This window comes from Camellia sinensis, chromosome 12 (assembly GCF_055761805.1).
Source record: "Camellia sinensis isolate YWXY chromosome 12, ASM5576180v1, whole genome shotgun sequence".
Lineage (NCBI taxonomy): Eukaryota > Viridiplantae > Streptophyta > Magnoliopsida > Ericales > Theaceae > Camellia > Camellia sinensis.
The window spans coordinates 29,855,975-29,928,063 of NC_138972.1; the positions used below are offsets into that span (position 1 = coordinate 29,855,975).

General features: G+C 38.1%; 1 protein-coding gene, 2 long non-coding RNA genes and 1 pseudogene across 3 annotated transcripts in view; 1 reads left to right on the top strand and 3 right to left on the bottom strand.

Annotated features, from left to right (window-relative positions):
* Positions 1-7,793: 7,793 nt before the first annotated feature.
* LOC114312489 (uncharacterized) lies at positions 7,794-12,485 on the bottom strand. Its single transcript, XM_028258729.2, has 2 exons — positions 9,983-12,485; positions 7,794-8,451 (listed from the first exon to the last, which is right to left on the bottom strand). The coding sequence occupies exons 1-2, from the start codon at positions 12,264-12,266 to the stop codon at positions 8,078-8,080; spliced, it is 2,658 nt and encodes an 885-aa protein (XP_028114530.2). The 5' UTR covers positions 12,267-12,485; the 3' UTR covers positions 7,794-8,077.
* Positions 12,486-46,350: 33,865 nt separating this feature from the next.
* LOC145804428 (uncharacterized) lies at positions 46,351-49,475 on the top strand. Its single transcript, XR_014346121.1, has 3 exons — positions 46,351-46,658; positions 47,622-47,660; positions 49,201-49,475. It is a non-coding gene; the product is annotated as an uncharacterized LOC145804428 (long non-coding RNA).
* Positions 49,476-63,624: 14,149 nt separating this feature from the next.
* LOC145803468 (26S proteasome regulatory subunit 7 pseudogene) lies at positions 63,625-64,300 on the bottom strand (annotated as a pseudogene).
* Positions 64,301-66,044: 1,744 nt separating this feature from the next.
* The window catches only part of LOC114312421 (uncharacterized), a 12,033-nt gene continuing 5,988 nt past the window's right edge, over positions 66,045-72,089 (bottom strand). The window contains exon 3 of the long non-coding RNA XR_014346123.1: positions 66,045-66,440. This is a non-coding gene — a long non-coding RNA (uncharacterized LOC114312421). The remainder of the gene's footprint in view (positions 66,441-72,089) is intronic.

The window sequence follows — 72,089 nt, forward strand, 5'->3', positions numbered from 1 at the left end:
GAGAGAAGGAGAGTAGAGAGAGTGAATAGCGTAAGTTTGCGTACCCCTTTTTGAGGTAAGTCATACGCCTTATCTAGGTTGTTTCCTTACTTTTCAAGGTTGTGCGTACACTACTTCATTTGTCTTATGCTGAACGCGTAGATGTATTTTCCTTTCTTCTCCTTACACATGTACTCGTCAATACTGCCGAACAGCATTGGCCAAATCGCCAAACAGTATTGACGCGTACTGTGAGGCCCCTTAAAATTTTACTTTCTCAAAAGACCCTTATTTTTAAATTATTTCATTGAAGTCCCTTAGTTTCTTAATTAATTACAATTTTAACCCTAAGATTAAAATACTTGTGCCAATTGAAAACTCGCAAACCCTAATCGATTTCGGTAACTTAGGAATCAATTCTAATACCCTAATACTGATTAATTGACTCCATAAATGTGGAAATTACCATTCGAAAATCCTAGATTTTTCGATTTTCATCATGTTCGTTGGTAAATAGCCTTTTTATTTGAAACAAAAATCCAAACCGAATTAGACTCTCTAGCCCTAATTTAATTTAATTTTACACTAAAATAAATGTTCCAATTCATAAATTAAACCCAAAGCCCTCACATTTTTATTAAATAACAAATTGACCCCAAACAAGTACCATTATATATATATATATACACTTGTACCCTAAAATCTATTTTATACACCACACTTTACAATTTCCAACATTTGTACAACAAAAAAATAATAAAATAAGTCCCCTAAATCACCATCTATGGCTAGCCATTACCTATATAGGTGCAAGGAATGTACTTTTTGAGACAAGTTTGCATAAATTATGGAAAATATCGTTGACTTAGTACAAACTTTTATATATATATATATATATATGTATATATATAACTAGGTTGGTTTGATTAGGAGGAAAACCCTAACTAGATCATGTTTAGGAACCTAATTAAGGCCTCTAAACTTCCATTATTCCATTGGATTCAAACTAAATCTAAAATATCTCATTCAATTCCAACCAAAGGGCATTTTGGACCTTTCACACTAATTTTTCTATAAAAGCAATCCCTCCCTTAGCGTTTTACATACAAGAATACACACACACACACACACACACTATATTCAGCAAAGAGAAAGAGAGGGATGAGGGTGAGCTTGTTGGAAGGTAGGAAAGTAAGAGGAGTTTTTTGTAATTCTAACTAGCCTTAAGTAAGCCACAACACGACTCTTTTTTATTTTTCCTTTCAAATATATGCTCTTAAAAGTTTTAAACATTCATTTAAGATGTGTTTTGATGGTATTCTCGTGTTAAAAATGAAAGGAGTTGAACCTTGATTCTACCCTTCTTGTATTTCTCTTAATCGGTATAAAACTATCTTTTTCCATATCAATCTCTCAAAATTTCCAAAGGCACACCTGCACCTTAAAATTTTGAGTTTAATAAATATTATTTAGTATGTTTTCATCACAAGAGAAATGGAAAAATTCCCCTAGTTGACCTCTTTTCTCACCTACTTCTTATTTTAAGAATTGTGCCAGAAAAATCTATTTTATAGCCAAATTTCAAAAATTCTAGACAAATGTAGAAAAATATTCTATAGCTCAACTTTATATCAAAATCTTCCTCAAGGAGTTAGCTTTCAAGGAAAATTGGTTTCATTGAAAAAGAGTGAGCGGTTTGGAAGAAAATCCGATTTTCGCAACGATCGACAAATCTGGATAGTGCTGGAGTGTTTCTTAAATAACTAAAAATGTAGAAAAGATATTCCATTTCCAAAACATGTTCTGAAAACTAGATTTAATTCTCTACAAACCATAGGAAGACCGAGTTCAGGAAAAACCTGAAATAGCCCTTTCGATTTTAATCTTTAAGTGGTACTGAATCTGAAAATTTTGTTTAGCATTGGTCTTTTATGCTCTTGTGTTCATGAATATGGTTATTAATATATGATCATGTCTTGGTATGATATTGCATGTGTTGTGGTAATATACCTTTTATTTTAGTCCCTTGATGATGCTTATACTTATGCAAATTTATTCTTTGTTGTTTGCTCGTGTTAACTAACTTAAAACATTAATCTAAACAGAAAACGTAATGGGATGGCTAATGGGGTTTCGATCACATGAATATTGTTATGAGATAAGATTATGTTCGAAATGAATTGGTTAGCGGGACGTGTTCCCTTTTAAAAGTTGACGTCTTGCGCAAGTGGTTGTATCGGAACCCTTGAATGGATCGGTTGTATTCGGACCCTAGGTGTTTATGATGGATAAGGTTGGAGGAAGTTATGGGCAAGGCCCTTATTTTACAGTCTCTTTTGCGGTCCTCGGTTGGCGCTACATGGTATATAACCATTGGTAGGCATCCGGGGTAAGGTTTGCAAAGTAGCAAAAGAGGGGGCATACCAAATAATCCGAGTCCAATTCTTGTAGTTGGGAGGATGAAATCTCTTTGGGAGATTTCTGGATTACTAACATCTAACATTGTAATCATTTATTATTGAATGATTATCATACTTCATTACTTGTTTGTTATAATTGCGATGGTATATTGGATTGGAAAAAAGGGATGAGGTGTGTGTGCGTTTACCAGGCATTCAAAGGTCATGGTATTTCATGCCATGCATTGAAGACTATTAGACCGGTCGAAGGCAAAGCTGAAGTATTTGAAGATGTATGGCTATCCTATGAAAGTTAGGAACTAGTTATGTAAAAACGTTTTGCGTTTATAAGTGATTAATCCTTGTTGTAATTAAGACTTGTTTTGTAATTAATATGTCTATCATTTGTAACCTATCCGTACACTCCGTCAACTCATGTAGGCCTTGTGTTAATACTTGTCAAGATTTGTCAAGAAGGTAGCTTTGCTATCTAAGGTGGCTGGACTTAGAATGGAGGCTATATTAACTCCTCCGACCTTCCTGGGATATTGCGTGGTTATTAACTAAAGGACTCATTAGTGACATTTCCTACTCTTGTAATCTTAAGTAAATCCTATATTTATTTGTTAATATATTATCTGATGTTCTTGATTTTTGGGGTGTCACACGTACTTTGAGCGGTCTTCCATACTTGCATTCCATTAGGCCATGTGGCACACCCAAATTGAGCTACCACTTGTGATTGAATCCCACTTTAGCTATCCTCAACTGCACTAACTCTAAGTGCTCTTATGTCGAGTCAACTCGGGTCAGTTTCACCAGACGCTTCATAGCTCGGCGAAGCCTTTCAGGACACTTTGCGCTTAGGTCAGTCCACGATTATTCGTTCATAGCTCGGTCAACTCTTTCGCTCGCCATCCCAATAACCTTCTGCATGTTAGCTTGGTCAATATCTTCAGCTCAGTCCTAGGTAGTGGCCCCATCTTGGCTTAGCCCAGCCCAATACCGATGCGCGGGCATAACCCCACACATGGCCTAACTTAGGAGACAGCTCGGTTTGAGCTTGCAACCTCATTTCAGCTTTGCCCCGGCCCATTACCGAGGCACGAGCTCAGCTCGGTCCACAACCGAAGTCTATCATCCAGCTTGATTCAACATCTTAAACGAGGGTTAGTGTGGGATGCTTTTTTTTTTTTGGGTTACCAAGTGCCCCTGACAATTTAGACTCTCGAATCTGATTTGATATCGCTAGTACAATGTGAAACAGAAAATGAGAGTTCAAATCCTACAACTTTTATAGAAAATCTATTTTATTGCAAAATTTGGCCAGAAATAGACTACATCATCATATTTCAGAGTCGCCATCTAATCTTTTGGGAAAATTAGGAAACCCATGACTGGTGTTAAAGGCCACCATCTGTTATAACCAAAGTGTCTTGGATAAAAAACATAGGTATAAGAAGGGAAGGTCATTAATTGAGCACCCCACTCACCCGATCAAAGATCAGTCTCTACTAAGTCATAATGTGATTTTTACAGTCAAAGTATATCCATATTTTGATTATTAATAATGCTACCATTACTATCTGAGGCTTGCAAATATAGATTGTGCTGTTAATTTTGGTTATGCTTTGACTTCATGCATTTTGAACAGGGTTTTCTTGGATAAAATCTGTAGCATAAGAATCATCTATATTTCAAAATAAACAACACAACCTTCATCCACTGGCTTTCAAGCAGATATCTCACTTAAGCACTTAGCCACATGATATAGCAACAAATATGATAAGGAACATACACATGCAATATGCTAAAGCTCAAAATGCTCACTTAGTACTCAAAAACGAGTCCTAAGACACATGCATATATATATATATATATATATACGCATGATCTTATATTCAAATTCGTAATGCATTGCATTCATAACATGCAACTAGGAGTTCGAAAGCTAGGATGTGACATGAACATTACCTCAAGACATGGATTCATGCATGTATTCATCTTTGAAAATAATAAAAACCTCACAAATGTTGCTGAATTGGACCCAAATGCATGAAAAATGGATGCAATATATAGGCATGATAAAGAAAACATGAGGCAATACCAAAAGTGGGAAAATAAAAGGATTAGAAAGATGTGGGATTGGAAAATTATAACAACAATTCGAATAAGAAAAGGGAAAGAGAGAAAGAGATTATTACAATAATGAACCGATTCAGTCTAACTACTGTTGAATCTAACAAATCATACTGTATAAGAAAAGAACAACCTAGGAGCTCTAGAACTACCCAGGGAAGCATTACTTAGAAGTTGTTTGTTCTGTTCTTGGAGGGGAGTGATCGGTCAGACATAAAGTGCGCCGGTTGCACGAGGAAGTGGCTGGACGAATTTCTTCTCCGACTGGGGCATAGGTCAGTGTAGAATTGCAGGACAGAAGCCAAAAGGGCACCTTTTGGGGGATGCTCAACCTCTCTGCTCTCTTCAATTGACAGGGACCACATAGAGAAGAGGCAGATAGGCCAAAACCCTTAATAATGACAGAACAAGATATACATGACAGATATTTTACAACAAATCAACAATAAGCGAATCAAAATCAAGAACAAATTCAAGCCCAAGAAAGGAATAGGAACCTACATCTTCTCTTTGTGAATAAAGGTAAATTAATACCCAAATCCATACTATTAAGTGGAGAGCGTAGAATAATGCAAATAATTTCTTGGCGGAAGATTTGCTTAACAAAACAAGAGATTCATCAAATTCATTGAAAACCCCTCATCTAGTCATAGAGCAAGGGTGATAACACTGCTTTCTATGTTCAAAAATGATTGAGAATGGAGGTTTTAACTTCCTTTGACCCAAATTATCTTATTTTACTTCCAAAAAACTCAATGAAAAGGGGGAGGCACCACTTGTCTACATAAAATCCAATGGATCACCCAAGCAATCCCATGGAATAACCTCTAGCACTCATGGTAATGGAGTAAGGAGTTGAACCACATGGATTAACACACTTGAGAGATAGGATAAGTAAGGATAAGTAGTGTAATAGTAAGAAAAGCTACCCAAACTTATTGAACTTGTGAATGGATGGCTAAAACTACTCTCAATCACATCCACAAGGGTCCAAAATACATACTGGACAGTTAGAGCTAAGAAAACCAAGAAAACAAAGAAAAGGCTATCAACTTAATGGATTGGTGGCTATGGTTACTCCCTCCACATCCATGAGGACTTACAACAATTACATGATGAAAACAAAGCTTAAAACTGAAGAAATGGAAATAGAAAAGTGGTTTAGATTATGAGAAAATCACCTCCTAAGAGGATATATCACTTTAATTCACAAATTCCCTTGTTAATTCCCTTAATTTATTTTAGATGTATTGTTTTATATCCAAGAGTCTTAGCAAGGTGCTTAGGATCTAGCTTCCATGGAGTGTGGATGTCCAAAGTTAAGAGGGTGGTAGTTAGGATGTATGGTTAAAAGGAGAAAGGGTCAAGAAGCTCTTAGGAGCCTTGGGAAAAAGTTTCAATCTCTTGAAAAGAGTTGTTGAGCTCTTATATATAAAGCCCATGTCATAAATATTAGAGATATTTGTGGTAGGTAAGCAAAGCAAGTTGAAATTCCCAAAAATGCTCTATACTTGGAACATTCAGCCGGCCGAGCTTCTTAGTGATCAGCCGAGTGCTTTTGTATTCAACCATCCTATGGTGTCCAGCCAGCTAGTGGGTACATCGTCAGATCAACAAGAGAAGGTTAGCCTGAATTGAAAGGAGACACATGCATTTCAGAGGATTTCATCCTTCCCATTCACTTCCACTATATTCCTCGCTCAATTTGTTTTGAAAGAATACTACGTTTTGATTTTCAAATTATGAGCCTCAGAACATTGCGGTAACGTCTGGAGTTGCACCACTAAAACTCATTTTGGAAGGGGTTTCCATTTTGGTCAAAACATTTTGTTTAAAACAAGCACTGGATGGTTTTAAAGCTTGATCCTTAAACTTCTAAATGCTGAACTTGTAAGGATTAACACATCTTATCTATAACATCGAAAACTCAAAAGGGAGCGTCCAAATCTTAAGGCTAGTAAAAAATGGAGTGTCTACAGTTAGTTCGGTCCATTCATTCGATATAAATTCCCCTCTCAATTATACTGACCTTGAAATAAAGGGAAGCTCACTTGGATGGAAGATGTCAATTGCGTTGGACAATGGGTCACCAACTACTCTCTCTCTCTCTCTCTCTCTCTCTAAGATTTGGGGATGAAGAAGGTCTTGGATGGTGGGTTTGATGAATTGATGTTGGGGTAGTTGGGTTAACAAATAGAGAAAGATGAAATGGGATATTTTAGTTATTTAATGTCATTTTTAACATCGTTTGAAGCAAAGTTAACATGAGGGCGAAGTTTTATAATAGTTTCAAAAGTAAAAAGGTTAGTATTATTATTAAAACTACAAAAGTGGTCTCTGCGATTATACTAAACCTTAGGGGAGGTTAGTGTAATTTACCCTAGATAATTTAATGCCATTATCTCTCTTTTCACTGAAAACAAGATAAAAATCCTCAATAACATTGGAGTCATGCAGTATACACAACCCATTTGGGATGTCTACCATATACATTTTATGACATTTGTGGTATTGTTTATCACTACTATCATAACTAAATCATATTTCAGTCATAACTTAGGGCAAGCCGCTTTCTTTTATACTAGTAACCGCCTACCAATTATGTGTAGACGCGATAAGATGCTATCTTGACCACTGATTGTGTATAACTGTATATCCATCAGACCTAAATTGGTGTCCAAGCAAGAACGTGAAGCATTTTTTTCAGACATCCAATGGATCCAAGCTCCAACCGGCCCAAGTTGGATACAACCAAAATCAAGTTTGAATAACCTAATGCAAGCACTAGTAGCATCCCAAAATTTTAGACGTTAGGCAAACCATTAGAATGAGGCCTTATCTCACTAGACCTTTGAAAAAAAGAGACCTTTGGCAATAAAAATTGTGAGATTCTCTTGATGGCCTTAAGCGATGGTCTTATTGACCTATTTGGTTGAGCCACTTCTGACAAAAAAAGAACGAAGATAGTGTTAATGGTAAGAGACTGCATGTGAAGACTGCAGTTAATTTCCAAGGCAGTCAATATCTAAAATTAGTTAAGCTCTCTGCATATTTCAAGCCAATCCTCTTCATGACTAATATACTTACAACTGTGAAGTCTGAACTCATATATTTTCAAATGTCGTAAGAGTCAAATTGTGGTCAAACCGTAGGATTAACTGGAGCAAGTATTCGTTCACTTCACTTATGTGGCAATGTCACTGATGGCACCAAATAATTTTTCGATTAACAGCAAAATTCAACCCCATTTACAGTACGCACTCAGGACTAGAACTATTTGGTAAAAACCATGAATTATTCTTTATAAAATTCCCCAAAACAAATTACAATAAGGAAACAAGAAAAACATTTCCAAACATATATTTTTTCTTTCCATTATCTTCTCTTTTCGGTGAAAGAACACCTCAAACAAAAAGATAAAATGCGCAGTCCCAGAACACAAGGATCCGGCTACGCCAAAGAGTGTCAGATGTACACAAACTTAACCCATGTTCAAAAAGGATACTTCCAAAATCAAGTTGCATTTACAAAAACTGAAGCAGGTGAACATTTGTGCAGATTTAGACTGGAATTGAGTGCTCATCAGAAGTAGAGAAGTAGTCTGCATTTGAAAGGTGTGTTATTGAGTCAAGGGACTGAAGTGCTCTCACAACTTCAGGCATTGATGGCCGTTTCTCCGGCATTACACACGTGCAACGAAGAGCAATCTCTAGAGCTCCCAACATCTCTTGTTGAGAAGAGTTTGATATCTTGGGGTCAAGAACTTGCAATGCCCCGTTAGATATGTTGATTTTTCTCCGAACCCATTTCAAGACATTAAGAGAGTCTCCTGATTCTGTTTGGTCTGCTGGCCGGCCTGTCACGAGCTCTAACAGGACAACACCAAAGCTGTATGTGTCCATTTGTTCTGTGGCTTTTTTACTGTAACCATTTTCTGCATACAAATAAATAATACTGATTGTAAGAAATTTAAGTACTCAAATTCCACAGCCATATTGAAATGATATGAGAAATAGGACTAACAACCAACTAATTATGTGTCACCTCATAAATTTAGCCAATAGTCAATGAAGATTAGTGCCACTTGTTGCCATACAAAAAATAGTTTGTATTATGCTTGAAGGCGACTAAAAGGGAAAAAGATTCGACTGCACTATGACGGCTGAGTAGTAAATTTTCTCAAACTAGAAAACAAAATTCTTGCTGATTTTCCATTTTGGTGGTTGTGGTTTTGTTGAAGAATTGATTATCAAACACAAGGAAACACTAATTTACATTCAGGGAAGTTAAAAAGAGAGTAACTGTGAAGTTCTTCTTTTCCTTCTTTTCACATGGAAATGGCTGTTTGGAAGTGTAATTTCTCTATAACAAAACTCCCATAGTGGCTATTAGAATTTTTTACCAAACCAGGCTGCTTAAAATCTTATTTTTCAAACCAGGTTGTTTAAGGAAAGTTGTGTTTTAAAATTACAACCTTATTGAACTCACGTAACCCGACTTCAAGTAATAAGTTGAAAACCGATTAGGTTTCGGAATTAAGTTTTTCAAATTACCTGGGTTTGGTACAAAAAAATAAAAGCAATCTACGAGATCACTATAAGTACTCTACTATGAAGCATGGATATTTTAACTAGGGTGACATATCCATATTAGATACTAATACTCCTTGGATACTCGCATATACATATTGGGTATTTCTTAATTAATTTTTCATTAATTTTGGAGTATCGGATACTTAATTTTGAAGTATCGGATACTCCAAGTCACGTATCCTAATTGTTTCATGCATATTTCCTATAACTACATAGAAAGTAAGGATTAACAGAAGGATATAACAATAGTAAAATTAAATATCAATCAATAAATAAGTAAACTTAAGTACAACATTTTTTACTAGTACCAAAGAGAAAAGTACCGAAACGAGTTGTGAATTGTTCTATTATTGAAATATAAACATATTAGATTTGATATTGAAATGAAATATTTGCAAAATCTATTGAAAATTTAATAGGCAAACAAGTTACTAGCTTAAATTGATATACCTAATTCTTGAACGCAAAATACATTGTGGTTTCTCAACTTCTTTACCTTATGTATAATTCACTATTAATAATTTTAAAATACATATTTGTCACAAACGTATCTTAACCGTACTCTATTCTTTTTTTAAAAAATTTTTGTCGTATCGCCATATTCATAGCGTATTGTATTGTATCTGCATCTCATATCTGTATCCATGCTTCCTAGGTACTCCATTTCCTCCCAAAGATGCGCACACTTTGAAAAGAGCTCAGGAATTTCAGATAATCGACAAAAGCATATATATATACTTGGAATATTGGGAAAACAATTCTATGATGCTAACCTAGAGGAAATTAGCTAATAGATATCAATTTCAGCTTAAATTCTAGATAAATAAATTGTGCAATGGTGTCTTCAGGAATTTTTAAGTAAAGAGCCAATACCCGGTGCCATGTAACAGGAATCTGCAGATTCTGATGCCAAGGATGACTGAAATGCAGTTTCTCCCACAATCCGATCAAGAGCAAAATCTGTGAGTTTCGGCTCAAAATCCGCATCCAGAAGAACATTCTTGGATTTAACATTTCTATGAAGTGTACGAGGAACATAATCCTTGTGAAGGTATGCCAATCCTTGAGCAACTCCAATGGCAATCCTCAGCCTACCACTCCAGGGCAAACTAAAATCCAGTCTGCGAATCAAATCCCCGAGGCTCCCTCTCTGCAAATATTCATAAATCAGAAAGATCGAATCATCCGAATGGCAAAATCCCAGAATTTTATTGATGTTCTTATGCCTGATCTTAGCTAATGTCTTGATCTCAGCTTTGAGAGCTTTTGAAGATTGGCTTCCAAAATTAAGTATCTTCTTTACAGCAATAAGTTCACCACTTGGTAAGGTTACAATGTGAACTCTACCAAAAACTCCACTACTTCCAGCAGCACTTTTATCATCCATTGCCATCACCAAATCATGCTCCGTCACTCTAAGTGGATAGAAAAAGACTGAACGCCATATACCCATCTCCGATTTTCGCTTGGAAGATCGGATCAAATAAAACCCAACAGCAACAATCAATATTGCAACTACTAGAGCTATAGAGATCAGGGCACATGCCAATTTTGATAGACCAGCCACTTTGTGATCTGGTTTACTATCAGAGCACGAATTGGGCAGTCCCAATCCACAAAGATCTGGATTTCCTTGCAGAAATGAAGCCGGAAGGCCGGAGATGAGAGAGGATGGAACTCTGCCTGACAGATGATTGAAGGACACGTTGAAGAGAGCAAGCTTCAAGTTCTGAAGCTCTGGTGGGATAGGACCAGTCAGATTATTATCAGAAAAATCAAGGTAAGTTAGCACTGGCAATTCAGCAAGTGATGATGGTATTTCACCAACAAGGCTGTTGTCTGCCAAAGATAATGAGACTAGTTTCTTGCATTTTCTCAGCTCTGGAATTCGCCCGGAAAGTGAATTGTGAGAGAGATTTATGATGCTCATAACCGGCGAATCACAAAAATTAGGAGGAATTTCACCATAAAAACGATTCAGAGATGCAGAGAATCTATACAAGCTCATAACCATTCCAAAACCCTGAGGAATCATACCAGAAAAGCTGTTGTTATCTATCTGAACTTGCTCCAATTGAGCAGCCATGGAAATGGAGTCAGGTATTTCGCCGGAGAAACCATTGTTTTCAGCTCTGATGAGCTTAATCTTGGGCAATGACCATAACCCATTTGGGAAATCCCCAGAGAACACATTGTTCTGAACCTGAAACCTCTCAAGATTCAAGCATTCATTGATAGAGTTGTTGGGTATTGATCCATTGAACAAATTTGTATGGAGAACAAGGTTTATGAGGCCCTTAGCATTGCAAATGCCATCTGGGAATAATCCAGAAAGCTTGTTCTGTGAAACATCAAAAGACACCAAGTTTGTAAGAGATGACCCGAGTGTCTGAGGTAACCCACCAGTTAGATTGTTCTGGGAAAGGTCTAAAATGGTCAAACCAAGCAAACCCACAAAGGATTCGGGGATTGAACCATAAAAACCAGAGCTTTGCAACAAAAGATGCTGAAGTGTACCAAGCTTCCCAATATCAGTGGGAATCTCACTGACCAAGAATGAATTTTGAGATAAATCAAGCACTACAAGCTCAGTGAAATTACCAAAAACAAGAGGAAGACTACTTGATAGCAAGTTGCTACCCAAGTTGAGAACTTGGAGATTCTTCAAAGACCCAATGCTTTCTGGGATCTTTCCTTCAACATGGTTTCTACTGAAATCAAGAACAGTCAGTGAGCCAAACTGAGAAATCTGATCTGGGATTGGACCCCAAATGAGGTTGTTACTGAGATTCAGATTCTCCAGAGAACTACACTGTGAAAGATGGAGAGGAATGGTTTGGTTGAAGAGGTTGTCAGCAAGGTTGAGATGGGTGAGATTGGGGAGTTGACAGAGAGATGATGAGATTTCACCGGAGAGGTTTAGGTTTTGGAGATTGAGGATAGAGACAGAGAGAGGAAGTGAGGTTGTGCAAGTGACTCCAGTCCAGTTACAGTGATGGGTATCTGAAGTGTTAGACCAGCTTGAAAGATAGTTCATGGGGTCTTCAATGGATGCCTTGAATGTGAGAAGGATGTCTGGTTCAGAAGAAGCAGAACAGAGAATGAAGATTGAGAAGGTTAGAGAAAGAAAGAGTGTAGATGTGGTAGTGGAAGCCATTGGAGTACACTCTGAGAGCTTGACTGTGTTGTTATCAATTTTTTTTGTATAGGTTTCACTTTCTTAAGTGAGAGAGAGACATAGGGAGACTTGTGACTCACAAGCCGACCCAATGGATTACTGGATCTTGATGGATATAAACTGTTCAACTCTCATGGCCATGGGGATGCATTCTTAAATTGTAAAAGCAACAAAAAGTCAATCATAATATGATGGACCAAACAAAAACACTAATCTGCCTAGTTTTGGTTTTCACAATTTATTGTTTAGAAAATTTTATTTTTTTATTTTCCATATTTTTTTTAATTTATTTTTACTGACCTTTTTTAATATTTTAAATAATTTTTTTTAATTTTTAGACACAATAAATATAAATACACTTAAAAAATATAATTTTTGTGAAAATAATCTTTAAAATATTTTCTAAATACTAAAAACACCAAAAAAAAAACCAAAATTAAATATACTTTTTTGTATTTTTATATATTTATTAATTTTTTAAAATATTTTTTCATAAATATTTTCCTTTTTAGATACATCTAAGTAAGGTACATTTAAAAAAATAAAAAAATTACTTAAAATTTTAAAAATATTCACTAAAAACAAAAAAATATAAAAAATAAAAAACTTAATTTTTAAAAAATTAAATTTAAAAAATTGCAGCTAAACACACTATCGCACTATGAGGAAATTCTCGGCATACTTCACAATTCACACAAAAATTCATGATATTGCATGATAGCTTTAGATAAAGTTCAAAACTTTACGCTACTTTGGAAATAAATTTTTTTTTTTGGCCTTTGGTGTTCTCAATACAACTTGTGAGAAAAATACGGCATCTCTCTGTCTGCTATTTAAGTTGTCGCTGTCAAAATTAGTTTGAATTTCAGAATCAATTTTATAACAGATATTCAAAAAAATTAAAAATTAATTTGATGAAAAAATTTAGAAAAAAACACACGTTATTTTTATATGATTTTATGTTTTATGGATGGAAATAATTTTAAATTTTTTTAAAAATATTTTATTGGTGTTTAATTTTATCAAATTAGTTTCTCTTCCGTTAAAAGGATTTCTAAAAATAATTTGTTGAAGTGAAAACAAACAAATAAATTTCATCAAAAATTGAGATAATGAGTTTGAGAAATAAGACAGTTACTACTTGAATAACCCACCTATTTTTTAAGGAGTATTTTTTCATAATTTTTTTTTTATCTACTTATATTCCATTTAGTCTATATTATTTTTTTATAATCTAATAAGTTCTATGAGTGATATAATTACCAAAATATCCTTAATAATATTCACATTTACAGTGTGAATATTCCGTCATGTTAATGTTCACAATGTCAATGTGCATGTTCACACTATCAATGTTGATGATACTTCTGTTATTGGATGCTGCAAATGGAACGAGTCGGAATGATCCACGCTTCCCAAGCCGTTGTCCATTGGTTGAACCCACAGAGAATACCTGCAAAAGAGTTCAACGAGGAACGGGGAGTCCCCTAGCGAACCCTCCGACAAGCAAGTTAGAGAGGTGAGGAAGAAGAAGATGTAGGAAGAGGATGGAGATAGATAACTTAACCTTTTCTTTGTCTTAGAAACTTGCTTATATCCTCTGCTCATTATTTCCTCGCCTGCCCCGACCTGCCACATTGGCCGAAAGTTTACGTTTTAGCTCGCCTTGTTCATGGTGAAGCCGTTCTGCCCCGACGTGAAGGGGTTATCGCATTAAATGCCGAAGTGAAACTCATTAATGGCTGATGTGTGGTGTAATAACTTTGTAGGATCTTTGTCAGCTTATGTGGCTGGTTCTTCTCTTGACAGGTGTTCTGATGCCATTGGTCCTGAGTGTAACGTTGGGCCCCAGCAATGTTGGGCTTTAATGTTTGAATTATGTATTGGGCCCTAAGTGGTGGGTCAACAGTCCTTGTAGGCCCACCTACGTCAGTAGTCCTCTATTCTCGAGTGCAGCTTCAGCCCAACGAAGGGAATAAGATAGAAAATGGGGTTGTGAGAGGTCGATCGGGGGGGGGTCCAACTAAAAGGAGGGCTGACCGCTAAGGATGACCGAGTGGGAAGGGGAAATGACGGCGCGCCGGGCTCGAGGTGCGGCATGGCACGTGATATCGTGAAGTGAAAAAGACAGGGGAAAGAAAAGGAGTAGGGATCGTGGTCGTACACGTGGTGTAATCCTTTAGTTAGGGAGGTGACGCGTCAGTGCAAAGTGAAGGGGCGAGGTGATATAGGATAGTGAAAAGGGAGAGACGGGAGTTTTTCGAAATATTTCAGACTGGCGAAGTTGAATCTTGACCCTTGGAATACGGGTAAGTCGTGGGCTTTTGGGATTATCCGTTTTACTTACTTTTTCACAAAAAACCAACACATCCCTGAAGTGAGCTCATTTGTCCCGTATGATACGGCTCTGCAACACTTTGCGAACTTCCTTGTGCTAGCGTCCGAAGCAATACGAAACACGTAGGAGAAATGGCCGAAAAAGAAGTGTCTGCCGCAAGGCTTGATTCGGTAGGTGATGACGACGCAGTGGACCTAGCGGAACGATATCGGGTGGAGCGGAGGGAGGGGAGGGGGGCTGGTCAAGTCATGTGGGCCCCTTCTCCGACGACGACAATGATCGCGGCCGCTAGGCCTATAAGCCAAGTAGAGCCGGACCACTGGCACACCAAACCAAACAGATCCACAATTACAGCGGAGGAGTTGGAAGAGGTACGAAGGAAGTACCAAATTCCGGTAGAGATAGAGTTGAGGGTGCCCACTTCTAAGGAAAGGGCGTTAGATGTGCGGCCGGTAGAGTTCGCACTTTACGAAGAAGCGTTGCGGACGGGGCTGAGGTAGTCTATCCCCAAGTTAGTGGCAGAGATACTTAATCGACTGGAGGCTGCGCTGGGGCAACTGATGCCGAATGCATAGAAAATTGTAATGGCCTGCGCGATCGCGTGGCCACGGGCGACTGACGGATCGGCGATGACAGTCAAAGAGTTCTTTTTATGCTACAAAGCATCCGGTTAGCAAGAGACGTGGGTGATTTTGCAGGCGGTGGCGGGTAGGGGGTTAGTAGCTGGGCTACCATCGTCTGTAAAGGGGTGGAGGCTGAGGTAGTTCTTTGTATCGGTGAATGGGGCGGAAGGGGTGCGGACGATATGGAAGGTCCCCACGAAGTCGGTGGAGCCGAAGTTAGGGATGGAGGCAGAAGAGAGGGTCAAGCAGGTGAAAGAGTGGAGGGAGAAGAAGGCTGTCAGATGGGACGACCTAGTTCACCTTTCATCCTTATATGCCTTGGGTCTAGGACCGCAACCGACTGAAAGAGACCCTGCAGTGAAGAAGGTGGAGGCGAGGCGAAAGGCGGAGGAGGCGGAGGAGCAGAAGACTTTCGCCAGAGCCGAAAAGTATAAGAATGCACAGTTAGGGCCTGCCCCTAAACTGGTGATGAGGGAGCAGGTCTGACCGCGTCCCAAACCATTGGGCGACATAGACTTAGCTGGTTTCGCCCTACTGCCACTACCAGCAGAGCCATTAAAGGAAAGGGGCAAGCAGGAAGTGGAGGTAGTGCTGAAGAAGCCAAAGAAGAGGAGGGCGGCCGTCGAGGGGGGAAAGAGCGCCCCTGCCATGAAGAAAACGAAGGTTGGGGGTGAGGACGTCCCTATGGTGGAGAAGGTGACTGAGGGAAGAGTGGGGGTAGCTCCAGAAGGGGAGAAGGGGAGATCGGCCCCGCGGCGAAGGAGGATAAGGGTCCCAGCGCCCAAGTGTTGAAAGAAAACTTGGAGACTGCCCAGGTGGCAAAAAAAGACAAGGGGCCAAGCGACCAAGTGTTGAAAGAACACATGAGCCCAAGCGCCTAAACGGTGGTGGCAGTGCTTGTACTAGAAGTAACCTCCAGCCTCATGGGAGGGAAGACCAGGGCCAACACGCTAGGGACAAGTGCCGCGCTGACGATCGCGTTGTACCACGTGCGCTCGTTGGTAGGGCGCTCTGTGAAGGAAGGGGGGAAAGCTAGGGTGGCGATCGACCGCCTAGTTGGAGTGTTGAAGGATGTCGCCGTGCGGTCGATGGCACGATTGGGGGAGGCTGACCTCTTGAGAGGGTTGTGCTCAGCCCAAATGGAGGCAGCGACCTTGGCGGCTACTTTGTTGAATAAATCAGCACGTGTGAAGATGGAGATAGAGCCGTTAAGGGTTCAACTGGAATGGGTGAATGGGCAGTTACAAAAGCTGATGGAAGAGACAGCGGGCTGGAAGGAAAGCGCTCGGAAGGCATGTGTACAGGGTGTGGAGTATGCGCGGAGAGCGAAGGTTATGGAGGTATTGGCAGTAGTGCATAGGAACACGACGGAGCGATCTAGTGTCGAGCTCGTCGCAACCAGGTCAGAGCTTGAAGCAGAGCACCACAATGTGATATCATTGGAGTTCTAGTTGGCTGGCGAGCGGAAGATGCTGGAGGAGGTCTAGAAAGCCTGCACAACCGCTAATGAAAGGTGAGATGAGGATATGACCTGTAATAAAGATCTGCGCGCCCAGTCGATCAAGGAGAAAGAATAAGCAGATCAGCAGATCGTTGAGTTGGAGAAGGCCCTAGGGGAGGAAAGGGCCCAATTGGCGTCTGAGAGAGCGGCGTACCCCGACCTGTGTAAGGCGGCGGTAGAGCAATTCAAGGAGTCCGCTGATTTCCAGATTGCCATTGATGCCGCGGTCGCCAAGGGCTTGGCAAGAGAGGGAGATGGTGGGGCTGGGCCGTCGGGAGCGACCGCTGGAAGTAGGAGTGAAGATGAAGTGATCCAGAGCTTCCAGTAGTCAGACTTCTACAAGCATGAGATGGCTCAGTTCTGGGACAGCGGCTGGAAGACCTTTAAACGTAAAGCGGAAGAGCTGTTCCCAGACTTAGACTTCAGCAATGTGAAAATAGATGAAGACGACGTTACCCAGACCCCCCTGAACGAGGGGGTTGAGGAGGAAGACCTGGCCTCTAATGAGAAAGATTGATTCCTGTAAAAATTTTGTGTTTATTATTTTTTTTATGTGTAATTTTGGTAATGAATTGTATGTAATTGTGAGTTTGTAAATCAAACAATGAGTTTTGCTTGGTCGTACCGTTGTTATTTCTTGTGAGTTGTAGATTGCAAAATAATGAAAATGGCGAAGTAGGTTAGAAATGGGTATACATTAAAATGTTAAAAGTGTTAGAAAAAGGTTGGCTTTGATGACTATGGACTTGGATGTTATCTGAATTAATATAAAATTAAAAAATGTAAAGAGTGTCAAGAGATGTCATAATATGGACCTGAATTTTAACGCAGTCTGGCTGAGCCCTTCGTGCTCAGCCTGACTGAGGCTTTAATTAACTCAATCTAGCTGATGCCTTCGTGCTTGGTCTGGCTGAGGCTTTGAATAACTCAATCTGGCTGAGCCCTTCATGCTCAGTCTGAACGAGTCATTATTGAAACACAACGCAGATAATGGAGATGCAAAGTCATTGTTATTTAAAGCGTAGCCTATTGGCCAGATATTTACATTATGTATGAAAAGGACAAAAGTAACCAAGTGCGTAAATTGTCATACAACAATTGATCAATACAAAAATAAGACATGGTACTTTACTGGAAATAACACTTCAAGTGTTCGGCGTTCCACGGGTAGGGGAGATCTCGACCTTCCATATCTTGGAGTCGGTAAGTGCCTAGGCGAGGTCTGGCTTTAATGACGTAAGGTCCTTCCCACTTGCCTGCTAGCTTGCCCTCAGTCGAATTTTTGGTGGCAAGAGTTGCTTCGCGCAAAACTAGGTTGCCAATTGCGAACTCCCTTGGTCGGACTTTACGGTTGTAGTGTGCTCTCATTTTCTGTTGATATGAGGCTCGTCTAACGGAAGCTGTCTCTCGGAGCTCTTCAATCAGGTCTAAGTCAGCCCGTCGTAGGTCTTCGGTTAATTTTGGGTCCTGGTGCAGAATCCTCGGGGTTGGCAGGCCGATTTTCACTGGGATGACTGTCTCAGTGCCGTATGTTAAGCAAAAGGGGGTCTCCTTAGTTGGGGTTCAGGCGGTAGTGCGATAGGCTAAGAGTACGTTTGGCAGTTCCTCAGTCTAGAGTCTCTTGGTGGCTTCCAACTTGGTTTTGATGATCTTCGAGAGAGAGCGGTTGGTGACCTCGACTTGCCCATTGGCTTGGGGATGGCCTGGGGAAGAGAAACACGGCTGAATGTGGAGCTCTGCACAAAATTTTCTGAACTTGACGTTGTCGAATTGCTTGCCGTTGTCTGAGACGATGGCTTGGGGGATGCCGAATCGGCACACGATCGATTGGCAGATAAATCTAGTTGTGTTCCGTTAGGTGATTGTGGTGAGGGGTTCCGCTTCCACCAATTTGGTGAAGTAATCAATGGCGACCACAGCGAACTTGCTTTGGCCCCTGCTGGTGGGCAATGGACCAACTAAGTCAATGTCCCACTTGGCGAATGGGTAAGGAATACTGAGTGTAATCAGTTCTGTCGGGGGTGCATGGGGGATGTTGGCAAAGTGCTGACATTTGTCGCACTTAAGCACGAACTCAGTGGCATCTTGATTAAGAGTAGGCCAGAAGTAGCCGGTGCGGAGTATTTTATGGGCCAATGATTTGGCACACGAGTGATTACCATAAACGCCCTCGTGGATTTCCCTCATCACATAGGTCGCTTGGGAAGGATTGAGGCACCTGAGGTATGGGCGCGAAAACCCTCGCTTGTACAAGAGGCCGTTGATGAGGATGTAGTTGGATGATCGGGCTTGTACTTTGGTGGCCTGCTGTTTGTCCTCTAGAAGCTCCCCGTTTGTCAAAAATAGAAGGATGTCCTCTGCCTATGGGATAGGTTCATTTTGGAGGAAGTGGACCTCCAGCTGGGTTGGCGAAGTAGCCGGGTGGGCCAAGTATTCAAGGCGAATTCCATGGCTGAGGTCCGACTGGTCAACTGAGGCTAATTGGGCCATTTCATCTTCTTTAGAGTTTTCTGATCGAGGGATGTGTCTGATGTGAAAAGTGTTGAAAAGGCGAACAAGGGGGAGTGCAATATCCCTATAGGGTCGCATCGTGTCGTCCTTGGCGTCGAATTCCCCCGTGATTTGTCCGACGATCAATTAAGAATCACTGAACACTCGGATATGGCTCACACCAATGTCTTTGGCTAGGCGAAGATCGGTTATCAGGGCCTCATACTCAGCCTCATTATTGCTTGCGTCAAACAGAAAGCGGAGGGCACACTTGAAATAACCACCCTCGGGGGCGGTAAGGATGAGACCAGCGCCACTTCCTTCTTTGCGGGATGATCCATCGACATTGAGGGTCCAAGAGTGGGATCTTCTGCCTCAGTGTTGAATTGCTTGGGCGGGGGGGGGGGGGGGGGGCTGTGGTTGGAGTGGTATTAGTGAATTCCAAGATAAAATCGGCGACAGTTTGCCCTTTGATCGTTGTTTGAGGTCGGTAGGAGATGTCAAATTGGCTGAGCTCGACTGACCATTGCATAAGTCTGCCGGACAACTTTGGTTGTTGCATTATCCTTTTCAAAGGTTGGTCAGTGAGGACCACTATGGAGTGGGCTTGGAAGTAAGGACAGAGTCGTCTTGAGGCGGTGACTAAGGCCAAGGCCATTTTTTTCTAGCAATGGGTAGTTCTGTTCTGTGCCCCTGAGAGCTTGGCTAATGTAATAAACCAGGCGCTATGTTGAACCATCCACCCTGATGAGGGCCGCACTGATTGCGGTGCTCGATACGGCTAGGTAAAGAAAAAGGGGCTCACCCGTGAACGCCTGAGAGAGTAAGGGGGGGTTGGCCATGCACTGCTTCAATTGTTAGAAAGCCTCTTCGAATTCAGTCGTCCACTCGAAAGCCTGCCGAAGAACTTTGAAGAATGGGAGACACTTGTCCGTTGCGTTGGAAATAAAGCGGTTGAGGGCGGCGACTCTGCCAGTAAGCCTTTGAATCTCCTTAACCGTTCTGGGTGACTGCATTTCTATTAGGGCCTTGATCTTTTCGGGGTTGGCCTCGATACCTCGCTGATTGACCATGAAGCCCAAGAACTTTCCAGATCCTACGTCGAAGGCGTATTTCTCCGGATTGAGCTTCATTTGATACTTTCGTAGGGTGCTGAAGGTCTCCTGCAGGTCGGCCAGATAATCAGAGGAGAGTTTGCTCTTGACTAACATGTCGTCGACGTATACTTCCATGTCCCGACCTTTCTGATGATGAAAGACGGCGTTGACCAAACATTGGTAAGTTGCTTCGGTATTTTTCAACCCAAATGGCATGACACGATAATGGTAGGTTCCCCGGTCGGTGATGAAGAAGGTGTGTTCCTGGTCAGACGAGTGCATCAGAATTTGATTGTATCTAGAGAAGGCGTCCATGAAACTGAGCATTTGATGACCGGCCGTGGCGTCGACAAGCAGATCTATGCGAGGAATGGGATAACTATCTTTGGGGCAAGCTCGATTGAGGTCGGAGTAGTTGACGCAAAAGTCGCCATTTACCGTTGCTTTGAGGGACCAAGACCACATTCGACAGCCATCTGGGGTAGTCCACGTTCTTGACAAACTGTGTCTCCAGTAGCTTATCTACCTCAGAAGCAATAAGAGCGTTCCGTTCCGGGTGGAAGATGCGTTGTTTCTGACGGAAGGGTCAGAAATGGGGTTTAATGCTCAAACGATGAGTGATGAAGGAAGGATCGATACCCAGCATGTCGGAATGGGTCCAGGCAAACACATCATTATGCTCAGTCAAGAGGGTTGTTAGATTGGCCTTGGCTTGAGGGGATAGTTGGCTGCAGATCTTGGCTGTCTTTGCCGGGTTGGTGGGGTTGATGGGGACTTCAACAAGTTCTTCCACTGGTTCCCTTTTGACTAACTCGTCTTCGTCCCTAACTTTGAGTTCTTCGATGATCATGGTCTCCTTCAGCTTGACCTCTTTGAGTGAAGCGACGTAGCATTCTCTGGCCACAGTCTGTTGTCCCCTTACGGTGCCGACTCCGAGGTCGGAAGGAAATTTCATGGCCCGATGGTACGTGGATGTGACGGCCTGAAAAGCGTTAAGGGCAGTGCAACCGAGGATGATGTTATAAACAGAGAGACAGTCGACGACGAGAAAAGTGAGCAACTTAGTGGTCTGCCGTGAGTATTCTCCAAAGGTGATGGGAAGATCAATGGAGCCTATGGAGGTCACCCAGTCTCCAGTGAAACCAACGAGTGGGGTTTGGATAGGGTACAAACTTTCTTCCCCAACCTTGAGCTGGCGATAGGCGTTTAGGAAGATGATGTCCGAAGAACTACCGTTGTCGACAAGCACCCGTTTGACTTTGTAATCGGAGAGGAGAGCAGAGATGACGAGGGGGTCGTCGTGGGGGTAACGGATGCCTGTGCAATCGGCCTCCGTAAAGGTGATAGGCTCCATCCACTGCTTGGGGTGTTTGAAGGGGGGGTCCAATGTTGCAACTTCTTTATCTGAGCCCTGCCTTATTTTTCTGAGTTCTGCCTGTTGAGCCGAACGTGATGGTCCTCCACAAGCAAGCCCGCCAGCAATAACTCTGATCTCTCTAACCGGGGGGGTGGGGTTGCCTTGTGCCCGGGGTGGCTGTGGCGGCCGATCATGGCCTTGGTTAGGTTGTGCGTGTTGTTGAGGAGAGGTGCGTCGGTGGTTATTTCTGGTAGGTTCAGTCCTTTGCCTTTGCTGAGGGCGGGCTGCCGTGAACCCACTGAGACGCCCCTGGCGTATCAAGCCCTCGACCTAGTCTTTGAGGTTAACACAATCCTCGGTATTATGGTCGTGGTCTTGATGAAAACGACAGTATTTGAACTGGTCTTGCCGGTTGGAAGGAGACCGCGACGGTTGGGGCCATTTCAAGGGATAATCTCGTTGGATCTTATTTAGGACTTGTTCTATGGGGGAATTGAAGGGTGTGTATCATTCGAACCGGACGGGTGGTTGGGTAGGTGTCGACCGGTCGGCTCGGGCAGGTCGGTCGGTATAAAGAGGTGTTTGGTGAGTATACTGGGTGTTTCTGGTTTCAGAGTCCTTTCTCTTCTCTCTGGGGGTCGGGTTTTTGGTCGTAGGATCTTGTCGAGCGGCTAGGGAATCTTCGGCGTTCATGTATTTTTGGGCTTTGGAGAGTAGGGTTGCCATAGAGGTTGGGGGGTTTTTGGAGAGAGAAAAAAGGAAATCAGATGATCGTAGACCGGCTATGAAAGCCGTGAGAATGACCTTGTCGTCGTTTTCCGCTACCTGCAGGGCTTCAGTGTTGAAGCGAGTGACGAAGCTGCGCAGCGACTCCCCCTTGGTCTGACGGATGTTTAGGAGTTGGGTTGCCGGATACCGCTGGCGCTGGGCACCAATGAAATGGCTGAGAAAGGAGTCACTTAGGTGCTGGAAAGTGGAGACAGAGTCTGTTGACAGTTGACTAAACCAGAGTCGAGCCCACCCTTTAAGTGTTACGGGGAAAGCCCGATACATGATCTCGTCAGGAAATGCATGGAGGACCATGAGGGTCCTGTAAGTCTCTACGTGGTCGATTGGGTCTGTTGTACCGTTGAAGGAGTCGATCAAGGGCATTTTGAACTTAGGATGTAGAGGTTTGTCCCTAATGGAGGCAACAAATGGTGAGTTGGCTGTAGTAGAGGGTTTATTCTGTATGTTCTGCATGACCCCCTGAAGCTGGAGTTTCATGGCTCGGAGTTCTGCATCCCAAAGGGGAGCGTTGTCACCACCAGAAGGTAGTGGAGACTGGACACTACTGGCCTCCCCCTTGGGGGCTGTTGCTTGGATCGGTGGATGTGGGGCTCGAGGTGGTGGGTTCATATCTTGGGGAGGGGGTCGCAAACCCTCCAAGTTGGAGGGGTGGGATTGTTGGAGGGAATGGCTCAGGGCTCGTTCTCGATTGGGCGGTATGTCTTGAGGTGGTGGTGGGGGCATAGGAAGGTTTCTCTGAGGTAAAGCATTGATCAGGGCTTGGTTTTGTTCGGCTAAACATTTAATGCTGTTGGTGAGATTTGTAAAATACTGTGGTGGGTTGTTTGGGTTAGGAGGGTCAGCTTGGGGGTCAGTAACATTGTGTTGAGTAGCCATGGATCTAGTTGTGACCATCCACCTTGGTGGGTGGCAGGTAGGGGATATCAGGAATGGGTTTCCGGCGGCAATGAGCACAATTACCACACGGGGCGAGAAAGGTTTCCCACAAACGGTGCCAACTGATGATACTTATGTTATTGGATGCTCCAAATGGAACGGGTCGGAATGATCCACGCTTCCCAAGCCGTTGTCCGTTGGTTGAACCCACAGAGAATACCTGCAAAAGAGTTCAATGGGGAACGGGGAGTCCCCCGGCGAACCCTCCGACGAGCAAGTTAGAGAGGTAAGGAAGAAGAAGATGTAGGAAGAGGATGGAGATAGATAACTTATGTAATGCCCTCAAAATAATACATATAAACCCAACATTCATGATATACATAGACAAGAGAATAAAACATTTTTCCATTCATCAGAGTATTCTTACAAAAAGTAATACATTTTGACAATCAAAAGTAAATGCCCTGTAGGCTTACAACTTTCCAAGTCAACACTTGGTTACAACAAAAGAAGAGTTCTAACTTTCTACACAAATAAGCCCTTGGCTTGAATTTACATGTATCATCAAAAATAACAAAATAAACAAAAGAGTCTTCAACTCCCCGGACCTTCTAAGCTACGTCCTTGGAGGTGGCATAACACCTGAACCTGAAAATGATGTCCCATATAGGGTGAGCCAACGCTCTGTAGAGATATGCTAAACATAAAATGAGTAATAACTAAAACATCGACATTTGATAAATGTTTAACTCTATAAACAAACATACATCTCTTTCCATTTTATTATCCAAACCAATTCATAAATATGGTTCCTTATTCAGCCAGACAGTTCATAATGAGCCTACAACTCATATCAACAATACTTCAACGATTCAGTTTCAAATGAGACTACAACTCCTATTAACAATACTTCAATGATTCAATTTCAAATGAGATTACAACTCATATTAACAATACTTCAATGATTCAATTTCAAATGAGACTACGACTCATATTAACAATACTTCAATGTTTCAATTTCAAATGAGACTACGACTCATTAATAATACTTCAATTCATCTACGTTATGCAAACGCAATTAGGATTTTGGAACTTTCACCCTGGACACTCTGGCCAACTTAGTTATCATTGGAGTCCATCCCCTATCTCCTCCCAAATGCGATTTAGGAGTCTATCCCCTATCTTCTCCCAAACCGTATACATATGCAATGTATTTAAACACTTATCATATACAATGATCAAGCCAAACACATATTCAATGTGTTATCCCATCCGTCATATTCAATGACCTATTCAATTGATTAGTTTTAATTCACCTAATCATCATGCAGTGTCTACAATAATCAAGACTATCCTCCACCGATAGCCCAAAACAGTTATTTCTAAACAGATAATAAATTATCAAACAGATAAATTATCTACAATTTCAAAGGTGAGTAATCAATCAATCAATCCAACTCCACCATTAAACCTCATAATTATCCAATTTCATTATTTCCAACACAATTTCATATTTCCATAACTTTCCCAAACTAATTATACAAATTAATTCATCACAATAAATTAGGGTTTTTCTTCCCCTTTTCTCAACATTGACTCAAAGGTCCAAATATCATCAATAAACATCAATAACCTTATTTTAAGACCCAAAATATCCATGTACGGATCAAAAGAACAAAACCCCTCTTTATACAGTTTGAAACCCTAACACCCAAAATTTCCCAACTTCAACATTAAATCAAAATGACCAAAAGTTTATGTCAAAGACCATAAATATGAGTAGTTATCCCTACCCCAAATTTCGGAGCTCAAAGGAGAAGATGAAGAAATTCGAAGTTGCTCCAAACCCAAAGATTTTCGGATCAAAATGGGGGTCTTGCAAAGCTCTACCACTTTAATGAAGGCACAAGGGTTGGGTCTCACTAAACCAAGATCAAAATGTAGAGAGAGAGAGAGAGTTCTAGAGAGAGGAGCTCTTAAATTAGGGTTTTGAAAAGCTAGAGAGAGAGAATGGCCCGAAAAAGTGATTTAAAATGCTAAAATTCGAATTGATATACAACACAGTCCGCTCGAGCGTGGAACGCCCTGCTCGAGCGTCAGACACAGACTCACGCTCGAGCGTGAAAAGCGTCGCTCGAGCGTCGATCGCATACTTCCAGAAGTTCTGCAGACGAAGGTCCTCGCTCGAGCGTGAAAGTGGACGCTTAAGCGTCCGATGACCTGCAGAAAAAAAAAATATTGGAGACTGAATAATTCCACTCGAGCGCCAAACTGCCCGCTCGAGCGGAGGAACAAAAGCAAAGGGCCCGCTCGAGCGTCAAAAGCCCCGCTCGAGCGTGAAGGCCAAAATCTGGGCATCAACTCTTGGTTTCCAAACACAACCAACCTGTTTCAAACCTACCCAACACAACCTAAGACTCAAATACAAAGAGTAAATGATGGAAATGAGAATAAGACAACAACCAACATCCATGGACCCGAGCCCGAAATACAATTAAATAATGAAGAGAAAACCGGGATCGCTATAACTTAACCTTTTCTTTGTCTTAGAAACCTGCTTATATCCTTTGCTCATCATTTCCTCGCATGTCCCGACCTGTCACGTTGGCCGAAAGTCTACGTTTTAACTCGCCTTGTTCATGGTGAAACCGTTCTGCCCCGACGTGAAGGGGTTATCGCATTAAATGCCGAAGTGGAACTCATTAATGGCTGATGTGTGGTGTAATAACTTTGCAGGATCTTTGTCTGCTTATGTGGCTGGTTCTTCTCTTGACAGGTGTTCTAATGCCATTGGTCTTGGGTGTAACGTTGGGCCCCAGCAATGTTGGGTTTTAGTGTTTGAATTATGTATTGGGCCCAAAGTGGTGGGTCAACAGTCCTTGTAGGCCCACCTACGTCAAATGTGAATAGTAACATGTCAATGTGAATGTTCACACTGTCAATGTGAATATTCATATTGTAAAATATAAATGTTCACATCACCAAATTGCTAACCGTTGAAAAAATATTTGTATGGGTAGAAATGTCCATAAAATACTTTAATATGAGAATTAGGATTTGGTAGATCAAATGTTCAAATAATAAGACTAATTGAAATATAAGAATATCTTATGCACTAATTGAGATACAAACACTTGAAAATAGATTTTTTTAATAAATCTCCTATTTTTTTAATTTTATTTTATCATTATTTTTATATTATTATTTTTTATCAATTAAAAGCTAGTTGTCTCCCCTTAACAATAAAATAAAATATGTTCACTCACTCTTTTCCTAATCGGACCCAAAATTGACACTTGAATTTGAAATTGTATTAAAAAAATAATAATAATATTCATATTTTAATAAAATTATCAAATTATAATATGCAAAAATGGTGGAGATGCTTTGATGTCAATGCATGAGATAGGAATCCTAAGATTAATTGAATTGTGTACAGGGATGACTTCAACCTCCACGTCCACCTACCAATCTATCAGATAGACACCACACCACACCACACCACACCACGTTCAAACAGTGTAGTAGCTACAGTGTGTAATAGTGTGTAATTTAAATAATTAAAAAAATTAACATTATATTTTATGCATCACTCAAGTTTTAAGTGTGTGTTTTTTTTTTTATCAATCTGTGTTCGGTTTAAGTCTTATCTTCTTTTCTATTTTTTTTTTTATATATATAGTATAGATGTCACAATTTCACAATTATAAAATTTTCACTATTCATCCAAGTAGCAAAAATACTAAAGATAAAAATAAAACAAAAAACTATTAAAAATTTTATACAATATTTACATAGAATTGAGTTTCATAAATAAAAAGTTTCACACGCATGCGCATATTACATTAAATTTTAAATAATTTTTGTAAAATCCTAACATTACTAAAAATTGTAGCTGCCCATCAAAACCACGATGACACTAAGAAATCCACACAAGTAATTATTGACTAATTTGCCGAATTAACTGACATTTTATAACGTTATACAGTCGAAGTACACGTAAATTGGTTTCAACATTTGCTATAAAAAAAAATGCTCACACAGTCTTTCGTCCCATGGTAGTATCACTTACATAAAGTTTTACCTAAAGAGCGCAATTTGAGATAAAAGTTGAAATTGTATTTTGATAAGACGAGCTTACAGAATAATATGAATTTAAAAAATAATTTCTAAATAATTTGAAGTTAAAATCACATGAATTTAGTATTAAAAAAAATAAAAAACAAAAAACCTTTACTTAAAGCTTGTTTTGGGTGCCAGCCACCCAAAAAAAAAAAAAAAACAACAACAACAACAAAACAATGATACATTTGGAGTCATCCATTAAAAACAATTTGGGTCATTTTTTAGTAAATCTTGTAACATTCTGCAAAATTTTCTTCATTGCTTGAGCAAAGAAGTGTTCGCTTGAGTGGTCTTTGAGGTCTTTCAGTATTTTGGTTTACAGCCTAAACTTCTGAGAGTTCGTGTTCTACGCTTGAGCGAAGGTTTCATCGCCCGAGCGGTCTTATGTCTCTGACGCTCGAGTGAAGGTTCTATCGCTCGAGCAATCTGTTTGGGATCAACACTTTAAAAAGTCATGTTTAGGTCACTTTTCTTTATTCTTTCCAGATTTTCTCTCTCTCTCCTCTTCCTCTTTTCTGCCATTGTTGAGTTCCAAACCTCCTAAAAGCTTAGTTTTCATCTACTTAGACTGAGAATCTCATCCTAGTCCCTTTTACAAAATGGTGAGCACGATGAGGGCTTTCTATTAATTTGAGCAGATCGTGTTTTCGTTGAAGTTGGTATTTTGGGTTTTTTCATCTTCTTGCTAAAGGTAGGGATTCTTTGCTTATCTTCAATATTTTCATATAGATAGATGGGTGGTATGCTTTTATTGCATAAAACCTTATGTTAAAAGGGATTTTCTTGAAAAGCATGTAAAGGGAGTTAGGGTTTCCAAGTGAAAAGAGTTAAGGTATAGCGATCCCGGGTTTACCCTTGTTATACCGTGATCCGGACATGTGTCCGTGGATGTTGGTAGTTGTTTATTATCTTGTTTGCATCCTTTTTACTTTGTATTTGAGTTATAGGATGTGTTGAGCGGGTTTGTTACAGGTTGGTTGAGTTTAGAAACCAAAACTAGTTGCCCAGATTTTTGGCCTGTACGCTCGAGCGGAGGTTTTGGCGCTCGAGCGTAGATTACATCCATCCAGTATCTTGTTGTGCAGTGTTGTGAGCTCGAGCGTAGGGTTGGGAGCTCGAGCGGAGGCCTGGTTCTGCAAAAGTGCTGGGCGAGTGCATTCTGCGCTCGAGCGGGAGGTTGGCCGCTCGAGCGTAAGTCTGTGAGTGGCCGCTCGAGCGGGGTGTTTTACGCTCGAGCGGAGACCTGGGTTAAAGTTCCGAAATTGTGACTTTTCAAATCACTTTTTCACTTTCTCTTCTCTCTCTTACTTTTCCAAAATCACCATTGTTGAGCCTCTCACTCTAGACTCTACCTTCTCTCTAGGTTTTGATCTAGTAGGAGTGATTTACTCACCTTTGGCCTTTACAAAAAGGTTGTTGATCGTCGAGGGCTTCATTTTAATCTGAAAAAGGTTGGATTTGGAGCAAGTTGATCTTGGAGTCTTCATCTCCTTTTGGGCTAAAACTTCGAGGTAGGGATAACCTACTCCTCTCTATGGGTTTTGTCTTTAAATTTTGGTATTTTGAGATGTTGGGCTTGGTTTGGTAATTTGTGAAAGTTTGGGGCTTTTGTGCAATTATACAAAAGTTGGGGTTTTATTTATAATAAACCTAGATGCATGTTTAGCATAAAAAAAAAATGGAATGATTGCTGAATCATTGAAGAAAATGGGACCTAAGGGTTGAAATGGTAATTATGGAAAATGGCCTAATTACATTGTTTAATTAATTGGGATAATTAATTGGTGAGAAATGAGGAAATGAAATGTTGATTGAATATCCATTTGCGCATTTATTTTCTGTTTTAGAAATAACTGCTTGGGGCTATCGGTGGAGGATAGTCGTGATTGTTGTAGACAATGTATGTTGATTAGGCAAACTGAAACTAATCAATGGAATGTGTTATGGAACTTGACAGTTGCTAGAATACATTAATTGTTTGTATTGTGTGATTGTATATAGAACCAATGTGTTTATATACGTTATGTGTAGAGGAGGAGATAGGGGATGTACTCCGCGGTTTAGGGGAAGATAGGGGATGGACCTCTAAACCGGATAGGTATTTGGAGGAGATAGGGGATGTACTCCGTAGACAGAGCTCATATGCTTGTCTAGAGAAGTGAAGATAGAGCTCATATGCTTATCTTTGTGAAGTGAAGTGTGGATACAGCTTGTATGCTTATCTGTGGATATTGTTGACATACATATCTGTTGTAGAGTGTGGATACAGCTTGTATGCTTATCTGTGGATATTGTTGATATACATATCTGTTGAGAATGTGGATATAGCTTTTATGCTTATCTGAATGTGAGATATAGTTTTTATACATATCTGTGGAAATGATGATAGAGCTAGCATGCTTATCTGTTGAAAAAGGGAAAATGAAAAGTAATTGGGACTTGTAAGTCGTTGACATAAATATGTAATTTATGTGATTGAATCAGTGTTGACCAACTATCAATTGCTAATGTTTTAGTCATTGTTCATGGTTGGTTTAGTGTATTTCTACTGGGCTGTGGCTCACCCTATATGGGAATATCATTTTCAGGTACAGGAAGCATGCCACCTCCAAGGACATAGCTGGGAGGCTAGTGGCGGGCATAGTTTTGTCGTTTTACTTTTGATGTATTACATGTAATTTCAAGCCAAGGGCTTAATGTGTAAACGAGTTAGAACTCTTTGTTGTAACCAAGTGTTAACTTGGAAAGCTGTAAGCCCGTAGGGCATTTTGTTATGAGATTAACATGTAATACTTAAGTAATGGAACTCTAATGAATGAAAGAATGTGGTTAGTTTATATGTAAATGCATGTCTTATCTGATGGGTTTATTGTTATTATTTTGAGGGCGTTACAACTTGGTATCAGAGCGTACCGGGTTCGAATACTTTGGGTACGTGGGAAGTGATTAGTATCACAATGGGTTTGTCTCGCTTGATAGAGACTTAGATGTAGTATCATATGCTATGTGCTTAAATGCTAACATGCTTATGTGACTATGTGGGTATGGGATTTAATTTCTGGGATATTGATTGGATCCTTGAGTTTCTGGGAGTCTTGTTGGAAAAGCACTTGATCAATGCTATTTCTAACCGGAACTCTAGTAACGCCTCGGGACTATTATTATCCGGAAATGAAGTTCGTAAGTGCTTATGTGTTTATGTGCTTATGTGGAATGAATTACAGTTGTCCAGGCATTAGGACGTGAGTGTTTAGTTTCGGCACATTTATGAATGTGCTAACGTTCTGTGTTGCCTTTATTAGGATGTCAGGACGAGGAAGAGGTGCTAGGCGTGGTAGACCTGCGAGGCAGGAAGTACCGTTACAGGGTGAGATCCCGGCAGTGCAGGAGGGAGTTGGGCAGGCCAATGTGGCCGAGCCAGTAGGTCAGCAGGCTATGGGTGCCTTGGCCAGAGAGATAGCAGGAGCTTTAGGTATTCTTAGAGCTGGGAATCAGGCAGCTGAGGCAGGGCCTTCCTTCTTGAAGAGGGAGTTCTTTCGGTGTAATCCGGACGAGTTTATCGGGGATCCTAAAGAGCCGCTTAAGGCAGATGAATGGCTCGAACAGACAACGAAGACGTTTGAGATGCTTGGCATCGAGGACGGAGCACTGAAAGTGACCTTGGCATCCTTCCAACTGAAGGGAGATGCGGGTCAATGGTGGAAGTACGAGAAAGCTCGTGTTGGTGGTACTTGGGAGGCGTTTGTGAATGCTTTTCAGGAGAGGTTTTTGTCTGCAGTAGCAAGGGAGAAGCTGAGGGATCAGTTTAGCCGGCTTAATCAGCAGGGCTTGTCGGTGGCCGAGTTTGAGGCTACTTTTACCAGTTTGTCTAGGTTTGCACCTGAACTGGTGGCGTCTGAGGAACGCCGTTGCTATGAGTTTGAGCGGAAGTTGAGGCGGGGCCTCAAGTTGAGAATTGGTGGGTCTTATATTCGAGAGTATAGACACCTAGTGGACGCTGCAGCTCATATGGAGCTTATGATGCAGGAGGAGGATGAGGGTCAGAGAGGCTCCAAGAGGAGCCAGGATAGTCAGAGTGATGGCAGGAGACAGAAGGGTTATAACCCTCAGCAGTCGCAGGGTGGTGTTGCTAGATCGACCTTCCCAGTGCCAAGTGCAGGCTCCGGGAGAGGTGGTCAGGGGGATTTCACCTGTTACAAGTGTGGCCAGATGGGTCACAAGGTTTCAGTTTGCCCGCAGAAGGGTGGGGGTCAGAAAGCTGCTTCTTCTTCAGCTAGACCGCAGAGTCAGAGTTTGGGCAGGGGGCAGCTCTTGATTTGTTATCAGTGTGGACAACCTGGGCACATGAAGAGGTTTTGCCCACAGTTGAGTGCCACTTCGGGAGCGTCTGGTTCTAGACAGACGCAGGGTTTCCAGCCAGCTCAGTCTGTGCAGGCCTCGAGGGCCAATCCGGGAGTTTCGTCATCCCAGTCTGTGCAGCAGTCTTTTGCTCCGAGAGGTGAGCAGGTAGACCAGGGGCCTATGGGGCGCGTGTATGCTGTTACCGCGCAGGATTTAGTACCGGCTCCATCAGTAGTGAGAGGTACTTTTCTGTTTTGCAACTCAGTTGCTAATGTGTTGATAGACACGGGTGCATCTCATTCTTTTGTATCTGCTGCATTTGCATCTGTTTTGGAATTGGAGTTAGCACAGTTAGCATCTCCTATTTGTGTGGTATCGCCTTTGGGCGGTGAGTTGATTCTGAAACAGGGTGTTAGAGGATGTGATATAGAGGTCGCCGATTATAGGCTTCCTTTTCCGTTTGTTGTCATGCCCATGAAGGGTTTTGATGTTATTTTGGGTATGGACTGGTTATCGTCATACCGGGCTGTTATTGATTGCTACCGCCAGAGGGTTACATTGTGTACCTTGAGCGGGGAGTGGTTCCATTTCTTGGGAGACCGGGTTGGTAGTGTTTTGCCACCGGGGTATGATTCGCGAGGGCGAAGTGAGCTTAGTAGTCTACTTGCCAGTTCTGAGAGTGGTGAGTGTGGTGAGACCCAGGTTGTGTTACCGAGGGTGGTTTGTGAGTATTCGGATGTCTTTCCCGAAGATCTTGTTAGTTTGCCACCTCACCGAGAGATAGAGTTTTCTATTGATTTAGTGCCTGGTACGGCGCCGATTTCTATGGCACCTTACCGTTTTGCTCCAGCAGAGTTGGTTGAGTTGAAAGTTCAGCTCCAGGAATTGCTAGATAAGGGTTTTGTTCGCCCTAGTGTTTCACCATGGGGAGCGCCGGCCCTCTTTGTTAAAAAGAAAGATGGCGCCTTGAGATTGTGTATAGACTACCGGAAGTTGAATCGGGCTACGGTTAAGAATAAGTATCCTATGCCCCGTATAGATGATTTGTTTGACCAGTTGAAGGGTTCCCGTTGTTTCTCTAAGATAGACTTGAGATCGGGTTACCATCAGTTGAGGGTCAGGGAGGAAGATATTCCTAAGACGGCATTCCGTACGCGGTATGGCCATTACGAGTTTCTGGTGATGCCATTCGGGCTTACCAATGCACCGGCAGTCTTTATGGACTTGATGAACCGGATTTTCCGGGAGTTCTTAGACCGATTTGTGGTCGTCTTCGTGGACGACATTCTTATCTATTCGCCTTCTGAGGAGGAGCACGAGGCACACTTGAGAGTGGTGCTTGAATTACTTAGAGCCCATAGGCTGTATGCCAAGTTTGGGAAGTGTGAGTTCTGGCTGAGGGAAGTCAAATTCTTAGGCCACATGGTATCCGGGGAAGGGGTGTCTGTTGATACATCCAAGGTTGAGGCAGTGCAAGATTGGGCACAGCCTAAGAGTGTGTTTGAGATCCGCAGTTTTCTGGGATTAGCTGGGTATTACCGTCGGTTTGTGAAAGATTTCTCCAGGTTAGCGTCACCGTTGACTAGACTGACTCGGAAGGGAGTCAAGTTTGTGTGGAGTGAGACTTGTGAAAAGTCGTTCCAAGAGTTGAAAGTTAGATTGACTACCGCTCCGGTGTTGATTATTCCGGAGAGAGGGTTGGGTTATGCGGTTTATTGTGATGCCTCACGAGAGGGTTTAGGTTGTGTGTTGATGCAAGAGGGGAAAGTGGTAGCTTATGGCTCACGTCAGTTGAAAATACACGAGAAGAATTACCCCACACACGACCTAGAATTAGCAGCTGTGATCTTTGCCTTGAAAATCTGGAGGCACTACCTTTATGGTGAGAGGTTCGAGGTATTCTCGGATCATAAGAGTTTGAAGTATCTGTTTACACAGAGAGACTTGAATCTGAGGCAGAGGAGATGGATGGAGTTCATCGAGGATTATGATTTTGAGTTACATTATCATCCGGGAAAGGCCAATGTTGTGGCCGATGCCCTTAGTAGGAAGACCATTAGTGATGTTGCTTGTATAGCCATCCGGGAATGGGAGATGTTGGGAGCACTTGGCGAGTTTGGTTTGCTATTGGGCGAATCTGTTGAGGCTGCGGCCTTGTTTTCCGTTGTTGCGCAACCTACACTTGTGACTAGAGTGTTAGAGGCACAGAGAGGTGACCTTGAGGTAGAATCCCTCCGAGAGAAGATCCCCAGTGGGAAAGTTGAGAAGGGTTTGACGGTGTATCCCGACCTGAGTGTGAGATACCGAGACCGTTTGTTTGTACCGGAGGCTTGCCGTGAGGAAGTACTCCGAGAGTTTCACCATTCGCGCCTTGCGGTGCATCCGGGAGGTACTAAGATGTATCGGGATTTGGGTCGCCAGTTTTGGTGGCGGGGTATGAAGAGAGATGTGGCTGTTTTCGTATCGAAGTGCCTTACTTGCCAGCAAGTGAAGGCCGAGCATCAGAGGCCAGCGGGTTTGTTGCAACCCTTGCCTATTGCCGAGTGGAAGTGGGAGCATGTCACTATGGACTTCGTTGTAGGTCTTCCGAAGACTCAGCGGGGTAGTGATGCTATTTGGGTGGTTGTAGACCGGTTGACTAAGTCGGCGCACTTTATTCCTATGCGCGTGAGAGATTCGGTAGATCATCTTGCCGATTTGTATATTCGGGACGTAGTGAGATTGCACGGGGTCCCAGTGACGATCGTCTCAGATAGAGATCCTCGTTTTACTGCTAGGTTGTGGCAGAGTTTGCAGAGTGCCTTGGGCACTAAGTTGACCTTTAGTACGGCTTATCATCCTCAGACTGACGGACAGTCCGAACGTACTATTCAGATCCTCGAGGATATGCTTCGGGGTTGTGTCCTGGACTTCAGTGGGACGTGGGAAAGACACTTGCCATTGGTAGAGTTTGCCTACAACAACAGTTTTCAGTCTAGCATCGGTATGGCACCGTTTGAGGCCTTATATGGCCGACCGTGTAGGTCTCCAGTTTGTTGGGCCGAGGTGGGTGATGCACCTTTGTTGGGTCCGGAGTTGGTTAGGGAGACGACGGAGAAAGTTGAGCTTATCCGTAGGAGGCTTGTTACAGCCCAGAGTCGACAAAAGAGTTATGCCGACCGTAGGAGGAGGCCTTTGGCGTTTGAGATAGGTGATCATGTCTTTCTGAAGATATCACCTAGGCGAGGCCTGATGAGGTTTGGGAAGAGTGGGAAGTTATCCCCTCGGTTTATTGGTCCTTTTGAGATTCTTGAAAGGATAGGTGAGGTTGCTTATCGGTTAGCCTTACCGCCGCAGTTGTCCGGAGTGCATGACGTGTTTCATGTGAGTATGCTTCGGAAGTATGAGCCAGATCCATCACATGTGTTGGATTGGACTGATTTAGAGGTAGATGAGGATGCCTCGTATGAGGAGAGACCAGTACGGGTCTTGGATAGGCGGGATCAGGTCCTGCGTGGTAAGACCATTCCTTTGGTGAAAGTCTTGTGGAAACATCACGGAGTGGAGGAAGCCACTTGGGAACGTGAGTTGGAAGTCCGAGAGAAATATCCGGACTTGTTTATTGATATGTAATCTTGTATTTAAATTTTACAGTTTGTTGAACTTAAGAGCTTTTATATATGCCTTAAGTTGTGAAACATTGAAAATGTTTTGGTTATTGGAAGTATGTTTTGGAACTTGCCTCTTATGGAAGTTGAAAGTGACATTATATCTGTTGAATATATTGTTGAAATTGAAAAGATAGTGCATAATGATGATGCATGTTGGAAGTACTTATGTTGTTTACATATTGTGGAATGTCTCTTGTTAAAAGGGATGGGATGACCGGTAATGGGTCGAATTGTTGAATGTTAAAATGTAACATTGTTTAAAATGGAGGAAAACTTGTTTTTGAAAACTTGTGTTTAATTTCGGGGACGAAATTCTTTAAGGGGGGGAGGTTATAGCGATCCCGGGTTTACCCTTGTTATACCGTGATCCGGACATGTGTCCGTGGATGTTGGTAGTTGTTTATTATCTTGTTTGCATCCTTTTTACTTTGTATTTGAGTTATAGGATGTGTTGAGCGGGTTTGTTACAGGTTGGTTGAGTTTAGAAACCAAAACTAGTTGCCCAGATTTTTGGCCTGTACGCTCGAGCGGAGGTTTTGGCGCTCGAGCGTAGATTACATCCATCCAGTATCTTGTTGTGCAGTGTTGTGAGCTCGAGCGTAGGGTTGGGAGCTCGAGCGGAGGCCTGGTTCTGCAAAAGTGCTGGGCGAGTGCATTCTGCGCTCGAGCGGGAGGTTGGCCGCTCGAGCGTAAGTCTGTGAGTGGCCGCTCGAGCGGGGTGTTTTACGCTCGAGCGGAGACCTGGGTTAAAGTTCCGAAATTGTGACTTTTCAAATCACTTTTTCACTTTCTCTTCTCTCTCTTACTTTTCCAAAATCACCATTGTTGAGCCTCTCACTCTAGACTCTACCTTCTCTCTAGGTTTTGATCTAGTAGGAGTGATTTACTCACCTTTGGCCTTTACAAAAAGGTTGTTGATCGTCGAGGGCTTCATTTTAATCTGAAAAAGGTTGGATTTGGAGCAAGTTGATCTTGGAGTCTTCATCTCCTTTTGGGCTAAAACTTCGAGGTAGGGATAACCTACTCCTCTCTATGGGTTTTGTCTTTAAATTTTGGTATTTTGAGATGTTGGGCTTGGTTTGGTAATTTGTGAAAGTTTGGGGCTTTTGTGCAATTATACAAAAGTTGGGGTTTTATTTATAATAAACCTAGATGCATGTTTAGCATAAAAAAAAATGGAATGATTGCTGAATCATTGAAGAAAATGGGACCTAAGGGTTGAAATGGTAATTATGGAAAATGGCCTAATTACATTGTTTAATTAATTGGGATAATTAATTGGTGAGAAATGAGGAAATGAAATGTTGATTGAATATCCATTTGCGCATTTATTTTCTGTTTTAGAAATAACTGCTTGGGGCTATCGGTGGAGGATAGTCGTGATTGTTGTAGACAATGTATGTTGATTAGGCAAACTGAAACTAATCAATGGAATGTGTTATGGAACTTGACAGTTGCTAGAATACATTAATTGTTTGTATTGTGTGATTGTATATAGAACCAATGTGTTTATATACGTTATGTGTAGAGGAGGAGATAGGGGATGTACTCCGCGGTTTAGGGGAAGATAGGGGATGGACCTCTAAACCGGATAGGTATTTGGAGGAGATAGGGGATGTACTCCGTAGACAGAGCTCATATGCTTGTCTAGAGAAGTGAAGATAGAGCTCATATGCTTATCTTTGTGAAGTGAAGTGTGGATACAGCTTGTATGCTTATCTGTGGATATTGTTGACATACATATCTGTTGTAGAGTGTGGATACAGCTTGTATGCTTATCTGTGGATATTGTTGATATACATATCTGTTGAGAATGTGGATATAGCTTTTATGCTTATCTGAATGTGAGATATAGTTTTTATACATATCTGTGGAAATGATGATAGAGCTAGCATGCTTATCTGTTGAAAAAGGGAAAATGAAAAGTAATTGGGACTTGTAAGTCGTTGACATAAATATGTAATTTATGTGATTGAATCAGTGTTGACCAACTATCAATTGCTAATGTTTTAGTCATTGTTCATGGTTGGTTTAGTGTATTTCTACTGGGCTGTGGCTCACCCTATATGGGAATATCATTTTCAGGTACAGGAAGCATGCCACCTCCAAGGACATAGCTGGGAGGCTAGTGGCGGGCATAGTTTTGTCGTTTTACTTTTGATGTATTACATGTAATTTCAAGCCAAGGGCTTAATGTGTAAACGAGTTAGAACTCTTTGTTGTAACCAAGTGTTAACTTGGAAAGCTGTAAGCCCGTAGGGCATTTTGTTATGAGATTAACATGTAATACTTAAGTAATGGAACTCTAATGAATGAAAGAATGTGGTTAGTTTATATGTAAATGCATGTCTTATCTGATGGGTTTATTGTTATTATTTTGAGGGCGTTACATAAGGGAACATGATTATGTGCTTTAAGGTAGAAAGCTCCAAATTTTATCCAAACCCTAGCTTTGAATTTTATTTTAACATGGAGTTTTTCTTCAATTGGTCTTTGATTCTTGAAATTGAGTTGATGCTTGGTTGAATTGGGTATGAATGTTGATTATTAGATGTTATGAGAACAATCCTTGTGGGATAGGTTTATGTTATAGTAATTGGTAATGGAATTTGGTGTTATGAACTATCGGAAGTGTATGATATTAAATGGGTTGTGTAATTTAAATAAAAGAAGTTGTGATTGAAGTGTGTGAAAAACAAATCATATTTATTTATAAAGAAATTTTTTTAACCTTTATTATTAAATGTGACGTTGGTGTAATTTTTCTAAATCGAAACAAGGAATTGATGGGTTAAAGTTTTGGAAAGAGGGTCCGTTTCCTGCCGGCTTGTGACCAGTAAAGCATGGCGCTTGATAGAGGTTTTGACTTCCTTCTGGAGTAGTGCCCGATAAAGCGTGTAGATTGTTAGGCTATATGGAGGTTCTGTTTTCCTTCTGGTTAGCCATCGGCAAAGCGTGGTGCTTGAGATAGATTCCAGCTTTCCTTCCGGAGTAACGCCTAGTAAACTGTGTTGGAATGGCTTGGTTGACGAAGTCGGGTGTTGACATGTAGATATTTTTCATTAATTATGTGATAATTTTGTATGTGTGAAGGTGATGAATGGTATTGGAGAATTGAAATGTGTAAGTGGGATAAAATTGAAACAAATTGAATTGTATAACTTCATTGTATGAAATGTGTTGCTATGTGTATGTGTTTAGTGTTTTGTGAGTGTTGGTAAGGTGACGAGTTTTGGAATAATTAATGAGTATGAAATATGAACTAGAAGAAGTAAATGATTAGTTGGCCTAAAACCTTTATCTAAGGCAAAAGAGATTTAAAGAAATCATTCAACTGAGTTCTGAAAAGTTAAAAAGGTAATAAAAGAGTCCTATAAGATATGTTAAGTGAGATTTTTGCAAAAGAGTATCTATATATGTAATATATTTTGCATTTACAAGAATACATTATTACTTATGTATCACCTCATAACTTTCATGATCACATATATCTATTGATTTTATTGTTGAGAATCACTGTAGATCTCTACTGGACCTTGTGTTTATCCCATGTTATTTAACCATTTTTCAGAGACGGAGTCGGTTACAACAAATTGAAGATCAAGAAGTTATTTATTGTCTTATGAGTCCATTCACTGTGAATTGTAAATGAATGATTAAAGGGTTGTAGTGTTGAGGTGGTTTATTCTGTGTAATTATTTTTTTTGAAGTCTTTCATGTAAGCCCTTTGAGGGATGTGTTGCAAATATTTGTATTGAACATTTCTATTATTATAATTCTATGGGAGAGAACCTCATTTATTTTATTTAGTTTGTTTTGCTTCTATAACTATAATTTGGAAATGGACTTTTATAAGGAATTTGGTAATATATTCGAGTAATAAAATCTGGGGTGTGGCAAATCTCATTTGTAAGACTAATGTTCCATCTAGTCTATTCCTTTTCCTAATATTCCAATATTCCAATAGGTCCCATAGCTGGTAATATGACTGAAACACCCCTTCCAAAATTTTCGTTTGTCCCTTGGGTTTGAAAACAACAGAAGCCGAAATATAGAAACTGCTCCAAAGAAATTGGAAAAGATCATGCATTATCCTAAATTGTGTGATTCTCCATCTACTACCAGTCTTCATTGTGTCGTCAGCCACCATAACCACTCCTGCCATCGTGAAGAACGCCTACTGTGAACATTCACATCGGTTCATCATGATAGCCCAAACGACTCAGAATGGGAACCAAGCATAAGTTATTTTCACTCGTTGTGTATCATCATCAAACCCTAACTATTTTATGTGAACTTTTTTTACCTTTTCTGATGCCAAAAATCACATTGTTTATGTTCATATTGTAATTGTTTTTTATACAAAACCCATGATTTACGTATGGAACGATATATCCATTACCAATGGATGTGAACTTCACATTCTTTGCGAATTTGTAAATGTACATATTGATTGAACATAAGAACTAGGATTAGTTCTTTTGGTTGTGCCCTAATCAGGTATAGTGTACTGTCAAATTTTTTGGTATTAGAAAGTCAATGTGAATATTCACATTGTTGTCAGTTGCTTTATAATTTTGTACACATAACCTTGTGAAATTTGGTTATATCTACTTATTTGTTGTTTTATTCCTGATAACATTCATATCAGCATTTTGGTTGTGCATAAACGTATGCTTTATATGTATGAATGTGAATGTTGTCATATATATTTTGCATTGTGAACATTCACTTTATCCTCAACACTATGGATTATGGTTGTATGGGCATATCAATTAGTTTGATGATAACTTTAACATAAACATTCACTACAAGAAAATGCACAATTGGCGACCACTTTTGCCGACTAAAAATATTTTGGTTGCCAAAAGTTGTGGAATTGGCGACCAAAAATTATGTTAGTCGGTAAAAGTACAATATTTAGCTACTAAACTTTTTTAGTCGGGGTATATTAATTTTTGGTGACTAAAAAAAAAATTAGTCGCTAAAAATCTCACAATTGGCGACTAAAAAAAAATTAGTCGCTAAATTTGCCACAATTGGCGACTAAAAAATTATTTTGGTCGCGGTATATATAGTTTTGGCAACTAAAATACTTTAGTCGCTGAAAGAAAAATAAAAATTTATTTTTTATCTTTCGCGACCAAAAGTTTGGTCGGCAAAACTTTAATTTCAGCGACTAAATAATATTTTGGTCGCCGTATATATAGTTTTGGCAACTAAAATATTTTCGTCGCTGAAAGAAAAATAAAAAATTATTTTTTATCTTTCGCGACAAAAAGTTTGGTCGGCAAAACTTTAATTTCAGCGACTAAATAATATTTTGGTCGCTGTATATATAGTTTTGGCAACTAAAATATTTTCGTCGCTGAAAGAAAAATAAAAAATTGTTTTTTATCTTTCGCGACCAAAAGTTTGGTCGGCAAAACTTTAATTTCAGCAACTAAATAATATTTTGGTCGCCGTATATATAGTTTTGGCAACTAAAATATTTTCGTCGCTGAAAGAAAAATAAAAAATTGTTTTTTATCTTTCGCGACCAAAAGTTTGGTCGGCAAAACTTTAATTTCAGCGACTAAATAATATTTTGGTCGCCGTATATATGGTTTTGGCAACTAAAATATTTTCGTCGCTGAAAGAAAAATAAAAAATTGTTTTTTATCTTTCGCGACCAAAAGTTTGGTCGGCAAAACTTTAATTTCAGCGACTAAATAATATTTTGGTCGCCGTATATATGGTTTTGGCAACTAAAATATTTTCGTCGCTGAAAGAAAAATAAAAAATTGTTTTTTATCTTTCGCGACCAAAAGTTTGGTCGGCAAAACTTTAATTTCAGCGACTAAAAATTATTTTGGTCGTGGTATATATAGTTTTGGCAACTAAAATATTTTCGTCGTTGAAAGAAAAATAAAAAATTATTTTTTATCTTTCGCGACCAAAAGTTGGGTCGGCAAAACCTTAATTTCAGCGACTAAAAATTATTTTGGTCGCGGTATATATAGTTTTGGCAACTAAAATATTTTAGTCGCTGAAAGAAAAATAAAAATTTATTTTTTATCTTTCGCGACCAAAAGTTTGGTCGGCAAAACTTTAATTTCAGCAACTAAATAATATTTTGGTCGCCGTATATATAGTTTTGGCAACTAAAATATTTTCGTCGCTGAAAGAAAAATAAAAAATTGTTTTTTATCTTTCGCGACCAAAAGTTTGGTCGGCAAAACTTTAATTTCAGCGACTAAATAATATTTTGGTCGCTGTATATATAGTTTTGGCAACTAAAATATTTTCGTCGCTGAAAGAAAAATAAAAAATTGTTTTTTATCTTTCGCGACCAAAAGTTTGGTCGGCAAAACTTTAATTTCAGCGACTAAAAATTATTTTGGTCGTGGTATATATAGTTTTGGCAACTAAAATATTTTCGTCGCTGAAAGAAAAATAAAAAATTATTTTTTATCTTTCGCGACCAAAAGTTGGGTCGGCAAAACCTTAATTTCAGCGACTAAAAATTATTTTGGTCGCGGTATATATAGTTTTGGCAACTAAAATATTTTAGTCGCTGAAAGAAAAATAAAATCTTTTTTTTAATCTTTCGCGACCAAAAGTGGGGTCGGCAAAACCTTAATTTCAGCGACTAAAAATTATTTTGGTCGCGGTATATATAGTTTTGGCAACTAAAATATTTTCGTCGCTGAAAGAAAAATAAAAATTTATTTTTTACCTTTCGCGACCAAAAGTTTGGTCAACAAAACCTTAATTTTAACGACTAAAAATTATTTTGGTCGCGGTATATATAGTTTTGGCAACTAAAACATTTTCGTCACTAAAAGAAAAATAAAAATTTACTTTCACTCATCACTCTTTCTCTCTCTTTCTATCTATCTGTCTCTCTCTTTCTTTCTGTGTCTCTATCTCTCTTCTCTTCCTCTCTCTCTCACTCATCACTCTTCTCTGTTTGTCTATCTTTCTCTGTGTCTCTATTTTTGTTTCTGTCTCTCTTCTCTTTCTCTCTCTCACTCATCATTCTTCTCTGTCTTTTTGTCTCTCTCTCTGTGTCTCTCGCTTATCTCTCTTTTCTCTATCTCTGTCTCTTTTCTCTTTATCTCTCTCGCTCATCTCTCATTGTATCTCTCTCATGTATCTCTTTTCGCTCTTTTTCTCTCTGTCTTTTTTCCTATCTCTTTTCACCAATTTTTTCATCTTCCTCTCTCTATTCTCTTTCTCTCTCTTACTCATCACTCTTCTCTGTTTGTCTCTCTCTCTATGTCTCTCACTCATCTATCTCTTCTCTCATCTCTTTTCTCTCGCTGTCTCTTTCGTTCATCTCTCTTGTCTCTATCTCTCTTGCTCATCTCTTTTCTCTCGCTCTCTCTCATCTTTCTTTTCTCTCTGTCTCTATTGCTCATCTCTCTTATTTCTATCTCCCTTTCTGTCTCTCTCGTTCATCTCTCTTCTCTCTATCTCTCTCTCTGTCTATCTTGTTCATCTCTCCTCTCTCTGTCTCTTTTTCTGACTCTCACTCTCTATCTCTTTCTCTCTTTGTCTCTCTCTTCTTTCTCTCTCTCTCTCACTCATCACTCCTCTATCTGTCTGTCTTTGTCATTGAAAATGTCTTTGTCTCTTTTTCTCTTTGTCTCTCGCTTATCTCTCTTCTCTCTATCTCTCTCATCTTTTTTCTTTCTCTATCTCTCTCATTCATCTCGCTTCTCTCTGTCTCTCTCTTTGTCTGTCCTACTCATCTTTCTTCTCTCTCTCTATCTCTCTCTTTTTCTATGTCTTTCTCTCGATCATCGCTTTTCGTTCTCTTTCTCTCTCTCTGTCTATCTCTCACTCATCTCTTGTTTCTCTCTATGTCTTTATCTTTTTTCTTCTGTGTCTCTCTCTCTATCTATCTCTCTTTCACTCATCACTATTCTCTCTCTCTTTCTCTTTCTATGTCTCTTTCTCTATCTTTTGTTTATTTCTTTTTGTTGTCTCTCTCTCTCTCTCTCTCGCTTTTTTTTCTTTCTCTCTATCTCTCTCTGTCTCTCACTCATCTCTCTTTTCTGTCAGTCATTCATTTCTCTCAATCACAATCATCTCTTTCTCTAAGCCCATTGTTGTTGAAAGAGGAAAAAGTCAAAAAATGAAATGGGTCTCTCTTTCTCTTTGCCTCTGTCTCTCGCTCATCCTCTTCTCTCTCTCTTTCACTCATCTTTCTTCTCTATCTCTCTCATCTCTTTTCAAATATTTTTTTTCAATTATTTTTTTTTCCAATAATTTATTTTTTTAATTATAATGTGTATGATCCCATCGTCATAAATAATAAAAAAATAAATATAAATATTTTAGGCCTAGACAAACATGCATTAGTTTAACAATTTCTCGCTCATCTTTCTTCTCTCTCTATCTCTTTTTTTTTGTCTTTCTCTTGATCATCTCTTTTCGCTCTCTTTCTCTCTCTCTTTGTCTATCTCTTACTCATCTCTTGTTTCTCTCTGCTTCTGTCTCTATCTCTTTATCTTTCTGTCTCTCTCTCTCTATCTCTCTCTCTCACTCATCAATCTTCTCTCTCTCTTTTTCTCTCTGTGTCTGTCTCTCTCCCCCATTGTGTTCACATTGCTCACTTTCTCCCTTCCCTTTTCTCTATTTACCGAGCTCTTCACTACAAGAAAATGCACTTTTAGCGACCACTTTGTCACTCTCTTGCTCATCACTCTGTCTCTGTCTCTGTCTTTGTCTCTATCTCTGTCTCTATCTCTATTCTCTATCTGTCTCTCACTCATCTCTCTTTCACCACCCATCTCCTCTACCACATTCACTACTACTGCAAATGTCATTCCACTACCAGCATTATTACCATTGTTGCCACTCCACCTCTACGACTACCATTATTACCACCATCGTTACCACTATACTATTACTACTACTACTACTACTACTACTACTACTACTACTACTACTACTACTACTACTACTACCTTTCCTCCACCACCGCCACTCCATCTGCTCTACCATTACCACAACTTCACTACTACTACTACGTTTCCTCCACCACTGCCACTCCATCTCCTCTACCATTACCATAACTTCACCACTAATCTCCTTCGCCATCACCACCACCACCACCACCACCACCACCACCACCACCACCTCACCTCTTATCCACCACATTCACCACTACTGTCGCTTCCTCTCCTCTACCACAAAAATTAGCTCTTAATTTTTAGTAATAAAAAAAAGGGGCCACAAAATAAAATTTCATCGACCATAAAAAATTAACTTTATTTTAACGAAAAATATTTTTCATTAAAATATTACCCTTACTTCTATCAAAATAAAAAAAAATTCATTAAAATAAAAATAAAACTAATTTCCCTCCCTTTTTCACTTACTCACCGGATCGCCCGCCCGCCCGCCCGCCAAACTTAATTTCCCCCCCTTTTTCTCTCTTCCTTTTCCCCCCTTTTTTTTTTCATTTCCTTTCAGGTTTGTAGAGCCCTTAATTTCACAACACTGTTTCAAAACAGTGTGCAAACCTTAATCTGAGACAGAGAAGATAGGGGTTTGAAGAGAGACTGGGGTTGAAGAGGAAGGGTTTCAGTCAGCGGCGAGACTGGTTCGGCGGCGAGACGGTACGCTTCTTTTGACTATTCTTTCGACTCTCTCACTCCAATCGGTTCCTCTATCGACTGGGTTGAAATGGTTCCTCTATATCTCTATGTGACTGTGTATCCTTGGAACAATAATGATGTAGTTTTATAATCCGAACAGATCTTAAACCCTATGGCCATTCGGTTCGTCTCCATTATGGCCAGAGACAAACACATCTTCCCTGCCCTCTCATTCTCTTATTTTTTTATTTTTATTTTTTTGAACAGCCTTGCACTCTCATTCATGGCTCTCTAACTCAATGCAAATGATCTCAGATCCAAAACACTTAAATCCTCTTCTAATCAGTCAAATTGAAGAGCCGATTGGCCATAGGGTTTCAATTTATTAATAATCAAGCTTTGTGGGCTATATTTGGAAGATACTTTCAATTGATTTTCGCTTAGTACTGGAAGATATTTGGAAGATACTTTCAATTGATTTGTTTGATGTGAAATGCAATGGGGCTAGGAGAATTTGTTCATTCATTAGGCATTTTTCATTCATTAGGCAAACAGAGCATATTAATTCTCTTCAGTGCTTTTATTGACGTTGATATATAACATGCCAAGTTTGAACTCATTCCAATTTTGGTTCAATTGAAAAAGCCGGATGTATCTGCACCAGGAGTCCGTTCTTGTTTTCGCTTAATAATATTCTTTGCCACTTTAAAAAAAAATTTTTTTTTTTGATAATTGGATCTCAAAAGGTAGGAGGACACCATAGTACTCACCAAATGTTTCAAAATTTGGAATTTCTCCCGAAAGAGAAAATCAACCTAAGCACTGTCTCTAATTCTGTAATGACCCCAAAACGCGTATAGAAAGTCATCCTTATTTAAATAAGGTTTAATGTGTTTTAATTCAACTATATCTATCGGAATTAAAGAATTATCTGCTGAGTTATGGCGACCTTTATTGTATCGGCTTGAAATTTTTTTTTTTTACCCTCCGCTCGAGCATGGGCTCATTTTTGACATTCTTAATAGTGTATTTGGAATGTTCTTACCTTATTTTGGGTTATTGTTTGAGGTGGTGGTATGATGGTAAAGTAAGATTGGACCAACGAATTTAATTCGAATAGTTAATCTATGATCAGCCGTCATTCATTTCTCCTTTTCTTTTTCCACACTTTGAATTTGAATGTGAGGTTAGAACCATTGGAAAGCTTATTTCCGGGGCTTCGATTTGGACACAAGAACGACCTAGAACGGAGTCCCGATGAGAGAGTTATACCCGTTTGCAATTTTCACATCTGTGCTGGAAGCAGAGCCGCACGTGCGGGGAATAGCGCCGCACGTGCGGCCTGTGCGGGACAGCAGCTCTAAAAACGGGATTTTGGGGCCATTTCTTGCAATTTCTTTTCCTCTCTTCTTCTCCCCTCTTCCATATCCGAAACCCTAGCCCCAAATCCTTGAATTCCTTTACTTTGCTCATGATCCACCATGGTTTTTGGCATCAAGGATGGAGAACAAGGGAGGATCAATGTTTTTACCCGATTAGAACTTGGATTTGTGAAGGCTTCTTCTCAAGCTCACTTCTTTGCTTGATTATTGAGGTAATGGTTTGAATACTCTTCAATACTTATATCCATAGATAGATTTGTGACATTTTATTATCTAAATACAAAATTTCCATGTTTAGAGCTTGTAGTGTATAGTATGAGATTTGGGGTTTTATGGTTTGAAGATGTTGGGAGTTAAATTGGTGGGTTAAAATGATGAATTGTGAATCCTAGATGTAGAATCATTGGAAAAATTGGAATTAAAAGTGGTAATTTAAGAAGTGTGAATTTTTGTTAAAAATCCTCATTTTTCTTGAAACCCTAGGTTGAGTAATGACGATACCCAATGATTTGGCCCAAATTGAAAGTAGCATGATGAAATTGAGGTATTGAATTATATGTGTTCAAGTTTAATTAGAATTTGGAAATGTTTGAAAATTATGTTTAAAATTTGCGAATGAACTTTGTTATGAATATTGGAATTCATGCTAGCATGTGAAGGGAAAATTGGGGAAATAATCTATTAATGGTATGAATGATATGAACTTGGTTTTGGAATGTTAAAATGGAATTTAAGAATTTCTCTTGAATTATGTTGAATTATATTTAATGATGTTGAGTTGAATCATGTTGCTTATGTTGAATTGTAGTGATTATGTGAGATGGTATTGACTATGTTGACTTTGATTTTTGTGACCTAAAATATAGAGTTTTCCAAAATGGGTTAATCCCAAATTATTTTGCTAAATACTTGTGGGCTTGCTTAGTCATTAAAATTAAGAGAATGATTTATTTTTGGAAATATGGAAGATGTCCATACAATTCCTTCCTATCTTGAAATCGAAGTGATTGATTAAAAATTCCATATTGTGTTTGTAAGAATGGTAATCTTCTATTTCTATATATAGATATATTGAGATGGAGGAAATTGTGGTATAATGGATGGATAATGGTAGGCTTGTGAAGAATAATAGAGGAAGGAAAGAGAACTAATGACTAAGTTATATATGTGTACAGGGCATACTTCAGGAGGGCCAAGCACTCCGTTGTAGCACTGTGAGTAGTAGTACTTCGATGTATCTCTAACCATTAATGATTATTGTTATCGACGTTATGATCTTCGTCATAAGAATTATGTTGATATGTATGTTATGTATGCTACGTAAATATTGTGAAATTATGGAAACACCAAAGGTGTATGCTATATGAGGAACATTGTGAAATTATGGAAACATCAAAAAGGATTTGTGAAATATGCATCTCGAATTTGTGAAGTATGGATCACCAACTTGTGAAATATGAAACGATGTGGCCGAGGGCCATTTGTGAAGTATGAATTTCCGAGTTGTGAATTGTGAAACTATGAAGCCAAGAGCCGAATTGTGAACCTATGAAACCCAAAAGCTAATTTATGTATATGTGAATTTATGAGGCCGGGGGCCGACTTGTGAATTTATGAGGCCGAGGGCCGACTTGTGAATTTATGTGGCCAGGGGCCATTTGTGAACTGTGAACCTATGTGGCCAGGGGCCATTTGTGAAATTATGAAGCTATGAGGCCAAGGGCCAAACTTGTGAACTTGTGAATTTATGAGGCCAAGGGCCGACTTGTGAATTTATGTGGCCAGGGGCCATTTGTGAACTATGAACCTATGTGGCCAGGGGCCATTTGTGAAATTATGAGGCTATGAGGCCAAGGGCCAAACTTGTGAACTTGTGAATCCAAAGGGCCGAAGGCCGATGTGATGAGTTGTGAATCTATGAAACCTAAAGGCTATCGTGAATGTGTGAACCCCTCAGGCCAAGGGCTGAACGGTGGAATTGTGAAACCGATAAAGTCATCTGTAATCTAATGAAAATGTGCTTACTTTGTCCTATTAACTTTACGTTAATTATGTCAACTCGTGGGAATGATGTAACGGTTACCATTAGGACTCTATTAATTACAAGGCAAGGCAACTATGTTAACATATAAGAACGATTAAACAACGGTGTATACTATTGATTAATAGAACACGTGAATTAAGTCATTTACCCAAAAGAATTTATGTTCATTCTTGAAGAATAGATTCTGAGTAAATATAAGAGTAGCCATGTGTATCCATATGAATTTGAAGTTATTTTGCTATGTTGCTTATGAATTGGAAGTTATTCAGAATCTACGATATAAGTGCAAAGTTTAGCATTATTATGTGACTCTCATGAGAATGTGAATTAGTCTCTTATTGTTAAGCGTACGAAAATGACAGAATACAACAAGAAACACTCTAGTTATAATATGTTCCGTTTGAATTAATGAATGATGTTCAAGTATGCTCAGGTATGTTTCAAGTATATGTTACAAGTTTGAATATACTACAAGGTCAAACAAGTTTCAAGGGCTTTATGCCAATGTTTCAAGGGCCTCGTGCCACCACATTTCAAGGGCTTATAGCCATCAAGTTTATGTTGCAAGATTGGGCCTAAGGCCGTTATGTACTTAGCACAGAATCAGACTATTACATTGACATGTATTATGTTTCAAGTTAAGCATCATTTTATTTATGTATTACTATTCACTGAGCCCGGCTCACTCTCTATTATGTCTGTTTCTGTAGGTCAGCAACCAGGTGGTCAGTCCTAGCCAAGACGTCCGCTTTCTTTTGTCAACCTTCGTATGTCCAGGCACTGTATAAGCCATTTATTTTGTCAAGTTGTTAAGATGTTGACTTGCTTATGGGTGTCCCTCTAAGGTTGTTGTATATACTTTCATGTTCATTTTTTTTTTGTATACGCCCAATCATGGGGCTGGCATTGTAAATGTGTATGTATATGCTCCGGGTTATAGTTGGAACTTTATCTATCCACTATAATGCATGTGATGAATGAGATCCTGGCATGTAGAAGTAGCTCAATGGAGTTTATTTATTTCATTATTTCCATTTTTTTTCGTGCTTCCGATAAGGCCCCGTATATTATGTTACCAGGTTACATGTCCGTTTCCGAATAGGTCATGCCCAAACTTTTAGGGGCGGGTTTGGGGCATGACAAATTCTGTTTCTTTTAATTAGTGATCTAAATTCATTCCAGTGATGAGATTAACAGATTAAAGAGGTGTAGTGAGGTCTACAGTGGTGATTCTTACTTCAATTGTGAGTTTGAGGGCTTCCACTATGATTTTCCTCCCCCCTCCCACTTTTCCTTCAATTTCTTATCTCTCTCCCCCTTTTTAGAGTTCTTATGCATCTTAGAGGTGCTAGGTTGTCTCTACATCTCTTTTGTATTTTTGTGTTAATTAAATATATATATGTAATATGCACCTCAATTAGGAGAACAGATGCGCAAGCATTTTTTTTTGTGTGTGTGATAGTACTGTACTTACTGTTTTGGATTTTCACTATCAAAAACTCAGATTTTTCCCAAGAGTACTGGATGCAAATATGATATCACAGGTTTGTTTGTTATCTCTCTTGACATTTTGTTCTCATTTTTTTTTTCGTGCTGGACGAAACTAAAATATTATATATATATATATATATATATATTTCCTTCTCTCTAGGTCCTAGAAACCCTTCTCACATTGCTTTTACCCTTCCATTGTGCTATGAGAGTGTTTACTTAGGCACTTCATTCTTAATTTTCTTAACATACAGAATCATTCTTGTAATGGTATGATACAAGAGTACTGCAGCTCCCTTGAGATGTTTTTCCGTTAAATAATCCTTTGAATTTGTTATGTCAGTGTGCATTTGCAGTTGATAATTTGGCTACTTATTATTTCAAGCACATAACGGTTGGAGAGTCCCCCACTACACCAGCTGCTCTTAATCTTGCTCGGCATGTTGCAGGTTGCCCTGGTGTGTTTCCCGAAGTAAGTTGCTTCTTCTTTTTCTTCTTTTTTTATAAGTAGTTAACTGATTTCTCTTCATTTGAAATGCATATTATCAGCTTAAATATTCTAATGACAATTGAGAACCATAGGGTTTGGTTTGTCATAATGCCGACAGTGAATGGTGTCATATCAAATATAATTATGATAAATGATAATAAATTGGAGGTGATGCAATATTGTTTGCATTGGTGACATTTTATTTATAATTTTCAATACCTTTGTATAATGTGCTTGGCTCACTTTATGCGAGATGATCCTTTGTGATATGAGAAATTGTTCTTATTTTTTCTTCTCTTTTTCTTGGCACAATAATTTTCAGAACAATATCATGCGGGATTACACACATCATTTTGACCTTTGGTAGAATGCATTAGATGGGCATTCTTTATGGAGGAACGATATTTTATGGTTTTTAAATGTAACAAAAAACCATTGATTCATCTCATCTGATCACACAAATTTCTTTCATAAATGTGTGATTTGGATCCAAATTTCCTTTGATACATCTCATCTGATCACACAAAAATTTAGAAGCACTTCATTTTGTTCACTGGTGAGTGAAAAATTGTATGTGTCTTGCTTTTAATATTTTTTGTCTTCTTTGTTAATATTCATGCCATATTTATCTAAATTCTTGATATACATGCCATCTCTGTCTGTTTCTCTCTCTCTCTCTCTCTCTCCTTTTTGTTATTGCTGATTATTTATTTTGTTACTTAACTAGATATTGAAAACCCTCTTTGAGATTGTCCTATTTGAGGACCGTGGCAACCAGTGGAGCCTTAGCAGACCAATGTTGAGCTTGATACTTATAAGTGAAGAGGTAATAGTTGAAACTGCAAATTTTGAATTCCGTTCTTGTTTTGTAGACCTTTTAAGTTAGACCTTTTTTTTTCCCTAAACAGTGTTTGGAACTATATTCTTTCTCAAAGGTAGCGCAAATTATTCCGTTGATTCTTGCATTGTGTTTCATTCGATGTGTGCTTATTGCGGGGAACTTGATGAATATTTATGATATTATTGCAGATCATCCCTGTATTTTTAAATGGTCATTTTTAAAACACAATTAAAAACTTACACAAGCAGCCCAACACTGGTCATTTTCTAAACTATGATATCATTACATTTGAAAATGGTCATTTTTAGTCGTTAGTTTGAAGCTGATAACTATTGCTCTATTTGATCAACCTATCTGTCTAGATGCCCTTTTTGAATTTCCCCCCCCCCCAATAAATTTTATGTGCTAGAAGCTCGATTTAATGATATAATGTTTTGCTAGATGGACTCTCTACCATTTGAATGCTGCTGGAATTTTGACTTCTTTAGATTTTGAAGTCTTATTATATACACAATTAAAAAAAAAAAGAAAAAGGGCCCAATTAGTATACATTAATGTGTCTTTAAATAACCGTAATTTAGGTATTTAGGAGATATTGTTGGATAATCCAAAAAACTAGGAAACTAATATAACGTTATAAGCTTATTCCTAAAAAAATGCAAATATCAAATAAAATAAATCAAATACAATTTTAAAATTACAAAATAACAGTCCAAAGGGATATGAAGCTTGTTCCTCGCAAAATTGTGAATAAAGATGGAAAGCCTTGTATCGAAGTTAAGATTAAGGATGCAAAGCCCAAGGTATGTAGCCCTGAGAAGGTCAGTGCTATGATTCTAATTAAGATAAAGGAGACTGTGAGGCATTCCTTGGGAAGAAATTCAATTAAGGATCACTACAAGAAAATACACAATTGGCGACCACTTTTGCCGACTAAAAATATTTTGGTTGCTAAAAGTAGTGGAATTGGCGACCAAAAATTATGTTAGTCGGTAAAAGTACAATATTTAGCTACTAAATTTTTTTAGTCGGGGTATATTAATTTTTGGCGACTAAAAAAAAAATTAGTTGCTAAAAATCTCACAATTGGCGACTAAAAAAAATTTAGTCGCTAAATTTGTCACAATTGGCGACTAAAAAAATATTTTGGTCGCGGTATATATAGTTTTGGCAACTAAAATATTTTAGTCGCTGAAAGAAAAATAAAAAATTATTTTTTATCTTTCACGACCAAAAGTTTGGTCGGCAAAACTTTAATTTCAGCGACTAAAAATTATTTTGGTCGCGGTATATATAGTTTTTGCAACTAAAATATTTTAGTCGCTGAAAGAAAAATAAAAAACTATTTTTTATCTTTCGCGACCAAAAGTTTGGTCGGCAAAACCTTAATTTCAGCGACTAAAAATTATTTTGGTCGCGGTATATATAGTTTTGGCAACTAAAATATTTTAGTCGCTGAAAGAAAAATAAAAAACTATTTTTTATCTTTCGCGACCAAAATTTTGGTCGGCAAAACTTTAATTTCAGCGACTAAAAAATATTTTGGTCGCGGTATATATAGTTTTGGCAACTAAAATATTTTAGTCGCTGAAAGAAAAATAAAAAACTATTTTTTATCTTTCGCGACCAAAAGTTTGGTCGGCAAAACCTTAATTTCAGCGACTAAAAATTATTTTGGTCGCGGTATATATAGTTTTGGCAACTAAAATATTTTAGTCGCTGAAAAAAAATAAAAAACTATTTTTTATCTTTCGCGACCAAAAGTTTGGTCGGCAAAACCTTAATTTCAGCGACTAAAAATTATTTTGGTCGCGGTATATATAGTTTTGGCAACTAAAATATTTTAGTCGCTGAAATAAAAATAAAAAACTACTTTTTATCTTTCGCGACCAAAAGTTTGGTCGGCAAAACTTTAATTTCAGCGACTAAAAATTATTTTGGTCGCGGTATATATAGTTTTGGCAACTAAAATATTTTAGTCGCAGAAAGAAAAATAAAAAATTATTTTTTATCTTTCGCAACCAAAAGTTTGATCGGCAAAACCTTAATTTCAGCGACTATAAATTATTTTGGTCGCGATATATATAGTTTTGGCAACTAAAATATTTTCGTCGCTGAAAGAAATATAAAAAATTATTTTTTATCTTTCGTGACCAAAAGTTTGGTCGGCAAAACCTTAATTTCAGCGACTAAAAATTATTTTGGTCGCGGTATATATAGTTTTGACATAAAAAATATTTTCTTCACTGAAAGAAAAATAAAAATTTACTTTCACTCATCACTCTTTCTCTCTCTTTCTATCTATCTGTCTCTCTATCTCTCTTCTCTTTCTCTCTCTTTCTCTCTCTTTCACTCATCACTTTTCTCGGTCTGTCTGTCTCTCTCTGTGTCTCTATTTTTGTCTCTGTCTCTCTCTCACTCATCACTCTTCTATGTCTCTCCCTCTGTGTCTCTCGCTCATCTCTCTTTTCTTTATCTCTCTCATCTCTCGTCTCTCTCTGTCTCTCTTCTCTTTATCTCTCTCGCTCATCTCTCCTTGTATCTCTCTCGTTTATCTTTTTCACTTTTTTTTTTCTCTCTCTCTCTTTGTCTGTCTCTTTTCACCCATTTTTTCATCTTCCTCTCTCTATTCTCTTTCTCTCTTTTACTCATCACTCTTCTCTCTCTGTCTGTTTGTCTATCTGTCTGTCTCTCTCTTTCTGTGTCTTTCACTCATCTATCTCTTCTCTCCTTTTTGTATCTCTCTCTGTCTCTTTCGTTCATCTCTCTTGTCTCTATCTCTCTTGTTCTTCTCTCTTCTCTCGCTCTCTCTCATCTCTCTTTTTTCTCTGTCTCTATTGCTCATCTCTCTCTTATTTCTATCTCTCTCTCTCATTCATCTCTCTCTTATTTCTATCTCTCTCTCTCGTTCATCTCTCTTCTCTCTATGTCTCTCTCACTCATCTCTCTTATCTCTATCTCTCTCTCTGTCTATCTCGTTCATCTCCTCTCTCTCTGTCTCTTTTTATGACTCTCACTCTCTATCCCTTTCTCTTTTTGTCTCTCTCTCTCTCTTTGTCTCTCTTCTTTTTCTCGCTCTCACTCATCACTCTTCTCTATCTGTCTGTCTTTGTCTCTCGCTCATTTCTCTTCTCTCTATCTCTCTCATTTTTTTTCTTTCTTTATCTCTCTCACTCATCTCCCTTCTCTTTATCTCTCTCTCTGTCTCTCTCACTCATCTTTCTTCTCTCTCTATCTCTCTTTTTTTCTATGTTTTTCTCTCGATCATCTCTTTTCGCTCTCTTTCTCTTTCTTTCTTTGTCTATATGTTACTCATCTTTTGTTTCTCTCTGTCTCTGTCTCTTTCTCTTTCTTTCCATATCTCTCTCTCTCTCTCTCTCTTTCTCTTTCTGTCTCTCTCTTACTCATCACTCTTCTCTCTCTCTTTCTCTCTCTATTATTTATTATTATAATTTTACTTTTTATTTATTATCATTTTGGAGGGATTTTTAAATTAATTTGGCGAGGAACTCTAGAGGGATTTCAAACACACTAAAATGAGTTAGGGCTTAAACACGTCTCTCTCTCTGCCATCGATTCTCTCGCGCCTCTGTCTCTCTCATTCCATCACTCTCTCTTTCTTTTCACCCATTTTGTCATCTTCCTCTCTCTCTTCTATTTCTCTCTCTTACTCATCACTCTTCTCTGTCTGTCTGTCTGTCTCTCTCTCCCTGTGTTTCTCACTTATCTATGTCTTTTCTCATATATTTTCTCTCTCTGTCTGTTTTGTTCATCTCTCTTCTCTCTATCTCTCTTGTTCATCTCTCTCCTCTCGCTCTCTCTTATCTCTCTTTCTCTCTCTGTCTCTCTCGCTCATCTCATTTCTCTCTATCTCTCTCTCTCTCTCTCTCGTTCATCTCTCTTCTTTCTATGTCTCTCTCGCTCATCTCTCTTCTCTCTATCTCTCTATCTGTCTCTCTCGTTCATCTCTCATCTCTCTATGTCTCTCTCGCTCATCTCTCTTCTCTCGATCTCTCTCTCTGTCTCTCTCATTCATCTCTCCTCTCTCTTTGTCTCTTTTTCTGTCTCTCACTCTCTATCTCTTTCTCTCTTTGTCTCTCTATCTCTCTCTCACTCTCTACTACTAATATTACCTCTCATCTACCACCGCCACTCTATCTCCTTTACCACTACCACAACTTTACCACTAATCTCCTTCGCCATCACCACCACCACCACCAGCACCTCATATCCACCACCTTCACCACTACTGTCGCTTTCTCTCATTTACCACAAAAAATTAGTTCTTGATTTTTAGTATAAAAAAAAAATCGGCCACAAAAAAATATTTTTAATTGACCATAAAAAATAATTTTATTTTAACAAAAAATATTTTTCATTGAAATATTACCCCTACTTCTACCAAATAAAAAAAAATTCTTTAAAAAAAATGAAAAAAAATTTCCCCCTTTTTTTCACTGACCCGCCTGCCCAAACTAATTTCCCCCCTTTTTACCGTCTTTCCCCCCATTTTTTCATTTCCTTTCAGGTTTGCAGAGCCCCTGTTTCGAAACAACACGTCTCTCTCTCTCTCTCTCTCTCTCTCTCACGGAGGCGAGCGACGAGCGACGAATTTTGGTTCGAGTTATGAGCTCCGAAGCTGCTTCTTCAAAGCTTCTTCACCAATTGCTGGGACCAGAAAATGTGCAGCGTTGGTGTCTGGGTTGTCCTCTGTTACTTCACCAACGATAACGAGGTTCCAATCAGCTCAATCTCTGTTTTTCTTTGTTAAAAAATGGTTTTGATTTTTCGGTTTTTGTTTTTTCGTGCGATTCTAATTTCTATCTATGTGGGTTTTGACTGTTACTTTGTTGGGTATGGTTGGGTTTGGCTGATCATCACTGGCCGAGCTCCTGCTTTGCCGTTGTGGGCTGTGAGTATCATCATCCATTTGATTCGGTTCTATCTTTGCATCTATCTTCTTTCTTTTTTGATGACTTTTTTTTTTCTTCTTTTCACTTTTCACTTCACTTTTCCTATTTGTCTTCTTTCAGATCATGTTAGGTAGAATAGCGATTTGGGTTGTTGCTAGTCTTGCAAGATTCAATATTGTTATTTATTTTTTTATCTGAATCTTCAAAGCACGTTTTGTGATTATTGTGTGGAATATTCATGTTCATGATTCCTAGTTATCCCAACTATTTGGAATTGATCATGGTCTAGTGATCTGTTCTGAATTGAATCAGATTATGTAATTGATCTTAATTTTTGAATCTATGCATCTGTTGCGCAAGTTGCTGTATTTATTGATTCAGATTCAGATTCCTAGTTATCCCAAAATTGTAATATTGTAGAGAGTTTCACAAATGATTCAACATTAGGGTGAAAAGGGTTTAACAATTTATTGGTAAACTTTTTTCTGTATTTTCTGAGGTGAGCTAGCTTGCCATATCATGAACCTATTGGTTGTTCTGTTGGCTTGTCTATTCATCATGATCTGAACTTGCTGATTGCAAGACTAAGTGAGTTTAATTTGCAGGACCACGTGATTCTGCTATATCAATGTGTTCCACATGTATATGTATCTTTTCTACCTCTTTTGTATTTTTGTGTTAATTCAATATATATATGTAATATGCACCTCAATTAGGAGAACAGATGCGCAAGCTTTTTTTTTTGTGTGTGTGATAGTACTGTACTTACTGTTTTGGATTTTCACTATCAAAAACTCAGATTTTTCCCAAGAGTACTGGATGCAAATATGATATCACAGGTTTGTTTGTTATCTCTCTTGACATTTTGTTCTCATTTTTTTTTTTTTTTTCGTGCTGGACGAAACTAAAATATTATATATATATATATATATATATATATATATATATATATATATTTTTCCTTCTCTCTAGGTCCTAGAAACCCTTCTCACATTGCTTTTACCCTTCCATTGTGTTATGAGAGTGTTTACTTAGGCACTTCATTCTTAATTTTCTTAACATACAGAATCATTCTTGTAATGGTATGATACAAGAGTACTGCAGCTCCCTTGAGATGTTTTTCCGTTAAATAATCCTTTGAATTTGTTATGTCAGTGTGCATCTGCAGTTGATAATTTTGCTACTTATTATTTCAAGCACATAACGGTTGGAGAGTCCCCCACTACACCAGCTGCTCTTAATCATGCTCGGCATGTTGCAGGTCGCCCTGGTGTGTTTCCTGAAGTAAGTTGCTTCTTCTTTTTCTTCTTTTTTTATAAGTAGTTAACTGATTTCTCTTCATTTGAAATGCATATTATCAGCTTAAATATTCTAATGACAATTGAGAACCATAGGGTTTGGTTTGTCATAATGCCGACAGTGAATGGTGTCATATCAAATATAATTATGATAAATGATAATAAATTGGAGGTGATGCAATATTGTTTACATTGGTGACATTTTATTTATAATTTTCAATACCTTTGTATAATGTGCTTGGCTCACTTTATGCGAGATGATCCTTTGTGAAATGAGAAATTGTTCTTATTTTTCCTTCTCTTTTTCTTGGCACAATAATTTTCAGAACAATATCATGAGGGATTACACACATCATTTTGACCTTTGGTAGAATGCATTAGATGGGCATTAGAATGCATTAGATGGGCATTAGAATGCATTAGATGGGCATTTCCTTCTCTCCCTCTCTGTCTCGGTCGCGTTCTCTGTCTCGCTCGCTCTCTCTCTGTTTCTCTCTCTCCCTTCCTCTATTTCCCAACTATCAACACTTGCTATAGGGTTTTATATGATTTATACTAAATAGTCCATTATTTTCTACTAATATGGAAAAGATAAGCACTGCATGACATAGTCCATTTGTTTTGTTATGGCATAGAAGATGGGAAAAAACTAAAACAGAACAAACACATAAGTATACACGGATTTACGTGGTTTGACAATAATCATACATCCATGGGGAAAGAATGACGAAACAATTTCACTATGAATATAGAGATTACAATAAGCTGGCTCTCTCTCTCTCTCTCTCTTAAACCTTAGTTGACAAGATCATAATTCATCCTAAAAATCCAAATTAACCCAATATATACTAGAATTTGAATGTAGCAAACTGGGTCAAAATAGACCCAAAAACACAAATTCCGGGTCAGACCTTTCATATTAATCAGGTCGAGAGTGCCACAAATGGATAGTAAACATCATCTGGATTGAATTCAAGATGCACCCACAGCATGTCTTTTATGAAATATGATATAGGAACAGAACTTTTGTAGAGAATGATGTGATTTCTTCTACTCTCTTCATTTTCAATCAAAACATCCATCATTGGCCCCATAATTTCAAAAATGTCATTTACATATCATTTTGGATGTGATTAATGCTATAAATTTTATGTTTGCAAATTATTTTCATTCATTTATTTATTATTTTTCTGCTAATCAAGCAGAAGTTACATTGGCATGCAATGTCAATTTTCAAGGACATGAATTTGATAGCCAATATCTTAATTCCTTGGTGCACTGTGAGATAATATGCAAACCAGGCACCGGTGCATATAATGATTTAGGTTTCACAAATCTGGGTTGTTCTGCAACCAGAAATTGTTTAGGTTTCAAATTTATCATCTATTTAGTGAACATATGACACCACTAATACGTAACTTTAACAAGTATCTAAAACATATATGGGTTGACAAGGAGACAATTACCTCTAGCTTTTTGAAGGAAATAGATAAATTTAACACAATTGAAGCACGTGCCAAAATCATTCAAAAAATTGACAAGAATATCCAATATTCAATGAGCAAGTGTGAATTTTGAAGTGAAGTCAACTTCCAAAGGTGAAGGCACCTTAGAGGTTTTATAAATTTTTTAACAAGTGGAAATACAGAAGCCATACAATGAATCGATATTTGAACAAGCACTTTGCATATTATAAGGAACATTATGCTTTATAGTATAGTTTATATTTAAAAAGATTAACCAGGGGGGATGAACCAATTCAAGATGACTGCTAGAATGATTTACTTTTTAAATTGATCAACATTAGTGATTAGTATAATATGTAAGTGTGATATTAGTATAAGAAAATGTTGGAGTGAGAAAAGAGTTCAACTTCTAGCAATCCAATCTTCATTACAGCAGCCTTTTAAACTTAATTGATTTCAAAGTGACAAAATCAATCATCTGAAAAATTGAATAAATAGAGAAAAGCCAGCTATCGAAATTGAACATCTCTTTCTTCTGTCGAAATAATAACGATATAATGTTATAAAATAATCTGGCAAGATGATAAATGATATTTGGATCAATGAAATATATGAATAAGAAGTTTACAGTCATAAATAAAGATATGGCAAATAAATTAATTAGACTATTGTCTTAAAGAAAATAAAATAACAAGGAAAGTAGACATAAAAACATGGAGAAGAATCTTCAAATTAAAAACTATATATTTATTCTAGGTGCACTAGACTCTCACCACTACGAAGTTTGATAAGAGTTAGATATTCGTAGTCTTACCCTAGCATGTAGAGATGTTTTTGTGGTTTTAACACCTAATGCCCAGGCATTCTAGATCTGCTCCAAGATTTCTTCAAGGCAAGCAATTTAATGTAGAGTATTTTATGAATATTCTATCAAGAGGTACCTAGGGTTTCCATGGACAATTTACTAAACAAAGATAGGAAACCAATTATCAGGATACATAAACATGGACCATTTATGCTATTGTTTTTCGTAGGTTCGAGCTAAACACAAGGAAGTTTGTCTTCAAAAAGATAGTCCCCTGGGAGAAACAATCCTTGTATGTTACAATTGTGGTTGTCGAAATGCTTTTGCATCTCTGCCAAGACAGAGAGTGTTGTCGTTCTTTTGTGCAGAGAGCCTTGTCTCAGTGTCAATGCATTGAAGGATATGAATTGGGACCTGAGTCAGTGGTGTTCCCTTATATATACCTTTTTCCCAAAGTTGCTAAACTTGTACACTTTGTTAAAGCTAAAAGTACACTTTATGTTGTAGGCAGATAATGAGTTGCGTCTTGTACCTGGTGATGAGTTGCGGCTACGCTATTTAGGAGATGCAACTCATGCGGCAGTCAGTAGGGCATGTGGTAAGCACTTTTTTTAAATATAATTTGTTATTTCTTTTGCTTGTCATCTTGAGTTTTTGATTTTGTTTTAATTTCTCTTGGTTAATTTTTCCATTGAGAAGTTTTCATATAAAATGTTGTCCTCACCCCACCTCGCCTCACCATTTGCTGTCCAAACACCGCCTACTGGTGTTTCAGCCTCAGCTGCGAAGAACAAGGGGATGGATAATTACAAACAGGGGAAGTATGCTGATGCCATAAAGTGGCTTTCTTGGGCTGTGATTCTTCTTAAGAAGACTTGTGATGGTGTTAACCCTTGTAAGTTTATTTGTGATTGGAAGTCAACTTGTCTGTAACCCTTTTGAGTGAAGTGTGGTTTTGAATGGTACGAAAGACAGACTTATGTCTCTGCTCTGCTCGTTAATGTTCTTCTTACCTTTAAGTGGAGAAGAAGTAGAATGATATTTTTTTTCTTTGATAATATTATTATAATGGATGCTTGATGTTTTCAATTAAGTAAACTTATTTATGTGCACATGTTTGTAAGTCTGACTATGTTATCCTTTGTTATATTTACCGTTTTGTCTTTCGAGCAATTAATCCAATGCCTATAATGCAAAATCATGATTTATAGACCATTCATGAAGCATTTAGTAAAACCTCTTCAACACGGCTTATAATGTTATTAGAGGATTCACATAACCAGCATCCAATAGATGTGATTTGAAGTCATATTGAGTGGATTTTCATATGGGCTGTGCTTGTATGTTTGTTAGGTAGACTGCTAATGTTTTTTGTCCCTATAACTCATGAACATGCATTCTGAAATTTATGGCAAAGAAGGGTTCATTGATTTGTGTAGAAAACCTATGTAATTGGGGTTTAAGGCTTGTGTTGGATGCCCACTACATGCATTAGTTTCTGAAACAATTAATGGGTCAGGACATTTTTAAATCCTGCCCCTACTGTGTGCCTCTAGTCTTCGAATAAATTACTAAGTGATGATTTAAAAATGGTCTTTGATATTCAGTTTAATTAAGCAATCTTAATAAAATTTGAAGCTTAAACAGATTGACCAAAAACATACATTGGATTTGCCCCCCTTTTCATTTTTGGTTCATGAATAATACTCATGATGTTGGCTAAGCTTTCATGTGTTATATCTATTCATGTATCTCCTTTTGATGGCTATATTTAAAATTTGTTAATTGCTCTTTGGTAGCCTTCGATTGTACAATCATAATTTACCCAAATTCATACAAATTTTTATGCTAAAATTGCTTATATGAAGTGTACTATTCTTTGGTCTAATTTTTCTCCACCATTGTGTTGTAGGAAAAAATCAACTTGGCTGATGTCAAGTACCCACTGGAGCATTTTAAGGTAGGTTAAAACCTGTTCATTTATTTGATACACAAATAGAATTTTAAACAGAATGACATTTGGTTTCTTTTTGGGTATCAGGGAGCCCTTTGTTTAAAGGAGTTCCTCTTTTTGATTTGAGACAGAATAATAGAACATGTAATCTTTCACTCATGTTCAATTATATATTTCAATTATATGCTGCAATGGTTCATCTACAAGACGTTATTGTTTCTTGCAGAACATCCTTGTTGTCTCAAAGTATTACTGAAGGATTATCTTGGCGAGACTTGCTGAGCTGCTTTGTCTCATTGTTTAGGTATGCCAATACTTAATTGTGGTATAGTCATCATCAAATGTTTGTAATGTAATCATATAAAGTTTTTGCCATATGGTTAATTTTTTTTTTTATGAGAATACTTCATTTTGGATGTTTTTCTGGATTCTAACTTTTCTTATTTTATTTGTAGGTGACTTCCAAAAACGATCAAGCACAAGGCTGATGCTTCAAAACCATATATATTCCTTCCTGTTTTAGAATTTTTTTTGGATTCCTTCATTGATTTTGCTTTTAATTTTTGTTCAATTACTTACTGGTTTTCAATAGATGGATATTTAAAACTTGTCTCAATTAATGTTTTGAATGGAATGATTGTAAAGTTTGGGATTGAGCAGGAAAATATGATGAATTTTAATGTTATATTTAGGTTGGGTTGAATGAATTTGTTCAATATTGGATTGAATGTTTATAAACAAAAATTGATTGTTCAAAAAAAAAAAAATTGGATTGAATGTTGGATTGTGTCGAATGTTAATGATTCAGTTGATTTGTATGATGCTTTAAAATTATAAGTTTATTATGGATTGAATGAATTATTAGGAATTACAGGTGTATTGTTTTCTTGCTTTTGGCGACCAATTTATTAGTCGCGACAAATAAATAATTTTTTTTCGCAAAAAATGACAATTGCCGACCAAGAGTTTTGGTCGCAAAAAATACATCTATTGCCGACCAAAACAACACTTGGTCGTGGAATCTCACTTTTGTCGACCAAAAGTTTTGGTCGCGAAAAGTAACAAATAGCGACCAAATTTTTTGGTCGTAGAAACTATTATTTAGCGACGAAGAAGTTTTGGTCGTGGAATGTAATTTTTGCCGACCAATTTTGTTGGTCGTTGAAAGTAATTTTTGCCGACCAATTTTGTTGGTCGTTGAAAGTAATTTTTGCCGACCAAATTAGCGACTAACATGTATGGTCGTTGAATGTAATTTTTGCCGACCAAAGTCTTTTCGCGACTAAATAGGTTAGTCGCGATAATTATATGTTTAGCGACCAACAATTTAGTCGCCAAATAGAACGTTTTGCCGACTAAAAATCTTTTTAGTCGCCAATTACTTTCCGCGACCCTCAATTGCCGACCAACTTGGCGACCAAAAAAATTGGTCGGGAATATGTTTTGCCGACCAAAAATGGACTTTTAGCGACCAATTTTTTGGTCGGCAAATGTGTTAATTCTTGTAGTGGATGCTGTTGTCACAGTTGTTGGTGAGTAGAACTCTTCTAAATTACTACTATTGTTCTCCACTCTTCCAAGGATGCTGTGGTACTCCCTTTTACTTTTTTTTGCAACCTGTAGCCTACTTTAATGATGCCCAAAGGCAAGCTACCAAGGATGCTGGTATTATTGCTGGGCTGAATGTTGCTAGAATTTTAAATGAACCATCTGCTGCAGCTATTGCCTATGGATTCGACAGCAAAGGCGGTGAGAAGAACATCCTTGTGTTCGACGCACATAAAAAGTTAGACAATTTTTTTTTTTTTTTGTTTAGCACAACAAAGCTATTGCAAATCTCAAACTGTCATGATGATACATTTGATGGACTATATAATCAAATAGCACCAACCACAGATCCACTAGTAACAGAAGGGTTTAGAGTGTCTGGTCGATTTGTTGCCATCAGAACTTTGATGTTCCCTCGAGCATCAAATCCATCAAGCTGATTCACAATTTCAAGCATAGTGCGCTGAACCTCATTGTCTCCACCCACACCATCATCAAAACGTGCACCTCCTATGGCATCTAGTTCATCAAAAAACACGATACAAGCTTTTTTGGAACGTGCCATCTGAAATAGTTCACGAACCAGACGGGCACCCTCCCCAACATATTTCTTAACAAGTTCACTTCCAATAACACGGATGAAACACGCATCAGTTCTATTAGCCACAGCTCTAGCTAAAAGTGTCTTACCGGTACCAGGTGGACCATAACATAGAACACCCTTAGGAGGGTCGATTCCGGGGTTCACAAACTTTTCAGGATCATTCCTTTGAAGTAACTACATAAGGAGAAACAAATAAACCATAAACAAAGAAAAAGAAAAGAAAAGAAATGAAAAAACAGAGAAAACCATAAATAAGAGAAAGATTGTTTTCAACACTGTAGTAGTCTTCTATGTCTGTCTGTGCTTGTCAAGCTTGATTGTGTTTGCCATGACCATATATGAACCTTGCACTTTTCTCTGTGTAAACATGAGTCTCATTGTCCAATCTGTTAATACCCATTTTAAATTTGTAATTAGTATCTTATACTCTGAAATTGATAATTTAATTACCTGCAAATGAGTTAGAAAGTTTGATTTGAACTTACGATTCTCTGAAATTGATAATTTAATTACCCATTTCAAATATTGTCATTAAAAACAAACCTAACATTATTTCTCATTTTCTTTGGTATAGATGGATGATGGATGATCTCGTGCATGAAGCTAAATTGTACAAGACTACTTGACAGTATAAGCATTTTTGGGAGGATTAAATATTTTTGGATGGATGTGTATGGATAACAAATATTAGTAGTTTTATTTGTTGATAGCTGCGCATGGATAACAAATAGTTATGTTTCAAATTGTTATACTAGATGGATGTGACTTGTGAATGAAAACTTAGAATAGTTGTATTGTGTCGAATGTCAATGAATTATGTATTTTGTCAAATGTTAATGATTCAGTTGATTTGAATGATGCTTTAAAATTATAGGTTTATTATGGATTGAATGAATTATTAGGAATTACAGGTGTATTGTTTTCTTGCTTTTGGCGACCAATTTATTAGTCGCGACAAATAAATAATTTTTTTTCGCAAAAAATGACAATTGCCGACCAAAATTTTTGGTCGCAAAAAATACGTCTATTGCCGACCAAAACAGTTCTTGGTCGTGGAATCTCACTTTTGCCGACCAAAAGTTTTGGTTGCGAAAAGTAACAAATGGCGACTAAATTTTTTGGTCGTAGAAAAAATATATTTAGCGACGAAGAAGTTTTGGTCGTGGAATGTAATTTTTGCCGACCAATTTTGTTGGTCGTTGAAAATAATTTTTGCCGATCAAATTAGCGACTAACATGTATGGTCATTGAATGTAATTTTTGCCGACCAAAGTCTTTTCGCGACTAAATAGGTTAGTCGCAATAATTATATGTTTAGCGACCAACAATTTAGTTGCCAAATAGAATGTTTTGCCGACTAAAAATCTTTTTAGTCGCTAATTACTTTCCGCGACCCTCAATTGCCAACCAACTTGGCGACCAAAAAAATTGGTCGGGAATATGTTTTGCCGACCAAAAATTAGACTTTTGCCGACCAATTTTTTGGTCGGCAAATGTGTTAATTCTTGTAGTGATTGTTCAACAGCAATGTGAACATTAATCTTATTTAATAGCAATGTGAACATCGACGTTGAGTGAATAATTACCTCGCTTAACATCAAAACACATTAAGCTTGATGAGAACTTTCACATTAACATGAACCTTGTTTTGTAGAGAACTTTAACATTAACATTAGCCTTGTTTAATACTCACGATACAACATTACATGGGCATGTGAATATTACCATTGAGTAACAAAAACAATGACAAGTCTTCATTTCCATTTAATGTTATCCATGTTTGTATTCTAGAATACACTTATATGTTTGGGTGTGTGTTGGTTTGAAAACATTGAAATAATACATTGATGTATTGTCCATGTTTATATCCCAGAATTAATGCAAATAATACATCATGTTTGTGTTCACACAAAAATGTGATTTGTGGCTAATACAATGTTGATGTAAACTTTAACTTCATCATTGCATAATGGTAATGAACACTTTGAAAACATGGTCACCACTCAATATTATATGGGTGTGTCCATATTAACACTAAGTGTGAGTAATTATATTCCAAAATTAATGTGGATCTTCACATCTCTATGTTGCATTGTGAACATTCACATCATGTTTGTGTCCAAATAAAAATTGTGGCTTGTGGTTATTTGATTGAATGTGAAGATTAACATAATTATGTTAATCTTCACAAAGATGAAAATGGGCACACTTACACCCCATTTGAATTGTAACCAATATGAATGTTTATATAGTATATTTCAATTGTTAACACACACAAATGTGGATGTTCACATTGACTACAAACTGGATTGTTAACAAGTCTGTAATGAAATTGACTGACTACAAAATCGAGCTTTGAATTGTTCTCCTTCCCTTCAATCTCTGGCTGGAATCGCAATTAGAGAAGAAAACAGAGTTTCGAATCATTCTCTATCCCTTCGATCTCAACCACCAACGTTTAGGAAAAAACCCTACCACAAACAATTTCACAGAGAAGAAATGTGTCCCAGTGGTATCCTCTCCAAACATTGATCATGCAACTGCCAAAACGTAGTAGCAGAATATGAAAAATCGTATATATCCTATTGTGTGTTACATATAATCAAACTAGACAAAGGATATAATAGTCCAAAAAATATTATAAAATAGGGAAAAATGACCTATTGGGATACAAGTCTAAATGTATGGGACTTAATGGGACACAAGAAAAACTTATGGACAAATTAGGTTATAAGCACATTAAAAAAAAAAAATTACCACTAGATTTTCCATTATTTTTTTCCCTTGTACATTATTCTTAAAAGTGAAACTTATAAAAAATAGTTTAATCATTTAATATTTTACTAATAAATATCTTAGTTAAGAGGACCTACTTACTAAAAAAAGCCAAATTAATCACCAAGAACAAAAGTTACTCTAAATTACCTTTGCACTGGGATTTGGTGTGAGACCCCTAACTTTTGTAAACCCTATTAAGTCCCTAAATTTTGAGTTGTTATAATAAAGCCCTTAGTTCTTCGTTTATTCACAAATTTAACCCTAGAATTGCAGATGCATCGCGAATGAACCCATACAAACCCTAATTGGCTTCGATAGCTTACTAATCATTTCTACACGCTAATATTAATTATTTAACTATGAGGCCCCTGACCTTTTTAATTTTATTTTGACCCTTACTTTTGAATTATTTCAATAGAGACCCTTGATTCCTTATTTGCCTTCAATTTTAGCTATAGAGTCGAAAACGCGTGCCAATTGAAAACTCGCAAACCCTAATCGATTTCAGTAACTTAGGAATCAATTTTGATACCCTAATACTGATTAATTGACTCCCTAAATGTGAATTTACCACTTGAAAACCCTAGGTTTTTTCGATCCTTATCACGTTCGTCGGTTGATCGCCTTTCTATTCGAAACAAGAAATCCAAACCTAATTTAATTTAATTTTACACTAAAATGAATGTTCAAAATCATAAATTAAATCCAAAGCCCTCACATTTTTATTAAATCACAAATTGACCCCAAACAAGTATCATTATATATATACACTTGTATCCTAAAATCTATTTTATACATCATACTTTACAAATTCCAATATTTGTACACAAAAAAATAAAATAAAATAAGTCCTTCAAATCACCATTTATGTCTGGCCATAACCTATATAGATACAATGAGTGTACTTTTGAGACAAACTTGCATGAATTAAGGAAAAAATCTTTGACCTTAGGTACAAACTTATATATATATATATATATATATGTATATATGCATTGTACTTGTAACTAGGTTGGTTTGATTAAGATAAAACCCTAACTAGATCATGCTTAAGTACTCAATTAAGGCCTCTAATCCTCTACTATTCTATTGAATTCAAACTAAATCCAAAATATCCAATCCAACTCCAACCAATGGGCATTTTGGACGTTTTACACCAATTTTATTATATAAACCACCTCTCCCTTAGCATTTTACTTACAAGAACACACACAAACACTTCATTTGGCTGGAAGAAGAGAGGGAAGAGAGTGAGCTTGGTGAAGGATAGGAGAGAAAGAGAAAGTTGCTAGCAATTTAATCAAGCCTTAAGTAAGCCACATCACCATCCCTCATTCTATTTCCTTTTTCAAATACATGTTATTAGAGATTTAAAACCACATTTTTAGATGTGTTGTGATGATATTCATGTGTTCAAAGTGACTGAATTAGGCTTTAATCCTTCTTCTATTCATATTTCCTCTTAATAGATGCAAAACAACTTTTCTTCTTCTCATATCGCACATTTTTTTTTCCAAAGGCATACCATCACTCTAAAAATCTGAGTTATTGATACATTATTTAGTGTGTTTTCATCACAAAAGAAGTAAAATTTTTTCCTTAGTTAGCCTCTTTTCTCATTAATCTTCTTACTTTGAGTATTGTACATGAAAAATCTGTTTTATAGCTAACTTTCAAAAATTACACAAACATGTAGAAAAATCTTCTGGACCTTATTTTTATGTGAAAAACTTCCTTAAAGAGTTAGCTTTCAAGGAAAATTGGTTTCATTGAAAAAGAGTAAACGGTTTGTAAGAAAATTCGATTTTTGTAACAGTCGACGAATATGAACAGCACTGGAGTGTTTCTTAAAAAACTAAAAATCTAGAAAAGCTATCACATTTATGAAACATGTTGTGAAACTAGATTAAGTTCTCTACGAACCATAGGAAGGCCGAGTTCAGGAAAAATCTGAAATTGCCCTTTTGATTTTAATCTTTAAGTAGTACTGAATCTGAAAATTCTATTTGGCATTGGTATTTTATGCTCCTGTGTTCATGAATATGCTTATTAATAAATGATCATATCTTGGTATGATATTACATATGTTATGGGTGTGTACCTTTTATTTTAGTCCTTCGATGATGCTTACATCTGTGCAAATTTATTACTTTGTTACTTGCTTGTACTAACCAACTTAAAACGTTAATCTCAACATAAAACTTAATACGGTGGCTAATGGGGTTCGATCACATGAGTATTGTTATGAGATAAAGTTATGATCAAATTGAATTGATTAGCGGGACGTGTTCCCCTTGAAAGTAAAGTCTTGTGCAAGCGGTTTTTTCGGAACCCTTGAACGGAGCGGTTGTATTCGGACCCTAGGTATTTTGGTGTAAGGAGGGATGTAGGCAAGGCTCATTATTACCATCTCTTTTGAGGCCCTACAGTTGGCACTACGCGGTAGATAATTGTTGGTAGGCATCTGAGGTAAGTTCTGTAACAAAGTAGCAAAAGAGGGGGCATATCGAATAATCTACGTCTAATTCTTGTGGTTGGGAGGACGAAGTCTCTTTGGGGGATTTCTAGATTTTTAACATCTGTAATCCTTTATTATTGAATGATTATCATGCTTCATTACTTTCTTGTTATAATTGTGATGGTGTATTGGATTAGGAAAAATGGACAGTGTGTGTGTGCGTTTACTGGGCATTTAAAGCTAATGGCGTTTCATGCCAGGTATTGAAGACTATTAGACCGGTTGAAGACAAAGCTGAAGCGTTTGAGGACGTACGGCTGCCCTAGGAGGATTAGAGACTAGTTTGCAAACGTGTTTTGAGATTGTAAGTGATATATCTCATGTTGTATTAAAGACATGATTTTGTAATTATTATATATTTGTACGTATCTTTTATACTACCTATTTATTATTTATTTTTTATCATCGACTCATGTAGACCTTGTGTTAATATCTTATTAAGATTTGTCAAAAATGTAGCTTTGCTATCTAAGGTGGCTGGACTTTGAAAGGAGGCTATATTGACTCCTTCGACCTTCCTCGGATCTTACTTGGTTATTAACTAAATGACTCATTAGTGACGTTTCCTATTTTGTAATCTTAGATAAACCTTATATTTATTTGTTAATATATTCTCTAATGTTCTCTATTTTATGGCGTGTCGCGTTTGGTTCATAGATTGATTTACGTAATTTGTTTTTTTATTGTTGTAAACAACAAAAATCAAATTTATCCCATGTTATCAAAATTTATTCATATGTGATTGGTAGTTATCTATAAGCATAGTCTAAAGGGTAAAACAATTTATGACAAAATAGCATGATCACATAAGATATCATCTTGATAATTTACAGCAACAATTATTCTTTAATAAAATAATAACAAATGAAAATACTATATCAAATAAAGCAAATGATCCCATCTAAAATAAATAAATAAATAAAGCAATTGAAATAGAAAATTTCACTTGCAGTACAAAACAAATATACTTGGAATAACTAGATTTACAATTAAAGGAGAATTTTATGATATATAACCTTTGAGGGGTGTGTATTATATGTACCATTTATGTAATTTTTTAGGTTACTGTGTGTGCTAAAATTTGACTTGAGCACACACGATCAATAATATCTTCTTCTCTTAAAAATAAAGGAAAGAAGTTGATCTTCCAGATGAATCTTGTAGCGGTCCGAATTGAGACCCGACCTTTTCTATTCTTTTGTTTCGAGTTAACACTTGTTGTGGGTTGTATTTTATTGTGTTAGGTCTTTTTTTGTTGCCGAGAACCTTAATTTTGACCCCAAAAACTAATAAGAAGCTTGCTTGGTTAGGCTAGTTACGGTCGTGACGGTTATTGTAGCACCCGCAATGTTTTGTATCCGAGTGTTGTGCCCGCAATGGGCTGCGACCAAAATGCACCTTTAGGTCTGAGTATGTAACGAAATTATGTGGCCCGTGAAGAGCTGCGAGGTAGGCCGCAATTTGTACATTGCGCCCGCAAAAGGGTTGGTCGCGCTTGCGATGTGTCTGCTCTATAAATATCACACCAAAAAGCTGAAAATAACTATTTTGAACTCCTCTTTCTTCTCTTTTGATCCAAATCACTTTTTTTTCTTTTTTTTTTCTTTTTTAGGGTTTTTGAGTTTCAAACCTTGGTTTCATCTCTTTTTACTCATTTCTCACCCCTCGTACTTAAGACTTTAAGATAGAGGGTATTGAGGGCCTCGTTTTAATTTGGAAAGTTCATGTTTTCGTCGCCGTTGAAATTTGAGCTTTGGATCTTTTCCTCTCCTTGTTTTGAGGTAGGGGTTTTCTTAATAATGTGCATGTTATTTAGCGTTGTTATATGCTATTATTGATAGTTAGGAGTTTGGGGAAAAAAGATAGGTTTTGGTTATATTGTATTAATGCATTAATTGGGGGAAAACTCTTATTTTTGGTAATGGATTGAAATTCATTAAACTCATGGTTGTTGTATAATGGGATTTTGAAGAAAATTGTGTTTTGAAAAGGAACCCCAAAAGTTTGTCAAAAACCTAGAATTGCTTGGTGTTTTAGAAAATGGTATAGGAATTGTGTATGTTGTGGGATTTTTGGGAAAGGAAGACTTGGTTGAAAATATTTATAAAACCTCTGGAACTGACGAGTATTGAATACTCTTTTCGAAAGTTGAGTTTGTCGAAAAACCATACGAATGCTTTTAGGAAAAAATTGAATATGAGTGTCGTGGTTTACAAGACTCGTAAGGAGTGTGAATGTTATTGTGCAAAGTCATTGAGATTTTGTAAAAATCATGGAGATTCCAGCTTTTGATATCATATTGGATATTATTATTGTTGTTGTTGCTATTGTTATCTTTTAACAATTGCATTAGAGATAATTATTTTGGCTATTGGTGAAGGATAACATTGTCGTGTGTATAAAATTGCATGCGAATTAGGCAATTGGACATTTTAAAAATCATACATTGTATTGTGCACATCATGGATTCATGAACTAGAGATTTTACGTTTTGAAATGTTGTGTTGAGAAACTTGTATTGTTTTGAAAAAAGGGTAAATACCATGTAGAATCTGATTAGGGGGTATGGTTACTTAAGTTGGCCTGTGTGTCCTTTGGTAAAAGAGCAAAAATCTGCGCGGTTAGGATGCCTTCCTTTCTGATAGTACCAGTGAAATGGCTTTAGTAATGCTTTTATAGCCTACATTTATACACGCACTTAGAGATTCCCAATGTTTGTATTTACTGCCCTGTTATCTCTTTTCAAGGTACGGGTAATAAATTGAGATTTGAACTCTTGCACGACACGGTTTCAAAAGAGAAAAATGCGTGTTTTATCATGGCATTTCATATGCATTCACCTTATGGCATTGTTAAGCATCATACATGTCATTAGGATTGTCTCTACTGGGTT

What these genes read in the sequence shown, in the direction of transcription:
- LOC114312489 (XM_028258729.2), bottom strand. Translation starts at nt 12,266, where the DNA reads ATGGCTTCCACTACCACATCTACACTCTTTCTTTCTCTAACCTTCTCA. An exon ending in TTCCTGTTACATGGCACCGG is followed by an intron (nt 8,452 to 9,982) that starts GTATTGGCTCTT and finishes ATTTGTATGCAG; the next exon opens with AAAATGGTTACAGTAAAAAA.